Source organism: Ambystoma mexicanum, chromosome 3q, assembly GCF_040938575.1.
Source record: "Ambystoma mexicanum isolate Mex_15411 chromosome 3q, UKY_AmexF1_1, whole genome shotgun sequence".
Taxonomy (NCBI): domain Eukaryota; kingdom Metazoa; phylum Chordata; class Amphibia; order Caudata; family Ambystomatidae; genus Ambystoma; species Ambystoma mexicanum.
Genome location: NC_090926.1, coordinates 428539414 through 428611502, shown reverse-complemented (window position 1 = coordinate 428611502; position 72089 = coordinate 428539414).

Here is a 72089-nt window from a genome sequence, read left to right as displayed (position 1 = left end):
GTTATTCTACTATCCTATGTACTGCACTTCCCCTCTCCCCTCCCCCTTGCACTTTTCCCTCCCCCCCCCACGCACTTGCGCGATCTGAATGACACTTGGCCTAGTAAGATCATTGTCTGTCTTCCCTTGTTCCCCCTCCCTTGCCTCGTCGCGCTTTGAAACACTTGTTTATAGGCGCGTTATAAATGCCATATCATATCATATCATATCATATCATATCATTAGTCATATTGGTGGCAAGCATTCAGATCTAGTTGAAGCTTTGCGCACAGCTTAATCACCCAATGAATAAAGTGCTGTTGCAGTCAACGTTTTGACACTGCTAGGTATTTGTAATAATCATGGATCTTGACATAGAGACTATGAAAGGCATGAGCAAGGATGTCTTGCATGTCATAGGTCAAGAGTGGGGCTTCCCCACAACACTAATGTTAATAAACTTGCGGATCAGCCTCTAAGCTTGGGACGAAGCGAGGGTGGTTGGGGAGAAAATCCTAGGGGACAGACTAGGCTCCATGTACCGGAACGTAAAAGTCCTTCTGGAGGGGGTAGTGGAAGATGAGGAGGAAGACAGCATCAGCAGTTTTTCTCGTCAACCATCCCACTAGGGTGCAGGGGGCAAGCGTGGATTCTCAACACTCCAGAGTATCAGTGAGGTCAGGGGCTGGTGCGGCATGCCACAGATCCCAGGCCTCAGCACAGCCTCTAAGTGGACCAGTAATTGTTGCGGTTGTTAATGTGGTAGTGGCTAGAAAGCTTCTGCTGGAGGAGAGGAGACTAGCAGTAGTGGAACAGAAACAGCGATACAAGGTCCCCATAGAGCCGTACGTGGCCACCATAGAGATGCACATCGTGGCACTGAACTGAAGACAGAGGACAACACATCCACTACTAGCGAGCAGCAGTAGTGGCTGAAACCAGAGTGCCAGGGAATAGCCCTGGCAACACAACCCCAAAGACTTAGTGCAGGCTTACGAAGTGGGGAGGATATTTTTGACTGGTTTGAAGTGCTCTAGCTGGCTCTTCAGCTACAGGAGGTGGACAAAGGACTGTGGAAAGGCCCATTTATGAATGTATCAAGGCGGCCCTCCTCAGAAAGTTCTGTAAAACCCCAGAACAGTATATCAAGAGCTTCATAGAGCTTTGAAAGATAGGTGGGCACACAGTTGTCCTTGAAATATCTGAGTGGGTGGGTGGCTGGTAACACAGTTGACACACTTAAAGAGATGTACAATTTGATTGCATGTGAGCATGTATTGAAACATTGTGAGGCTGACCTACACCAGCATCTTGTGGACAAGATTATCACAACCCTAGGGAGCTTGCAAAGGCTGCAGGCAGGTTTGAGAGCACTCAAGAAAAAGGCTCAGGAAAGCACACCCAAACTATAAGAGAAATCTTCAGACAAGAAAGTAAAAAAGAATGGGAAGGACACAGGTCCAACCCAATCCTATTTGAAGTTATGTCCCCAAAAGAATGAAGGGAAATCCCAAAACTTTAGGTCAGCTCTATACACTGAAAAGAAGGGTGCAGGTACCCCTAACACTGGTACAACTGCGTTCTCACCACTCAAGGTTTGGTTCTTGTGTAAGGAGCTGGGCCATATGAAAGGGGATCCTGCTTGTAAGGGCTTATCTAATCAAGCCATAGTGAATATTGGACTCATGGAAGAGGCCATTATTAGTGGGGGTCACCTAGAGGAGGACTTCCCACTAGGCCAAGGAGTGGCTAGATATGGATTGGTTACTCTGAGTGGGAACGGTACCGGGTCTCCAGAAGAGTTCCCAGTTTCTAATAATACTCAACTCTATTTAGAACATGTGTATATAAATTGACACAAAACTCCTGCCATCTGAGACACCGTGGCCAGCGTCACCGCTGTCACCTGGCTATGGGTACTGCCAGGCCAATATATTGATGGGCCAGATTGCAGCGTCAGTGGGTTTGAAAGAAAGACTAAGTGCCCCTTGGTGATAGTAGAGTTCAGCTGAAGAGGTGAAACAAGCCAGTGCTGTGCAGCAGTGAAAGACTCCATCCCTGTCCCATGTCTGTTGGGTAATGATCTTCCTGATCCTGAGATAGTCGCAGTGGCTCTCCAATCGAGGGCCAAAGAGATCACCAGATTGGATAATCTCTGATCCTTAGGGCCTGGAGAACTTCCAGGGGGCTTGCTGGAAGGACCGACATGGCCTTTAGCCCCTAGTCCAGTTCCACAGACTGCTGAGTCACGCACTCCTTTGGGAGAGGGGCCAGTAGCCACTGAGGACCCTACTTTGTTAGCAGAGGACGCAGTGACTTCAGAGTTGCCTGGCGCCACACAGGAACCTAAGGTGGAGGACCAGGTGGATGTATATCTGAAGGGCCTGCCAAAGCTGGATGAGTTTGCATCAGCTGGGGGCTCAGATCTGACTGACTTCCTTACAGCCCAGAAAGAGTGTCCCACTCTGGCGGGTCTGCAGAAGCAGCAAAGATGTAATTTCACCAAAATGCCAGGGGTAGCAGAAGTGACATCACACAACCCTTGTCCTCTGATGACATCACAGGAAGTGATGTCATTTGACCCCACCCCAAAGTGACATCACGGGAAGCGATGGAACACGACCTTTCACCCCTCGACAAAACAGGAAGTGGCATCACATATCATTTTTCTAGGTACACTACGAACAATATGTTTACGATATCACTGTGCAGAGAAATACATTTCATACAAGAATGGATCACCATATGTATCGTTAATATCAGTGCGTATAGGCCCATATTACCAAATCACTGTTAATGGAAGCAGATGTCCAAAGCCAAACAATAATGATGTGTTATTACATAGAACTTACACTTAAGTGCTTCATATAGAACAAATATAAATACAATATCACCCAACCTGTGTTGGTACTCATTTATCAACCTCAGCAGGATGAAAAGCTTAGTTGACCTTGCTGGGAGTCGAACCTGCAACTTGCAGATCACACACACATTGCATCAGCCAGAGCCCAACCCACTGAGCTATCTTACTGGCTATAGCTATCAGAAAACCAACCACTCCAGATACAAAGAGCCACATGTTGCTGGCCACAGCCCATGAACCTCAATAGAAAAAAAAAACTTTTTTATTTTTAGGGGTAGCAAGGGAGACCTCAGTGGTAGCAAGTGGTAGCAAGATGACTCCTAAATGAAATCCATGAGAAACAGCCCGAGGAGCAGGATCCTGGACTGTTCGAAGTGTACTGGGAAGATGGACTCCTGTGCAGTGAGCCAAAAGACTGTGAGGGCGAGGACAGCAGAGGGTTGGTGATTCCTCAGTTCCAAAGAAAGTTTTCCTTTTGGATTTTGCTCACCAAATTACTTTCGTGGATCACTTTGGAATGACTAAGACATCAGACCGGTTGTCTGCACACTTTTACTGCTTGCAGTTTGGTGTAAATGGTAAGGAATGTGTCTGGTCCTGCCCAAATTGTCAAGCTCCGGCAAGTCAGATGGTGCCACAAAGACCCCCTTAATTACACTACCGTGCAACTGATAAAACCACAACTACAAAATCACAGATCAGCACAGGAAGACCACCACCTCTATGAAACGGATTAAAAAAAAAACACAGGATCCCACAAAGTGAGACAACCACAACTACAAAATCGACACTACCACAAAACCACAAATCACTACAGGAAGACCACTGTCTCCGTGAAGCAGACAAAACAGAAATCACATGAACCCAAAAAGGGAGACAGCCATATAGACCACACGGAGTAAGAGCTAACCACAGGGCACCACAGGCCACCACAGGGAGGCATTTGCCAACATCGTACCAAAGAGACCACAACGGGGGAAATAACCACACAGGAACCCACAAGGTAAAATCAAACCTAGGATCACCATAGAGAGGCGTTCACCAGTGTGAACCTGACACAACTACAACAAAAAAAGTACACATCCCCATAAGGGAAGATCAAACCAAAGGGTACCACAGAAAGGCCGTTGCAACTGTGAACCCGAGACAAATATTAATACAAATACAACACAACTACAATGTTGCCAAAACCAACATGGATAGACACCTCACAAGGGAAGTGATAATAACCATAATAATCATAGGTCACAACAGATCACCACAGGGAGTACCTCACTATGGGGAGCCTGACACCAGTGCTTTTCTACCCAAGGGATAGCCCATTGCTCAGAATATTCCAACCCATGACAAGCCTCCCCCTGCCTAGAATAAAAGCCTCCTCATAACATGACCCAGTACAATATGCCACACACCAGGAAAGACCAACGAACAAGGAACAACCAAAACACTGCAAGCAAAATTGAACAATCTGGGAACACCACACCTGAAAATGCGATCAAAGAGATCAAACAGCTCACCCCACAAAAAAAAGAGCCAATTCGCTGAAACAAGATGAAAATACGCTCTACCTAACACCCTACATGTCAACCCACCACCCACTTAGACAGCCAATGATGCCAAGGAACCTCAAGCACATTAACAGAATAAAAGAACACCAAAAAGAAAGATGTGAAACACACAGAAACCAACCTGAAGGAAACACACCAACAAACCATTAATAACCAAACTCTGGTGAGACCATAGGCACCAACAACATTGATAGAGAGATGAACACGAAGAAGAAATCAACCCAATACAGAACCTAACTGAACTAATCAATGAAGAATTAGCCCATACATATCCAAATATGCAATTAACCAGTAATAAAGAACAACACCAACATGGCCAACAAAAGACACACCAAAGACCAAACAGACTACAAAAATAACATAGACACACTGCAACCTAGTAAATGCCCGACCCATGTCCAAACACACAGCAGAAGTGTATGATCTACTATGCGACAGACGGATAGACAGTCTATTCATCACAGAAACCTGGCTAACCCAACACTACAAGGTCATAGTGCAAGACTGCATACCCACAACTTCAATCTCAAGCAAGTAAACAGAGAAGGAAAAAGAGGAGAAGGACTCGCCGTAGCATACAAATACTACCTAATAATAATAACATCTGTACCATTAAACATCCCAAAATGTGAATCGCTCATCGAACACGTAACCTCATACAGTCACTAAAATATATAATTTATACTCATCTATAGACCACTGACCTATCACCCTACATTTGTAGATACCTTTGAAGAAGCTGTCACGAACATGGCCATTAAGCACGACCACCAGATCATTCTTGACAATATCTGGTTTGAAGAAGAGAACATCAAATCAGCCAAAATGCTAACCAATGAACTAGCGACAATGCAGCCAAGAAAAATGGTGAAAGGAACTACCCACCCAGCAGGACACACTATATGCAATCTTTGACAACAAAAACCTGGTCACAACCACACCCCGAAAGCAAATCCACTGGAGCGACCACCTCTTTATACACTTCATAATCCAACCACCATCAAGGATACCTGACATTCTGCCCAATAATCCACCAACCCATGAAAGAAATCGGAGAACCATTGACAGTGTAGGCCTAAATGCAAGACTTGAAGCCAAAAAAAACATCAATTATCAACCTAAATGCAACCAGCATAGAGGAAAGGACAGTTGAAATCCTGAAATGGATCACAAAAAGAATAGATGACATTGCACCGGAAAAACCTTTCTACCCATCACGAAAGAAAACAATTTGAAGATGACGGACACCCCATCTCAAAGCACTGAAAACACAAACAGGAAACTGGAAAAAGAATGAAGAAAAACTATGACAAAGAAAAAGAAATTCATACCAAAAACAAATTATACTATGCAAAACCGAAATGTTCCATGCAAAAAAGACATTCTACAATGAATGAATCGCAACAGCTGGCCACACCCAGAAAGAAATGTTCAAGATGATAAAAGAGATGAGCTACCCATCTTTATGCAAAAACACACCAATTGCTGCACAAAATCTATGTGACACACCTTGCCGGCCATTTAAAGAACAGAATCACTAACATTCAGCTAATCATACAAAGTAAGCCAAAACATCCCACAGACCACCTCAAACAGCCAACACCGGAGCAAACAACCAGATAAAACCTCTTCCCATCCATCTCAACAAATAAATTCAGCAACCTGATGAGCAAAAGCAAAATAGTGTGTTCCCCAGCAGATACTTGTCCACCAGATGTATACAAAGCCATCAACACTAGGAGAGTACTACCTTAACCTCTCATTAGCAACATGCTAAGTGCCACAAGCCTTCAAATTGGCCAAATCATACCACTCCTTAAAGATACCTCAGGAAATGTGCAAAACCTTACCAACTAACAACCAATTTCATTTATACCATACTCGGAAAAGCTACTGGTAAGCTACATTTATGAGCAAATCTTGGAATATGTGAAAAACAGCCAGCTGCTGGATCAGGCACAAGTAGGCTTCAGAACTCTGAGAGGAACTGAAACTTTGCTACTATCTATCTGCGATGACCTAAAGACCAATGTAGACTCTAATACTAACTCTGCATTAATACTACTCAATCTCTCAGCAGCCTTCGAGACAGTCACCCATGGCACTCTCATCAAAAGACTAGAAAATATTAGGATCAACAATACTGATCTACTCTGGTTAAAATCCTCCCCGACAGAAAGAACAGAAACAATCTGCTAGATTCATTCAAATCAACAACTCTGAAAACAACAGGAGGAGTCCCACAGGGCTCATCCCTTTAACCGTTACGCTTTAACATCTACATGTCTCCACTGATCAACCTCATCAAAAATAATGGCCTCACCTACTACAACTATGCAGATGACACACAATTCATCTATAAAATCCACTCAATGGAGAGCAAAACCCAACACTAACCAACTTCCTCATTGGACTAATCCAATGGATAAGCACCAACATCCTTCAACTCAACCTGGACAAAACCAAAATCATGATTGCACCCAATGACCTAGCAAAGAACGAGCCCGTTTCTTGGCTTGCCGAACTAAGCAACTCACCAGAACTATCCAAGGTGGTAAAAAAACATGGGATCCCAAATGGATAACATGCTAACACTAGAACCATAGGTAAACACAGTAGTTAAGGAATGTTTCTTCCACCTACACACGATAAAGAAAATACTACCCTACTTCTCCTTCACATGCACAATGCTCGCCATCATCTCTCTCGTTATGTCAAGAATAGACTACGCCAACAGCATCTACATTGGAATGCCAGAATTCCTGCTGAGGAAGCAACAACTAATAAAGATTTCAGTTGCAATACTACTGCTTAAACTCAAAAGAAGAAAACACATTACACCAGCACTGAGAACGTTGCATAGGCTGCCAATCAAAAAACAAATCTTTTTGCAAAACGCTCTGCATAACTCAGAGAGCAATCCATGGCCAAGGAGTGGAATGCATTCAGGAGAAAATCACCATCTACAAACCAACAGAAACCCTAAAATCCAGCAATGACATCCGCCTCGAACACAAACAATACTCAAAGCAATAATTTGAGGCATCAGCATTTTAATGCATAGTGGTGAAACTCTGCTACTCACTCCCAAAGGAAATATGATCAACAGAGTATCACCACAAGTTCAGTAAATGATTAAAAACATGGCTCTTTAATACTCTGAACATAAGAAAACTTCGGAGCAACACATAATCCACCCACTAATGCAGGACAAGGCCACAAGATTGGACCTCTCAAATGCTAGCCACAAACACACCAAAAACAACACTAAGCGTAAGTGACAACCCATTGCAACAAACCCAAATGGACACAACCCCCCACTAATAATTCTCTGACCCTCTAAAACTCAGCATATCCACCTCATTACCTAACCAACTTGACACAAACCTAAAACACGAAACACCAAAACTACAAACACTCTTTCATCTCTCCACAACACACAACACGCACAGGAATATTCACATACAAGTTCCAATAACATAACGAATCCCAATAACATATGGAGAAGATATAGTGTCTGAAAATGTGTAGATAGGGCAATGCTTGTGTATGCAGGGAAGTGTGTAGTGGTTCAGATTTTGCATGTGGATATTCACAAGGGGGCGGACATTTAAAATGCAAGTGTGTATGCCGTGTTGTGGATTCCAGATATGCATGTGTGCAGAGGTGACAACGTTCATGAACGTATTGGTGTGTTTGTTGGTCCAGCTTGAATGCTCACTCATACATTATGTGGAAACCAGATGCAGAACATTCGGAAAGGGAGCACATTTCTTGTATGCATGGGTGTGTGCAGTCGTTCGGATTCCGGATGCATATATTGATCATATTTATGAACGCAGGAATTTTTGTCAGGGTGTGGTTTACACACGTGGATGTTAACTTAGGAGTTGATGTTTAGAAAGGGGTTACTGTAATGTGCAGATTTTGGATTGAGTTGTTTACAGAGGTCACACAGATCAGTGTTTTATGTTTAAATTGTGTATACAAATGTTTTCAAAAAGAAAATGTATATATGTGCACAGGGGTCTGTGTTAATGGATGGACTCCTTATGTTCACAACGGGTACACTTATGAGTGCCAGGGTGAAAGTCATGATGAGGATTCCAGAGGGCATGTGTGTGAATACTTGGTTCAAAAAGCATGTCTGGAAATTCTCTTAGGAGTTAAACTTTGTGAATGCAGGGGACTTAGTCAGGGATGCCATGTGGGGGTCACCAGGGGTCACAGCTGCAACACCTATGATTTCCTTTACCACCCCTGTGGTCTCCATTGCTACCCCAAAACAGTATATATATATATATATATTCAATGAAAAAACTTTGTTAAAGGGACGTTATGGTTAAGTTGCACTAATAAAAACCTATGAAATTCAGTAAAAAAACGTTAAAAGGACGCTGTGGTTACAAGTAAAATCGAAAAAATCCAAGAAATTTGCCAGTTATGGTAAGCTAAGCAACCATAACTCGCACTACCACTGTGCACTGCTAAGACTAACACCCAAATGATATTTGTGATGTCATCTTTGATGTCCTGGATGTTAGTCTTAGCAGTGCACGGTGGTGGCGCGAGTTATGGTTGCTTAGCTTACCATAATTCAGAGTGGGCCATATACTTTTTTTGCAAATTTTGGTGAGGATTCGTGCAGGGGGAGCGAAGTTATAAGCCGCCCAAAAAGTGCTCTTCCTATGGAAACTGCAACTTAACCATAACTACATGGCCACTAACGTGGCCATGTAATATCTTTTAGGTTTTTTGTTTAAAAACTGAAGCTCCTGGGTTCTGGCCAGCACCGTGTGGCTCTTTGTTGCTGAACTGGCTGACATTATTTTTCAGGCCTTTTAAAAGAAAACAGAGGGTTCGACAAGTGTAACACTTTGAGCAGTGACCCTAAATAGGAAAGAATAATAATATCATATCATTTGTCTTTCTGGAATTCAATACAATATTTGTTAGACTCATTAAAGGTTCATCTACGGCACACCTCAAGGGGTGAGTCACTGATTTAGTCTCTTCTTAAATACCTCAAATTCACAATGCAGACAAAAACATCCAAAAGCATTTAGAGTAGAATAAGCATGTATTTTGCTTTTAGCAAGTTGCAGTGATAGCATGTTTTTGTGTGCCATTGTCTCTGTTATGATCATCACAAGACATTCCATCTCAGTGTCCTTGGTCACTTGACAACATCCTTCTGCATAAAAAGCTTGTGTACAGTGTAGAAATGTTTGAACATAGCACATCAAGTGGCCCTTGATTAAATTTTGCCACAATTAATGCTTTGTTGTAATGTGTTAATCTTTCCTATCTCCCAGGCATGATGTTCAGGATGTTTGTTTGCATGAATGAGATAACAAGTGCCCAGAGTACAAGATGCCGCGTGAATGCGCTGCTTTCCCTGCCCTACTCTAAATTCTTTAATACAAAATTATGAAACCTCCCAAAGGTATGTATTTTGCCCACCTCTGAAGCCTGAAAAGTAAATCCACACATGCTTGACATGTGGCCAACTTTGCACCAGACCTGCTGATGAACTGGCCTGCTGTTAAATCTCTATTACCAGTTTAATGGTATCCACTACAGAGTGTAATTTGCTTTCTGACTTTGAGAACATTCAGATATGTAATTGCTCATTTTATTATAGCTGGTAAGATAGCTGTAGCTGTTAAGAATGGTTAATGGGTTGAGGGCTCCCTGCTGCGATGTGTGTGTGATCTGCAAGTTGCAAGTTCAAATCCCAGCAAGGCCAACTCAGCCTTTCATCCGTCTGAGGTTGATAAATGAGTATCAACACATGTTGGCTGATATTGCATGCATATTTGTTCTATATACAGCGCTTAAGCGTAAGCACTATATAATAAAACATCATTATCATTTGGCTTTGGACGTCTGCTTGCATTCACAGTAATTTGGTAATGTGGACCTATACACACTGATCTTAGCGTTACATATGGTGATCAATTCTTGTATGAAATGTATATCAAATGACAGTTATATCGTAACCATATTTTTCATAGTGTACTTAGGAACAATTATATGTGACGCCACTTCCTATTGTGTCTAGCTGTCAAATGCTGTGTGTTCTATCGCTTCCTATGATGTCAATTCATGGTAGGGTCAAATTACATCACTTCTTGTGATGTCATCAGAGGTCAAGGGTCGTGTGATGTCACTTCCGCTACACCTTGCATTTTGGTGAAATGACGTCCATGTATGCAGTGTTGTAGATTCAAGATGCATGAAGGCAGGGATGTGTCCCATGGTGCCATGGTCCCATGGTGCAGAGTTTTGATGGAGATACTTGTACATGGGTCAACATATAAATTCACATTTTCTTATTTTTTTATCATAGTGCAGTATGTATGTGCAGATGTTCACAGAGGACACACTGTTCGTTAACAAAGGAATGCATTTTGTTTTCTGTATTCCACATGGAATTGTACATGATGTCGATCTGGGTCCATCCAGCCTGTTGTCTGTATTTTCGAATGCTAAGTGTGTGCCTGCATGTGTCTTTGTTGAGAGTGTGTCTATGTGTCATGGATTGTCCGTTTGACATTGTACATGCTTTTGCATATCGACAAACATGGTTTCCCTGATCATGTCCAAACAATCTGATTGTTGATGCTTCATATCTGCATAGCTGCACCTTTGTGATCCAAATTCACACGTGCTTGTGTGAAATCAGTTCTACTTTTCCATGCCAAATTATAGATTTATTTTTGAAATCTTAATGTGCAAAACAAATTGGGGCTCATTCCAAGTCTGCCGGTATCGTGGTGGAACATCTGCCAAGATACCGGCAAACAGATGTACCATTTCCACCGCCTAATATCCCGGCAATACCGAAATATTACAGGCAGCAGAACTACCAGTAAATCCATTCCATAGACTCCATGGCGGGATTTGCTTGCATTCTCAGCACCAACAATACCAGTGCTGAGAATACCGGCTGTTTTATGCCACAGGGGGCCTGAGTTCCCTCCAGCTCTTGTCTAAAGGTGAATCAGGTTGCCGCCACCATCAAAATTTCACCTCTTTTTACAACTGCGTGTGTGTAGGCAAATTATGTTTTTGCATATTTTGGAGAACTTTCATTTATGAAGTCAAATGTTACAGAGGAAAATATTTTTTATATCTTACTGTGTAAAGTATATTATAACCTTACCATATATACAAACACACAACATCTGGGGGTTGGTTATCAGATCACAGGCATTGTTTGAAGACTGCAAAACGTCATCTGAGTTGCGATATTCATTCATTAGTGATCTATGCATTAGGTCCTGTGGTGCTAAACATCTACCGTTTCTGGAAGAGCAGGGAAACATCCTCTAGTATTGTCATGGATTTAGAAAAGTGACTCAATACTCATTTTTAAAATGCAATACCAATAGATGTATGTTACTACTAAATAGACCCTCATGCTTTGTTGTAATTTGTAGTTTAACTTCAAGTGCGTTTTCAAGCTCATTTTATTGTACTGATTGTTACATCTGCTTAATTAGTATCCAAATATAATAAAAAGTACATCAATTCCACCATGGATTTTTGCAATACATTGTCATTTGGAAGATGTTTTTTAAAGTGAGAACCTTTGCCACTTTATGTATTCCTGTCACTGCTACCCATGACCATTTCTCAATGATTTTCAAGCTGGTTATTATTTGCAACTTTTGCAACATATCCCTTGAATTCCCACAATGTAGCTGCTCAAATGGGCCAGATTATTTTATTTAATGTATTATTGTATTGTTTAAAGCACGGACCTAGCTCCAGAGCAGCAGAGCACTGTACGGACCGTGGATAGCTAGCAATTGAACAGGCATTTTATAACCGTACTGTCAGAGATATGTGTGTCGCTTTGTGCATCCACTGGAATTAGTCCTTGGCCAGTTGTCTAAAAAGTCACATTCTGAGAGATTTTAAAAATTGGGGAATTGTGGGGGGATTATTTTAGGGTCCTCTCTTTACAGACGAGTTGTGATTCAAGCTGGTTGGTCAATTTATTGTCTGAGGGGTGTGTGCCAACAGATATGTGGAGCTTAGCTTCCAGGTATGCTGCTGTGCTACTCATGACTGCTTTGTAGATGATGCATGCAGTCTTGAACATTATTCTGGCATGGAGAGTAAGCCAATGTAGTTTGCGTAGGACAGGTGTGATTTGATCAAATTTCAGAGCACCTCTAATAAGACGTGCTGCAGCGAGGTGGATTGCTTTTAAGGGAGCCAAGTGAGCAGCTGGGAGCCCTGTCAGGGGGGCCTTTCTCCCATCATTCTTCAAGATCACAAGGGCCTGCACAATGTCCCAGAAATCATTGGACGGGTTGAAGGGTTTGATTAGGCAAAAGGAAGGCATTCTTAGCCAGGCTGTTTGGGCCCTCTTGGCTTTGTTTCAGGAAGGACAAGCTCCTGTCATTGGTGCAGTCTAAGGACTTTGCTGTGTCTGAGATTTGTGGATAAATCCTTCCAGGCGCATATCATTGAGTGATTGTTGGACAATTTGTTTATTTGTTCTTCTTTGCCAAGATGCAGTTTAGTCTGTCCAGTGCACAATATAAATAGTAAAACAATCCAATTAGCATGTAGACTGATAAGGGAGAAATCATTCTTGGATGGGTCTAGTTTGATGTAGGCAGTTGACATCTAGGATTGGATAATGGCTAGGTAATCATGAAGACAAATTATATCCTGCACACTATTTATGCTCATGTACCACTGAGTATCGTCCTCAGATTGGTGAAAAGCTGTGTGTTGGGATGTTTGACGAGAGTACCCAAAAGCTTTATGCAAAAGTTACGTAAGTTATGTAAAACTATTGGTGAGAATATGGAGCCTAAGGGGGATTCCGGAGGGCACTGGAGTCGGTTGGAATGCAATAAATTAATATGTACAGTCTAGTGTCTGCCAGAGAGCTAGAATGTAAACCAATTTGACACAGTGCCAGAGAATCCCATCCAGTCAGCAAGTAGGGAGAGGAGGATGGAGTTGTCGATGTTGCTGAATGCAGCCAAGAGGTAGTTGCCTGTACCCATGATTTGGAGGAAATCATCCACCACCTGGATGGTGGCTGTCTCAATGCTACACTAGTAGCAGAACCCTGACTGAAGTTGTTTGATTCTGCTGAGTCGTTGTGTAACAACAGCTTTTTCCAAGATTGTCCCAATAAACAAGAGATTCGTAATGGGCTGGTAGTTGGCCAGGTCATCTGGATCTAGGGTTGATTTATTTCAAAATAAGTCATATGAGACCAGTCATGAGGGTGTACAGGATTGATCCTTCGGTGAGGGTGTAAGAGGATTCAATTCAACACTACAGCTAAGTCAACGCCTAGTCTATAATACTGAATGAAAACCCTTATTGATATATCTTTATGTCCAGTTCATGCGTTCTGGATGACTACCCCTATATAACACCCCTCTCTTGGAATCCCCCTGACCCCACTGAGCCAAGAAGTAGTTCTGTTTTGCAAGTTAAAAGGTTTATTTGATAATTTAAACAAGAGATGTATATATCACACCTTATAATAAATTAATAATTGAATATCACACTTAATCTGATATGATAAAGATTAACAACGGAGAATCTGGCACTAGCACACTTCTTTATAATCAATGATGAGTGGTTATGAATTGGATAAGGTAGCACACAGGTGAATAGGAACAAAAGAAGAAGGTGGTACAGAATGCTTTATGTAAGCTCAGGTGGATGCAATATTCAATGAATGCAGTACAGAAAATACTCAATATGATTTCAACAAAACAATGTAATCACTTTTCTCTGGCTATTCCCTCCCCCCCTTGATGCAATGCAAGGAAATGGAAGGAAGCACACAGTTCTCAGAAATGCAATCAAATGTGATTCAGTTCAATCCCAGCAAGCTTACACTACAGAAAACAGATAGGAGTTTTGAAAACACAGGCAAAATGCTTTGATATGTGCAGGCAATTCAGTGAAAAGTATGCTAAAATGCTTTTGATTCCCTCTCAGAGGTTCAGGGTGAGTGATATCTAGTTAATATTAGCTCAGGCTCACTCTTGCAATGATTCAGGGATAGTTTTTATGAGGCAAACGATTTTCTGGCAAATGGAAGGCAAAACTGCTGTCTTTTTACACGTGAAGAAATGTGCAAATCGCGGCAAAATTCGCGGATGCGCCGAGCGCTATTACAGAGGAACCACAAGGACTATCTCTATCGTTTTGGGGTCCTAGAAAAGCCTAGGATCTCAGCTTCCAAATGAAAGTTACTGCAAGTCTCTAGCACAAACAGTCGCGGAGATATGAGCGATTAAATAAAGGTCGTTTTTCAGATTTGAAATTTTAAAGTTCAAAAAGACACGTGCAGCTTGCAACTAGAAAATGACAAGTGACAGCTTTGCAAATGACAGGTGACAGTTAGGAGACAGTTCTACTTAGATTAAAATAGGTTGAATTATCTTATTTTAACTAGGAGATTGGATCTGCACAGTTTTCTAGGTACTCACACTATATTCTTGAGTGAAATGGGCCTCGCCATGGATCTGGTCAGGTTTTAAACTCGCCTCTGGTCTCTGCACTTCACAGTGATCTGGGTCAGCTCTCTCTGGTTCTCTGGTCTGGGTCTCTAGTTCTGGATAGATTGAAGTCTCTAGTTTGGCTCTCTGGAGGTTTGATGGAGGTAAAGTATGGATTTTTCCGGCAGAGCTTCCAGCTGCAAATGGATTGGAAAAGTCCCTATCTGTCCTGTCTGTCTGCTTTTATGTGTTTAGAATGTGGGTGTGTTCTAGCATCACTGACCCTACCTCTCTCTCAGCTTCTAATTGGTCAAACTTCCATTTCTCATTTGATTGGGGAATGAACTGTGAGTCAGAGGAATGTCATTTTATGGCTTGCAGATAGGACACTCCTCTGTCAGATTGCACACATTCTATATTTGATAATAAAAGACATATTTCACAGTTACACAGTTGCTTGAAATTACATATACATGGTGTGGCTGAATTTAGCCATGTCTCTGTCCAATTCTGCTGTTTCTAAGAGCTTGCATTCAGAAATGGCACATAATTGACTTTTTAACTGATTTTTCAATTTCTGACATTGACCCAACTTTACATACATGTGCGCAGGGAGTATGGACATTAACTGATGAAGTTTCAGATTTTTAACATGCATACATTTAGAGTAATATCCACTTTTCCGCTGACAACCCCCTGAACATCATACCGGTTCTAAAAACCTCTTAAACTGTGGGCAGAAAAATCACAAGAATTATGGTATCATTTATTAAATTTTCACATGTCCGCTCTATGAATGATCCATCTTTTTAAAGTTATGTTCTGGCTCCAAAGGGGTGTGGTTTCCTCTCAGCACAAGGTAGAAATACTGGTTTATCCAGTTCTGCCAAGCCAGCTTGCTCTCACAGGCAGTGCCCCTCCCAGCTTCTGCCAAGAGGAAGCTACATTTTACGACTGCTGTAATAAAACCTTTGCCTGAGTCAGAACAGGCTTTGTTCAGAGCTCCTGTAGAGCACAGGTAATTCAATTATCAGATAGATGGCATATCCTTAGTGTTGCCAGCAAAAGGCAGATAGCCTGGGAACACAGTTGTGACTCACGTTTCACTCCTGATGGGGGTAGCTGTCAAGCAAAATCAAGTTCCTTAAACCAGACTTTCAGCTAACTGTCATGTTTTTTTTTTGTTGCTTTTTAAATTAACTTGCAATTTTACACATGCAGCTAGAATGCTGATTCTAAGTGCAAAACTATGACATTTCAACAGTTACAAAGGCATGTGACACCAAACATAGGTCACTCATTTAATCTAAACATTTTCGATTTTAGTGTCTTTAAATCCAGTGCAACTTAAACTGCTGCAATCCACAGCTCAGCCAGTCTTGTTATAAACCTTCAAGTCACTTCAGAATATCACTTTACATTGTATCCACCTCTCAGTAAGTCTTTCTTTAGCCTGCTTTGGGTTCATTCAGTTTTACACAAAAAAGTAAAATCTGGTGTGGTTTTAAAATGCCGGCTTTTGGATAGTGGTGAGTACTGGTACTGCACCCATTTTTGAGATTTAAGAAATGAATTCCCCACCATTCTAGGTTGCATTTGGCAATCCGCATTGCCATTCCCAATGGTTTCAGACTACTGTGCGGGTAGTCCAATGGTGGTTTTAAAGCGCTTTGAAGCTAACCGGCGCTACTGTTTTTCCTTTGGCAACCCATTTCCCTCATGGCAACCCGGCCTTTCATTCTCGCACTGGTGGGTGGCAAGTGAGGCAACCATTTCGGTGTGCGCACAAACTGCGCAGCTTTCCTGGATTTCGGCGCACATGTGGGTTTTCAGCCATCTTGAATTTTCTAAGCCCACAGCACCAAATGTTGTGGCATGATAGCTTAAACGTGGGTCAGGACACCCAACAAGGGAGTCATTAATGAGGCTGAGGAGCACAATGAGTGCCAGGCCCATCAATTACTTAATGACGGAGGTTGGGATGATATTTTCAGAGTAAGAAGTAAGTTCAAGGGAGGTAATCGTTTTTAGGAGATCCAGGGAGAGAAGAGGGGAAGGAATATGGTGCAGAGAGCAGTGTGCAGGCTGGACTGCATGGGGTGCTAATACAATGGAAGGTTGATTAGATGGTCTCTCAATTTGGTCAATTGTTTGATAAATAATTTGTTGATTCTATTGCATTTATTCTGAGTTGCTAGGACCCCAGGTTTGGGTTTGGGTTTGGTACAATGCTTTACTACTTAAAAGAGGGCTTAGCTCCTGTTAGATGCTGCTTCAATGGTGGCAGAGTAGGAAGCAGCTTTGGCCTAGCTAATTAGAATCCTATGGTTGGTGCACAGAGATTTGAGCTGGGTGAGGATTCCAGGGTTACAGGTTGTGTGCCACTGTTTCTCTAGGGCTCTGATTGAGCATTTGTTGGAGGTGAGCTCCTAGGTGTACCGAGGGGCTGATAGTGTGGTCTTAGAATGGCTGTTTATTAGGGGGGCATGAGTGTCCACCAGTTTCAAAGCAGTTGTTGAATGCTGGAAGGCCCAAGGCATTCCCTGTGATTGAGAAGTCTGCAAAGTTTGCTTCTACCTCACTGATCTGGAAGGTTTTGAATGAGTGGCATTGAGCGTGGGAAAATGTATCCTGAACTTTGTGGGTGATAGTTGAGTGGAGGACCAATAGTGGGATGCCAACATCGTCAGACCTGTCAAGTAGGAGAGGATGATGTGAAGACAAAGTTCCATGAAACCGGTCAGTGTGATAAGTGTGCTTCCTGTGTGGTTGTCGCCTGAGACTCGGTTACATTACAATCTCAGAGAAAGACATTATTAGATTGTGCTAATTTGGCAGAGGAGTGTAAGTTGGAAATGTTGACAATGGAAGAGCCAGTCCTGTGAGGTGTCCTGTAGATGAGGTGCAAAGTGATGAATTACTTATGTGATAAATGGAACTGGTACACAAGTGATTCAAAATTGCTTGTTCTTTGAGAGGGGATGATGGAGCATGGCCAATCACTCCTGTGGATGATTGCTTCTTTGCCTCCTGCTCTTCCTGGCTACACAGCATGTTGGATGTAGTAGCCTTGGGGTACAAGTGGGGGAGGATGTGTAATCCATGTTTCAGTGATTAACAGGGCATCAAAGTTGTTGTACGAGATGAGGTCAGTGATCTCTGCAGTGTGAGCCACTACTGAGCAAGCATTGATCAACACGAGAGGGCGTCTGACTGTGGTCTGTTGGTGTTCGATAGGCGCATGGGCAATATTGTTGAGGTGGTTCAAATCCAACACTGCCAAGGGGTCGCACTTACCAGTTACGCAAGTAACTTGGTGATGTAAAATGTCTGTGGTGGATGACATTGGGAGCGCTGATGCCAATACGAATGGTGCAGGTAGCATAGATATACTGTTTTAAGATACAGGAGCTGGCACAGAGCAATAGGTCACATTGGTGAATGGAGAGTGTGTAACTTGTTTCATAATGGGATAGATGGCGCAGTGTGGGCATAGAGGTGGGGGTGCGTAGTGCCTTAGGGGATATTATAGTAGGGGGCTTTTGAGCAATATGTGAACATCATTCAAGGCACATTTTGCAGGCCCATATTTTGTGTAGACAGCTCATAATAAAGAGCTGCAGGCTTTTATGACAGCAATGTTCATTTTTGAAGACTCAGCATAAACAGTGCACAGTAATGTTGGACGAATGAGGGCTTCCAAGTGAATGCAGTTCTATTAGAGTCTCTCCATGTGATGTGTTTGAGGCTCAGAGCTAGACACCTGGGTGTCCAAAGAGAATTGGCAGGGAAAAAGGCATTAAATACAGTTAATATATTCATGGTGTTGGGTAGGGTTTTTAGAATCTCGCCTGGCAGCAAGGTGTGAGAAGGGAGCTAGTGGGCTGGAGCAATAGGATAAGGGTTGAGGGGTACGCAGCAATCAATGGGAAGAGCTCTCCATCCTGCTTTCCTTCAACAGGGGTGCTGCGGATGGACATAGTTACGTCACTTGTCCTGATTGCCATGGTCCAGGCCTGCTGCGACCATTCCGTCTTGATGATAAGTGTTATGACTTTCTCATTGTCCGTGTTCTTGTAATGATACTGTCCCAAGGGATATTGTTCGTAATGGTATATTGTTCTTTCTTCCCTGTAGCAATGAAGATGATGATCCAGGAGTGCGAGGTGACAAGGAAGCAGCTCCTGGAAGTTGCACTAGTAGGTAAGCAGGTGGTTTCTGTTTGTAAATAATGTTGCTTTAGCAAGTTACGTTCTGATGGTGGTTGGAGATGAAGTTTCACGTGGAGGCAGCACCCGAAGAAGGCCCTGAGTAGATAGAATGCAGAACAGGTAAGGTTGCTGGGCTGTACCTGTCAAGGACTCCGGGAAGATGTGTATGACTGCGATCGAGTTGGGAGCAGATGGTGATGCTTCCGGCGAAGAAGCGATCACAGGTAAGGCTTGCGCGGTGACTGCAGAGTGAAAGCAGTTGACTGTGCTTCCGACGATGATGTGATCTCAGGTAAGGCGTGTGCTGCGAATGTAGAGAGGGAAGCGAGTGACAATGCTTCCAACAATGATGCGTTCCAGGTAAGGTGATCGAGGTGGCTGAAGATGCGCGTGTTGAACCAGGTAGGTGGCGAAGGGTTCTGAAGGCTGGAAGCGCACGTGTTGGATTAGGTAAGAGTCGGCTGTAAGTGTTACGTTGCCGACAGAAAACTAAGGCAAAGTGCCAGTATTAGGGTGGGGCCGGCTTATATAGCCTGGCCCCAGCCACTCCCTGCAGGCTCTGCCTTGTGGCCCCACCAATCTCCTCCTTCTGCCTTCTGCACATGCATTCCCTGAGATATTCATGCCCGGCTGGCCTTGCTGCACATGCCCCTGGTATTCAGTGTGGTGAGCACACTTTGAAATGAGCTTGGTGCCATAGGTGCCAAGACTGGGTCCATTGGGACCCTGTATGTAGTGGAGGGCTGGGCATCTTCCTAGTGACCATGACAATACCCATCGTTCTGTCTGTTGTGGATCAAAGCGGCAGGTCTCCCTTGAAGTTGTTTCAGGACCAAACTTTATGGCTTTTGTAAACCACATACCCATAATTTATGAATGGGTCCCCCTGCAGGATGAATTACTCTAAACAAGCAGTCCCAGAGATGGCAGTTCACATTCAATCTATACTGTGGGCGGGAGCTGGCTTCAGGTTGACACTGTTGCATATGAAATGTTGTTGGGGTTTCCTGTCTCCTTTGTTAGCCTCTGCAGCCAGGCCCCATGTGAGCCTGTTGGAATTACCCTGTGAATGGTATGCTAATCGCTGCCACCAGCTGCAGGGCCCAACAATAGGACACAGTGGAACCATGGAGCCATTTTTAGTTAATCAGGCTGCCCATTGTAGGGGAATGGTTTGGTCCTCCACCTTCTGGAGATGCATTGCATATTCCTCCTGTCATACCCAAACTAAATATGAAATGGGTGGCATCTTTATACTGTTTCCACTGTTAGAGATCTGTGTGTCTATGTTTTGCTATCTTGTGGTATTTCTGTGGTATAGTGGTATTGTGGTATTTTGTTAGCTCTTGGTAATATATTGTCGTAAGCTTATTGAGGTATCTTTTTAGTGGTAAGACTAATTTCACAACACTACCTAATAATTATTTTACCAGGGTCAACGGTAAGCCAGTACTGGACTTACTATACTCTGAATAATGAACTCATCCCCTCCTGTGGTAGCTTGTCTACAGTACCATCATATGCCCTTGTGGCGTATATCCCAGAATGCATTTACCATGCAAATGAAACACACAACATTAATTCAGAACCTCTCAGAGTATGGCAATTTATAATAACTGACTTTACTTTGATATTATTTTTACTGCTCGTTCTGCCTCTCTCTGCATGCCACCCCAATAAATCTGAGTTCAGAATAAATACACTGAGGCTAAATCACCTTTTTGAGTTGTTATTCTTTATCATAAGTTAGAAATGTGCAAGTTACACAGCTGGCTATTTTCCCCAAATCAGCCTGGAAGTAACCCACAAAGTCCTTCCCCAACCTTCCTGCTTGCTGCGCCACCCAGGGTCAACCACAGATAAGGGTGCTCGACACTGCAATTCTTCTAACAAATACCAACCCAGGAGAGAGATAGACAGCCCACAAGACAATCAGCCTGCAGCACTGTCAGCAAAAGCACAAGAGAGTCAGTCTGACAAGGAACTAACTCCAGCCCTTAAGACATTCAATTTTATCATCTGCCTGTCCTTCCTCTTTCACGCATATCTAAATCTGTATACATGTTTGAGGCATCTGCCCGTCAAATCGCTTCCCCTTTTGCAATTAGCCCATTAAATAGCATGTGATTTCCTTTATGCCTTTAACCGAGTCTCAAGCTGCAGTGTTGTCATAACACATTTTTTGAAATGAAAAGTTGCTGAAATCACAGATTCTACAGGGGGCTCAGAGGAATCCAGGCCTCACTGACTGACAGCTGCATCAGAAAATGAGCTGTCAAACCCAGTTTAAAAGTGTTTCTGTTTCCTGAAATGCTGCCTATTTAAAGCATGTTGGTGAAGGGCTAATTCTTTTAAAATGTCCAAAACCCTTATCGACTGTGCTTATATTTTATATGTGAAATGAAAAGACTTCAATTTAAAAGAACCCCGTCTGGAGCTAATCAACTATTTAATTCTGATCTGACAGCCTGGCCTCTGAAAGTTGACATCTCAGCTTGACACTCCCTTGAAAATAGGAAGGTTAATGGCTGCTAACCGTTCCCGCATAATGACAACAAGGAGAACAAAGAGGCTGCATTAGAAATTCGTCTTGTGGCTGAGCTGAGAACAAAGGACAGGCTGATCATTGACCTCTGCTGGGAGGGACAGGCTGCTTCCCTCTACATCCAAGCTGATCAAAGGACTGGACAGTTGCTGCCTGGGAACGGGAGGTTACAAAGGAGAAATTTGATGTTGAATCCTTATTTTTGATTAAAGTTTAAAACTCTTTAACTGAGCAACCTAAAGAGGCATAAATCTGAAAATTGGTACACATTAACCTAATTTCAGGCTCTTGATTTGAAGACATTGATGAAACTTGTACAATTTAAGGGACCATAGTTATGAAAAAGGCTTATTATAGCAAAATGATTAATGTTGCAAACCCAAGATTGTAAGTACATGGACCACTGATAAGTGCCCAGAGATGTACCGAGTTAGAAATTATTAATTCAAACGCCAAACGGTGATGTTTAAATTTGGTAAAAATCCATAGAATGAGAAAGTCAGCTCGCACAAGGATGGGGATTGAATGCAAATATTGGCAATCAAATCTGAAATGTATGGTCCAATTGTATTAGGGTACATAATTGTAGAAATCTACATGTGTGCAAAAGTTATGCTTTGGTATAAATCAATGTTGGAGTTCCTAAATCCCCTCGTAAGGATGCCAGCTCTGTTCTGACTGCCAACCAAAACAACGCACGTGTCTGCAGCCACTCACAGCCATGGAGGTGTGCTTTTGAAATTCTGCCCACACCATATACTGGGGGATGGCATTTGACAGTATAAATATAGGAACTGCACCACACATAACACACTGCTTCCAGATCCCATCCAGATTTCAGTGCAGCACCTTGTTCCAGAACTTTTCATCTTGTAGCTGACTCCAGAATTCTTCAAAGATCCAGATTTCCTTTCAGAATCTAGACTTTACCATTGCAGAACTCTTGCTAGTTAGACCCAATTTCAAAACATCCAAAACTTGAAAGAATAATTCTAATTCAGCTTGGCTTGCTAGTATTAAGACGTGCCCGCTGAAACTTGCATCCTGCTATCTACCGTGTCCAGTAACCAGAAGTGCCCAACCAAAATCAAGTCTTAGGCGCAGTCCAAAATTGACCAGAACCGTACCGCTGATCCGATCCCTCCAGAGGTGCCTAGCTACCGGTGGACATGACCTGATTCATTGATCAGAGCTGACGATCCAATTTAATTACAAAGGACTGTAAGTATTAATAGGAAGAACAGTGACCCATAGTATATCTACATTGTATTACCCCAATCTCAACCCATCACATCTTTAAATTCAGAACCCTAGTATCGTTAGAATCCTTCTTGTGCTGATTTTCTCATCTGTGTTACAAAACCATAACTCCTTAGTGATTTGCATTAATTAAAGTAATGCCCAAACATAACAGATACTAGAGTATCACACATGAAGAGTTATGAGCGGCCTTTAATAACTGATTCCTGTGTGGCATTCTCTTTTTCATAGTCCTTAATACCGTATTAGAAAACCTATCTGTCATTTTTCAAATCTAATTTCTGTTTTCCATTTTCGTGCCTATTTTGAAAAACGCCTCTCACGAAAACCTCTTTAACTTCTTCAGTTTTAAAGATAGAAACGGAATTTCAACTCTCACTGATACAGAAGACCCTTAGTGACATCCACAACTATTTGACCCATTTTTCTCCAATATCGCATAGTAAAATGTTGCAGCGAATTTACAAAGTTCAAAAGTTTACACGTGCCTTTGTCCCATTTCCAAGTGCTTCTTCCGTCCGATTCTGATCTACAGTGTGTACTGTTGTTTGTATTATAGCTCATGCGTGTTAGGACCTGTTTAGTGTTGCTTTCCTTAGAATTTTTCTCCATTTAAGCATTTTTGCACAATTTTGCAGTATTTTACAAAGCCATTTTCATCTGTCAGTTTAAAAGTGTCATTTGCCAAGAACGGTTTTCTTACTTGTTTGGGGAGGGAAGATTTCCTATAAACTCTAGATCTTGTCTTCAGTCCTGAATACCTGCTGATTACTTACATCTACGTAGGATTGCTCATTTGTATTTAAAAAACTTTACAATGGGTATATTAACCTAAACGCTATCTGTTCACAAACCATTCTTTTTCCTGTGTTTCTATTCTGCATTAGTATAAGTGAATTCAGTTGCTTTGCTTATTTTCTGAATTGTACTGTCACCGTTAGGTAATTGCTGTACCATATATATATATATATATATATATATATATATATATATATATATATATATAAACGTATGTGTGATTTGAATTTGAATATTAAATAAATAAATAAATATTTACCTTTACAAACTAGCCTGATTCCTGGTTCAGTGTGACCTAGGGGGTATTTTGAGATGAGTGTGATATGAGTGGTATATCATTCAAAATATTGAATTTATAGACAAATATAAATTAGGGTTTCATTGCACACTAGATGCTAGGCGAGATTTGGGGGTGTACCTGATTGAAATCCCTTACAAGGCGCAGCTTGAGCCTTACACATGACTCTCACACCATCAGCCCTAGATAAAATTCAAACCTTTATTAAAATGTGGATGACGAAATGTGAAGCTACCCTTGTTGAACTTCAGAATAGGAAAAGGTATTTCCCTATTACATTTCCTACACATGTGTGCGTGTATGTTATGCAGTGAACATTGTAATATTTATGCAGAATAGCCCTACACATTTTCCGAAGGTTGATCTACCATGAATCAATTTAATTTAAAATGTCAAAAAGCCCAAGCGAACGCACACCCACTGTGCGGATGGTCACATTTCTCACAGTAAGAATTATGCAAAAGCAACCATGGGAGGATAATACCTGCAGTACTTATGCTGCCTCAATCAACCTCTCATCAGCATTCGACAGGGTTGACAGGGTTGACAGGGTTGGTAGGAGGTGACTGGTAAAAACAGGCCCGATGGGGGATGCCTGGTGTACTATTAAAATTGATAATGGGCCTCAGTAAGGGTTCCAGAATCAAAGTAAGACTTAATAATGAGGGAAGCCTGTCTAGAATAATCCACATTTTATTCGGTGTGAGACAGGGCTGAGTCCTGATGCCACGTCTTTTTAATCTTTATGTATCTGATGTTAGTGAGTTTTTAGATTTGTCTGCTTTTAGTTCCCCTAAACTGGTTATTTTTAAGATTCCATGGATAGCTGTTGCAGATCATTTTTAATTTTTGATAATACACACATCTGTCTTCAGCAGCTTGTATGTGCTTTTACTAACTATGCTAAAGACAACAGTCTTATAACCAACCCAGGGAAAAACAGAATTCTCGAGTCCTCCAAGGGGAAAAAAACACAGCATATTGAAATGGTACTTGGACAACACTGTATTGACTCAAGCTCCCAGTGTAACACACCTTAATTTCCACATAACAGGGCATACGGCATTCCAGAACATCGGCACAATTTTGAAGCAGAAGCCGTCTGCTCTGTCCAAACAATGAATGAAGATATATAGGTAATATGGACGTTTTTCAATGAAACCTGCCACCGACTTCTATGAGGGTAAGTTAGTACCGAAACTAATCTATGGAAAGGAATTATGGCTCATAGACAGTTATTGCGAGTTGGACAAAGTGGAGGCCAAGCTGTGGATTCAGGCTCTGAGTGTGCCTAACCAAGTCCCGGACGCAGCTATGCATTTCGTGCTTGAACTCTTATCAATGAAGGTGCGTGTTCAATGGAGACTAGTGTCACTTTCCTGCAAATGAACTGTTGCTCCAATAGCTTCTGTTTAATGTCGTAAAACCTTGTATGGAAACAAAACAAGGATAGGACAGCTATTTATGTTTTTCAGAAATGCAGAGAGAGCTGTGCATTTTAATTTTGACGGACGCAAACCGTGATCTCAGCGACCTGATAGCGAATCCCGATTATGTGAAAATTGCCTTGTATAATGGGATTGGTGCTGTACAATTGAACAGTTAAATAATTATGTGTCACTTGCCCATCTTGCACACAAACACGATTTAAATGGAACCTTCTGATGACACGAGAGGTATTGTTAAAAAGGAAACACATTTGCCGTGGTAAACCTATGTGCCGATTTTGCAATGATAAATAGGCAATAGAAACCGCAAGACATCTACTATTGGAATGCACAGCCCTCGATGTGCAGAGAATGGCGCATCTTAAAAAACTGTCATTGAGAATAAGTTGGGTAGAGACAGAATTTGTGGAAAAGGTGTCTAAGAGCCAACTTTCCTTCAGTAGCGATCGCTGTGTCAGAATTCGTAAATTTTCTGAAGTAGGGAGCTCCATTAGACATAAAGGAGAGTGCATAGTGATAGATCAATTTTGAAGTGCTCTTAATTTTGTTTTTAATGGACATGCATTTTCGAATCTGTTTATATTGTTATGGAAGTGCATTAACTGAAAGATGGATTTTAAAGTTATTAAAGATTATTCTTATGTAATTGTTCAGTTTTAAAAATGACGTGCATATATTCATTTTTTCTTTTTTGTGATGTTTAATTTTCCGAAATGTAAAGGTTTTTTTTTTGTTTTAAAACATAAACAGTAATGCACAAATAAAATAAAGCACACTGACCTATTCCCACCAATCAGTTCCTAAGGCCTGTCCTGAAGATGTTTCTAAAATGTTGTATGGTAGTTTCGTAATTTGTTTATAAAATTGATGGCCACTGTGGGTGGCGTTGAGAGCTCATTTCATTCAGTTCAGTTCCACAGGACTGTCTGAACTGTGTCTCCCAGCTGTTTGGGTCCAATACATCTGTGTTACTTCTTGCATGGTCTCCAGGGTTATGATTTTTGTGCCATTGTTTACTTGGGGCTCTGATTGACCATTTGTTGGAGGCAAGCTCAGTGGTGTACCAAGGGGCTAATAGGTTGATTTTAGCAAGGCTGTTTCTTTAGGGGGGCATGAGTGTACACCAGTTTTATAGCAGAGTTGTTGAACAGGCCAACACATATAACAAATTCATTGAGGAAAAAATCGGACACATTAAGATGGGTATCGTAGCTAAAGCCCAGACTGCAGCTCAGAATCCCCCAGGACAGATGACTGGTCAGCCCCCACTAGGAATATTTCAGCCTTAGGTAGTAGACCCAACATTCTGTTTTAATGTTTATCCTGTATTAGAGAACTACGTATATTCACTAGTTAAAGCCCTGAAACCTACAAATGACTCATTGTTTCTCCGGCCTGCTAATGCATCAAAGCGTATGGCCCATGAAATGGACTTAGTGCCTCAGAAGCTACAAAATACAATTCTAATAACATCACAAAAAAAAAACTAATTTGAATCCCGAGGTTCTTCAGAACTACCAACCAATTGCAGGACTCCCATGGCCGGGGAAAACCTTGGAGAAAGTAGTTACCTGCCAGTTGCAGGATTTTGTGGAAAAAGTGTCACTCCTTGCCCCTTTCAATCGGGTTTTCGAGCCAAGTTTGGAACAAATATGGCCCTGCTGGTGGTTGAGGATGACCTTTTAGAGGTCGCTGACTGGGGAAATATCTCACTGTTAGTGATACTAGACCAGTCTGTGGACTTCGATACTGTCAAGACTAACATCTTGCATGCTCGGCTCAAGGCGGTTAGCAGAGTTTCAGAGCCTGCCATTAAATGGTTCAAATCATTCCTGGCTAACCATCAATAACATCTTAAACTGGTCGGTTTCACCTCAGATTCCACTACTATGGGATGTGGTGTACCGCAAGGGTTCTCACTGTCACCATTACCCTTTAATGTATGCCTACAATCGTTGATGGAGATCTTGAGGTCTCACGGGATGATACCCAAATCTTTATCAAAATTGGAGATTTTGAAGAAACCTTCAATAGGGTTAAACATTGCCTGGAAGAAGTCAGTGAGTGGATGTCTATTAACCAGCTTCAGCTAAATGTGTCCAAAACAGAGTTTGTCCTGTTTGGACCTAGACATCTACTCACAACCTTCAAAGAATTGTAAGTTCGCTATGTTTTGGGCGTAGAGTTAGGTTTTGCCTCCTGGGTAAACATTCCTGGGCTGTATTTGGCAAGACAATCTGGGTAGCGAGGGACAATTAGGCACTAAGGTTCCGGCAATTTTTTACTGATTGAGATTGCATCAGTAGGTTTTGCCATATATTCCACACAAAGATCATGCAGCAGTTGAGGGGGCCTTAACAAATGCTCATCTTATTACTCTAATAGCCTGCTGATGGTCATTGCAGCTAAACAACTTCATAGACTCCAAAAGGCCCAGAATGAAGCCACTAGATTGGTCTTCAGGCTCGATAAATCAGCTCATGTATTTCTATCTTGTCAAGCACTTCACTGGCTGGCAGTTGAAGAGTGTACTATATTTAAGGTGGCATGTCTTATCTTTAAATGTTTTAATGGATCGGCACCAGCCTACTTGAGGGATAAGATTAGCCGCTATCAACCTTCAAGGTGCTTATGTTCCAAAGATATGCTGCTCTTGGGTATTCCTTCTTCTGTCTTTGTGTCAAGGGGTGATAGAATATTTACTGTTTTCGGCCCAAAACTGTGGAATAGTATTCCAAGAGAGATTAGGGTCCTGGATACACCTCATCAATTCTGTAGGGCACTAAATATGTTCCTGTTTGGATAATAGAGTATCGTCATGTGACGGTGACCACTCTTGCTTTTGAAACTGTTAGCTCATAGTCTGCGTTGGTCGATTTCTAACTTTCAGTTTTGCCACTACACGGCTAAGTTCATCACAAGCACATAATAAATATTCAAAATCAAAATCAAATCAACTAATTCTAGAAGGCTTGAAGCATTTCCTGTGGTGGAGATGTTTTCAAAGTTTGATTCTAGTTCATTGACCAAGAAGGTTTTGAATGAGTGGCATTGAGTGACGGGACATTTAGCCTGACCTTTGTGGGTAGTAGTAGACTGGGTGACCGATAGTGAGATGGCAGCATGGTCAGACCAGTCAAGTGGGATAGAGTCTGCATAGGTCATGAGTGGGGATAATGTGAAGACTACATCTGTCTTGTTGCCTTTGTTGTGCATATGGGAGAGCACAATTTGCTTCAGGTCCATGAAACTGGTCAGTGGGAAAAGTGTGTTTCCAGTGTGGTTGTTTGTCGGCCTGTGACTCAGTTATGGTGAAATCTCAAAGAAAGACACTATAAGAGGGTGCTAATTTGGTAGAGGAGAGTAAGGTGGAGATGTCAACAATGAAAGAGTCAGTCCTGTGAGGTAGCCTCTAGATGAGGTGGAAGGTTATGGATTCCTTATGTGATAAAGGGGACTGGTAGGCAAGTGGATCAAAAGTGCTTGCTCTTGGAGAGGGGATAATGGAGCATGGCCAATTGCTCCTGTGGATGATAGTCACTTTCTCTCCTGCCCTTCCTGGCTGGTGGGCATATTGGATGCAGAAGCGTTGGGTTAGGAGGACATTGGAAACATGGTGGAAGGATGTGGTAATCCAGTTTTAGCAGCACAGTTATGAGGTCAGGGATCACTGCAGTGTGAGCCACTACTGAGCGAGCATTGATCAACATGAGAGGGTGCTGAGTGTAGTCTGTAGGTGTTGGATCGGGGCAAGGGGAATATTGATGAGCTTTGCTAGCCTTCTGGGGGCAGCCCAGGGCACTTGGTCATTCGATTTATAGTGAGAGTGGAGATGGGCTGTTGAGGGAAGAGACACATGATGATGTCTTTTGGTGAGTAGCAGTAGTAGCGACTGCTTTGTAGGAGAAATGCAGAATTGCAGGTCTGTCCACTGGCCCTATCAGGCACAAACAGGCACAAACAGGTATGTTCCTTGTCCTAATCCGTCCTTTGCCGAGGATGCAGGTGTCGAGGACAACTAAGGAGGAATGGTGAAATAAGTGGCTGGCGGAGCAGCTGAGTGGCTGTTTATGGTCATATGACCAGCAGCCTACTCAATATTGTCTACCTGGAGCTGGCCTAACATACTTAAGTAAAGACCTGGAAAGCATGAAAACTGGTGGTAGGCGGCGCATCAGAATCGCAGGACCTGGTCATGTGATCAGCGGCCTACTCAATGTTGTCTGCCTGGAGGAGACCTAGAGTCCTTAAGTAGAGGCCTGAAAGCCACGAAAACTGGTGGAGCCATAGCAACTGAATGGAAGGACCTGGGCACTTGACCAGAAGCCAACTCAATGCTGTCTGCCTAGATTTGGCCTAGAATCCTTAAGGAAAGGCCTGGAAAGTGAAAACTGGTGGTGGGTGGAGCAACTGAGTGGCAGGGCCTGGTCGCGTGACCTGCAGCCTGCTCAATGCTGTCTGCCTGGAGCTGGCCTAGAGTCCTTAAGCAGAGGCCTTGAAGGTTTGAAAACTGGTGGTGGGTGGAGCAGCTGAGTGGCAGGGCCTGGTTATGTGACAAACATCCTACTCTATGCTGCCTGACTAGAGCAGGCAGCCTCATAATAGGTTTACTGGTATCCCAGTGGTAATTCGGGCAGGATACTAGGAAATCGACCTACCATTACTGGCACCTGATATCCTGGTATTACTGGGATATTACAGGTGCCGGCAATGGTGGTAATTCCCCATTCCATGGAGTCCTGCAGGAAAGTGGGGGGAAGTGCCAGTATTACCGACACTAATTATCCCGGTGCCGGTAATACCAGCTGTTTTTTGCTGGTGCAGGCCCATTTTACCTCCAGCTTGTTACAAGATATTATGCAGCACAAGCAATTCAGGGACCTTCTACCCCTGCAATGGTGGTGACGCACAATGAAACACATTTTATGATTCTACCGAATTCTTTTGAGTAGGCCTCCACACCATCTCGCACTCAATATACAACAGCACCCCTTTTCCCAATAGACCAGGGACCAGGCTGGTGTGTTCTCAATTAATAATGTATTAATGTATTATTTGAATATTTAATCAGGACAAAAATATGACAGCAGCCACTAAAGTTGTGGCAACACAATGCACAGGTTTCTAGAACATAAACAGGTTAAGAGAGACTTCAATATCACACCAAATTTGTGTTGTGAAAAACAATGCCAAATACTTTCCCTCAACTGATTGCAGGAAGGTTAAGCGCTCCCCCCTGTGACAATGGAAAACTGAGTTTTAAAGGATTCAATACTACTACCATAGGGCAGCACGCAAGGGACCTTCTGACTGCTTACACTGGAGAACAAATAGGGTTTCCAAACAGACTAGCTAGCACATATAAGAAATCTGATTTTTACACAGGCAGCACATGAGAAAGAAAATCATAAAATGAAAAGGGGATATAATTTGAATCCATGATCAGGGTGTGAGTTGGAAAAACGAAAATACAAATCCCACTAAATTTAGCTGGATTTGGAAATGACAGGCAAGCTCAAAACCATGAAAAACAAAAGAAAGTCAATACTAAATCCGAGCCCAGAACATGATAGAGGAAGGGCAATACTGTGGGAACATCACTGTTTAAAGGATGAAAAGAAATATTTGGAAAAACGAAATTGGGAATCGCTCTAAATTTGGCTGGGGCTGGAAATGACAAACACGCTTTCATCAATGAGAAAGGCACATAGGAACCACAGTTTTCAGTGAAAATGACAGGGGCAACTCACAGGTATGTTTTGGGCAAAGAGATTCTCACAGTGGGAACAACAGTTTGGGTTTAATATGACAGATGCAAAGGGGATTTGTTTTTAAACACACAATTTAACAAATGGTCAAATTCGGTTTTAGCTCATAATGGGAATAATTATTTTTTGGCAACACTTTAATGTCTATAACAATTAAATAGCAACACTGGGCACAAGATGGTTGATTTTAAATTGCAACAACCTTTTTCCGTGAATTTCAATGGGGGAATTAATTGATTTACTAAGCCAAATACTAGGGAAATTACTTACTTAAGTATGCAAACAAAGGACTTTTCAGGGGAAGAGAGCTTTAATCAACAAATACACAAGGGATGATTTTTTTCGATAGGAAAATGACTTAAATGCACAGAAGAACACAGTGTTGGTCAAGGGATGAGTTTCCAAATTGAACAGACAAATAGAATACGTTTCAATAGAAAAATGACTAAATTTCACAAACAGATAGCATAGAGGATTTTTCCGTATGGGGACACTCTAGGGTGGTGCTTAAATAGATAAGACTTGTTTAATCTATGGCTGTGAAGATCTATACTTAGAGAAGAAAAGAATTCAATAGTCATCAATGGTGTCAGGGCTCCACAGCCAGTGCCCTCAAAGAGGTCAATCAAGGCCTCACTCTGTCCTCCCAATCAGTTGCTCCAGGTCCCTGCTTCACTCCAGGACTAGGCCCAATTTCTGCAAGTATAGCTCTAAATTCTCAGTCAGCTGCACACCTCGGAATTTGTAGAGAGAATCGCCAGTTGAGGAGGAGCAACCTATTTATTAGCCAAATAACATCAGTGCTGTGTCATCCTTCCTGCGCAACTGATTGGGCAGTGGTTAAGGGTTCCCTCCCCATCTGTCAGCTGATAGGCGCAGAGAAAGTAGGCGTGATTTGAGCAGTCAGGGCGGGATACCCCATCAATCATATGACACAGGCAGCGGTGTAATCTGGTTTTTGTACCTGGAAACCCTACATGATAATAAATACATTTTCTCATCATATTATGTCACCTATGACAGCATTTCTAGATAATATATTTTTCAGGCAGTCACCTAAACTTTGTTTGATGAGCGTGGGACGTACTGGTGTGAAGCCACAGTTTTCCTTAGTTTCTACCCAAACCATATTACTGAAAATTCAGGCATTTGATGGGCAGAACACCTATCACCTGATACACATTTTCTCAAATTTGTATGATTGTCATATTTATGCAGAGGGCACCATTCATTTTTTTTTAATAACATTTGATAGGTTGGTATCACTAAAATCGTTTTCGGCCAGTAGATGATGTTTGCAGACAGCTTTTCAGAAATCTACACATAAATATTTTGGGAGAAACATTATTGATATTACACGATGAAACATACATCTCCTATTTTACACAATGGGAATTCGACTCCCTCCTTAAACTAGCCCCCGCCTTTGCCAAGTGTAGCTGTGACATCACAAAGGGTAATCTGCTGAGATTAGATCACATTCTGCTGAGCTTCAAAGCGCTAGTTGCTAGCTCAGGCCAATTACATTGGTACCTAAGTGGTTTGGACCCTAAAATGCTGGAGAGCACTCATGCTTGAAGGGAAACCCGACTCACATTACCAATGCAACAGGCTTTGAAGCCTCAGTTTCACATTTGGAAAGCCCACACCAGAAACGAAACCAGGACCAAGACTAGGGGTCTGTCTCTGCTTCAAGCATTTTACTTTTTAATCAACCTTAGTAAATGCACACTTTTATATAAACAGCCCTTGTACAGTAATTTCCTGCAAACAGTGATCACAGAAAGGCAACATAATGAACATATTTCCAGACTCCAGTTGTGAATGTGAATACTTAAAGTGTAAATGTTAAAACACCATTGCAATGTTACTGCAGAAAGCTCTAGCCGTGACACCTTTCATTCTGTTGCAGTTCAAAATCTCTACGTATCTTCATGCGAATTACACCGTCTTTTAATGATGTGCTCATGATGAACAAACTCACAGTTCCTGTTTGGAATTCCTGCACATATTTTGAAGAGCATGTCTTTAATACAACAGAAGGGAAAAACGGATTTTGAAATCAATCATTCTTGTTACAGTAAAACTCCAGTCTGTTGTGCAGGCTTGCACACATTTTGGCACTTTCATTTACATGCTGAAGGCTGCGGTTTTGCTAAGATGGTTTTAGCCACTTGGTACCGTTGACAAAAGTGTTCTTGTGTCCTTCACTTCTGGAAGCCATGAACATTTTTAGGCACCTTCAAGTTTGGATGCCCGAAATCACTCCTTCGTGTTTGGCAAGGGCCTCATTTTGCACGTACTTCAGCACAGGCCTTTTACTGAGGGTCATCTCCCCCCACTGACTCTGGCCTGTAGTTATGGCATTTTAGGGTTATTTCACCCCACATGCTCCTAGCTGGAGTTAAATCAGTCAACACCCCACAGATAAACTTGTCATTTGGCGGTGCAGGAAAAGTGGCAGCAACTGGATTACCACCTCTTTTCAGGCCACTTTTCCCACACTTCCAAACTGATAATGAGGCCACTAGAGGCCTCAAGAAGAAGCCTGGGATGATGGCAATCACTGTCATCTGATGTGCTTTGTCTTTATATGCACATCAGGGGCTGTATTACAGAAACGTTGTACTAATGCGAGGGCAATATTGCATGGTGTTAACACCTGTGGGGAAAAATGTACCTATTGGACAGTCTTTCATAGCTTGTTTGTATCAGGGCTAGTCTTGTATTAGGGAAATCACCGTTTTCCATATTAGCACCCGGGAAAACATTGTCCTGGCTGTTATTTAGGTGAGCCTCTATCCAAGGCTATAAACCTGCACCATCTTGGTGTAAAAAAGGCTCCATCATCGCCACAAGCGCCAAGTCCGTCTAAAGTACTATTAATTGCATTTTATGTGGCAACGCCCAAAACAAACGATGTACAGTAGTGTCCATCTGTGGTTACAACAACAAATATTCATGACATACAACATTTTCCATTAATTAAAACGCCCATCATTCTGTTGTAGATGTGCTTGCATTTAATGGTGGAATGCCTTGATGTATAATATTTTGCAGCAGAGGCTACAATAACCCTTCCTCGTGATGTTCTATTTGTGGCTGCATAACACTCCCACAAGTGACTTGCTATCAGGGGAGTTGCTAGGTCTGGAAAAGAACCGGGGCTACGCTGAAGTCGGAACTGTTGGGACTGGGGGCTAGCTAGCCTTTTGGCTGTAGCTCCTGAGATTCTATCCGGGGCTACAACCAAAAGATCAGGGGCTATAGCCCCCTTAGCCCCACTCTAGCAACGCCCCTGCTTGCTATTAATTTACCTGTTGTATTGAATCATTAACCGCTACATTGCACATTTTCATCGATAGATTGTAACAGAACTCTGGAAATAAAATATACCCATTTCACACTTTCATTTTATTTTACTCATTTGTTTCCCAGCCCACTGACAGAAAACTCGTCTATTGGGACCCACTTTGACGTAAAGGAACAAGTGATCTCATCGTGCAGCGAAGAGATAGCCCAAGTCAGTGAGCCAATCAGTCTGACTTTCCATAGGCCTTGGCAGCCTGGGCAGATGGGCTGGACCTGATTAAATGAAGTGCAAAATCGTTTATCTTTTAATGGACCCAGGAGGAGGTGTTAAAGGTTAAAGAAGAGATTAGGGTTTGAGAACTGGTTCCTATCTGGATTGTTTCATTTCATTGGAAATGCGGTCACTTTATTGAAAGAAAAAGCATGTACGAAACTTTTTTGGGGGGGAAACAGAGAATTATAGCACATGCACATTTACACCAATTTTAGTTAGCCACAGGAGACCAAAATCAATCGTAAAGTCTGATCGTAAGTAATGATATTCCGTGGAATATATCCAACTTAAAAAATACTAAGAGTTCAGTCATGGCATCACAGCTGTTCCGTTAGCACAATAGTGGTGTCAGGGTATTGCTAACAACATGCAACAATACTGCTTTCATACATTTCCTGTGCTCTTCTGATCACCTTGTTAGATGTAACGTACTTTGGGGTGAAGCATTTTACAATAGTTAAGCAATCGAGAGAAGAGAGATTGTAAGTCATGCAAAGAAACACATGTACATTTGTCTGTACGTTTTTCTGCATTAAGTCTACCTCAATTGATGGTTAATTGTGCATTTTCCCAGTAATTCCTCGTATCTGGGTTGAATGGCAATATGGGTCGTGTCCTTAGCGGCTCTATTCTTGCCCGGCATTCCATTGAACCAAAACTAAAAATAGACGAATGGGGGGGGGGGGAGATCACTTCTTCACTAACCAACATTTTGGTGACCTTCCGCAGAGACCCGCACGGAAATGTGCATGTATCGGTTTTCATTTTTACAAAGAAAAACAATGTCCAACCTCATTTTGAGAACAGAATTCGAGTGTGTAAAGTTGCAAATAATTGCGCTACTGTACATTTGTTTAGTTATGTTATGTTAGTTGGCTTTTATACTGCATACAGCACCTCCATAGTGGTCTTTAGGCAAACTTTGGCCCACCCAGAGTGTAAACCAGGCCATGATCGGTTGAGCAAAAAGGAAATGGGAAAAAGGTAAGCAGGAAAATGGAAAAGCGTGAGAAAGTTGGAGAACATACAAGGCAGAAATAGGTCACAACAAAAAGGGAACGGTTACATGAGGTTTAATTATATTGATTGCTGGCATGCAAGCTATAGTACTATGTGTTTCGACCAAAAGAGGTTGTTAAAAGAATTAAGAACCGTCAATATCGGACAATTAATTTGTCTTGTCAGCAATTAAAAGTCCCATGTGTTGTTGGTATTATGTTAAATTGAGTTATGGATGAGTGACGGCCTTGAGAAGTGTTCAAGAGTTTCCCTGAGTTTTGGGGGATTTAAAACCAGATGTTCATTAGGAGCAGTACTCAAGAAAGCAAGTAATATTCAGGGCTGACAGAGGGGTGTGAGTCAAGAGTTGTCAGTGTGCTGAATGACAGCTGAGTAAAAGAAAAGGACAATAGGACAAAGAAACTCCCCACCATGAGCTATATTAGGATAGCATCCAGTGTAGGGGAGATTGTTGCAGTAAAAGGGGGTCCTCCTATAGAGGACGTGTCTTCTCTGGAAATTCCACTATTGTCCCCCTGTGAATCTCACTGATATATATGGTATAACATGTCAGAGACATTGTGCCACCCACTTTTTGAGAATATGATGTGATCATGTGTACTGTTTACAGTAAGCAGGGGTGTGCAACCAGCAACTCTTCAGATGTTTTGGAATAGGACTCCCATGATCCCTCAGGATTGGCTATGCTGGCTAGTGTCGATAGGGGTTGTATTCCAAGACCTCTGGTTGCCTAAATAGTGCAGCAGACATTGGCTGTACAAGATCAATAATATGTTACTTAAATTGCAATGGAAGGGCAATACTCGATTAATGGTCAGAAGCAAACAAAATCTATGGAAGACATCAGACATATCCGAGCATTTGGCACTGATTTCACTAAAGTAAAAACAAAAAAGAGACTGTTTCTTAGTTGTTAGACATTTGGTTGACACATGCTTTGTGATTTGAAGTATATATGTCAGGATGTCAGGAATTAAAGCAATCTGGTGCTCAGTAGAAAGACTCACAACATGGGGTCAGATAAAGAGTCAAAGTGCCCAGATACCATTGTTGCCCTACTGTCTTCAAGCTACTATGTTACACATTCCCTGAAAGCCCAATCCGGGCCCACGCCTTTCCTCCACCACAGGACTATGCACACCATAGCACTAACCAATGCACCCCAGCCCTCTCCTCAGCATACCCCGAAACACAGATTCAACACCCATGTGCCCCATATCAAACACGATCTTCCGCCGCTCCAGTGTGCAACCACATTACCACGTCACATCAGACACAGGCCTGCATAGCCCACTCCCTTTCTAGGGTTGGTGATGAAATATAGCTCTATCAATGTACGGCATCCGTCCGGAGCCACGCCCCGAGGCCTACGCACAGAACAAGACCCAGCTCTTATGACGATCCAAAACAACCTCCCAGCAAATCACCCAGTAAAAAGCTTTACATAAGCACCTTCCTCAGCGACAGAAATAGGCCTGTCGGCTCAAAATCAGAGCAGACATAACGGTCTTCCAGACAAGTCCCCCAGAGACGAGAGATTGTCCCGCAAGAAGAGGCATATAGGATCAGAAATGACCCCTCCATCCCAACCCTGGTGCATAACGGCCAAGGTAAATGCACAGAGCCAAGTACTGAGGCATGAAAGCATAGAATGCGAAGTGAAAAAAAACAAGGCAAGTCAACCAAATCCACAAAGAAAGATACAGACACAACTAAGTGTGCAAAGCTAAGCATAGAAAAACGACTAACGCAGTATGTGTTAACAGCCTCCAACTACAAATATCAAAGCTACAAAGTGTTTAGCAGCACCCCTCTACTGTGTGCTCGCCCCCGCCATCATGCTTTCCTGTGAGATGGCTCTAAATATAGCTAGTCAGCACAGCAAAGGTAGATTCCCTCTCCAACTGGTCTTCAGAGGGGACCCGAGGCACGGCAATATACAGAATACCACACAACCAAACACACTGTCAGAAATCTCTAGGCAACACGGGGTATTCAGATTAGCTCCAAAATATTTTTCGAAAATAAGAATAGGCAGGACATGATTGATATTTCATTGAATATTATTAATCCATTTCTCGAACATTAGATGTGTATCCTGCATGTATGATAGGCTTGGAGAGTGGGTTAAGATGCATTCTCAAGTAACCTTAAATTGTCAAACACCCTTTTGTCAGAGGTTGTCAGAGTTTGTAAATGATCAATTCTTTCTTCAGATAAATACTTATTTCTTGGCAATTAATATGTTAGATGTCCAATTCTTACATAAGGAATCACGCGTCTCTATTGACATTTCTACATTGACCATTTCCCTAGCAGTTTCCTGAATACATCCGATCATGTCCTCAGTGCCGGAGTGTACCAGCATTGGTATTAGGGCTTGGGTGAAGTTGCTACAGTTCTTGCTGGAGCAGTTTTGTTGGTAATATCCATTATGGTTTTATTAAGAGGGATTTGCTTTCTCCTCAATATTGTCAGAAGGAGACATTATGGTAAATGTAGTTCACATAGGTTTATTTCTTTGTTTTCTTTATCAATGAGGCCCTAGCCAATATTGAGGATTGTATGTCCAAATGGTTGGCCCAATCCAAAATGAAAGCACGTACTTGGGCAAAAGTTAGGTTGTACACAATGCAGTCCAAAGTGTGACCTTGCATGTATTTGCGTCGTGTCTGGGTACAGGTGAATCAAGTCATGATTACTTGAATCCATGAAATCAGAAGCAAACGGGTTAGCTAGATTGTGAGCCCAGTGATTACAATCCCAGAGGGCAATAGACAACTTAAATATCACGTCTCTCATTTCCATTAAAAGGCCCGTTTGGTTTTATGTGTATGTTTACAAACACTCTTTGCTATGAGGATTTCCACTGTGTCCCTTCTTCACTTAAACTGACTCGGAAGCATGGAGTCCACTTTTTGGTCCATGATTTGTTGATGCCCATTTGGAAGGCACAGGTTGAGATGCTAGAGTTTTGTCGTGATACAGTGCATGGCTGTACCAAAGAGCATGTCTGCCATTCTCGGATCTGGTGTGTTTGATGAACTGTTGGAAGTGGCTTGGCTAACTATTGCCACAGGTTTTCCCATGAAAAGGTCAGAGGGGTGTTCTGTAATTATGGTTGCAGGAGACACATTTTCTAAACATTCTAACTTTGATTTTTTCAAAGGGCATGACGTCTGCCACAAATCAGACCTGTTCTTCTTTGTTTTTTTTTCCAGATATATCATCATTCTTGAAAGATCATTTCTGATAAAGTCTATCCGAATTTTTCAATTTTCTGTGGAGTGGTTTGTAAAGGTCTTGGGGTGCAACAGGCATTCCCCTCTGGTTATCATCCGTGGAAATATGGTCCGAGAGTACAATGAGATACTGTTACAGCATCTGTTTAGTTTTGTAAATGTCATTTACACAAAGGTCATGGTTTTGTTTCCCATGGCAACGTTTGCACACAGTATGTGCATGTTTCTCTTGAATTGCAAACTTCAGTAAATGTAACAAGGCCAACAAAACAGCAGAGGTCCCCTACACCAGCCCACTATATATGAAATAGCATAAGATATAATGGTATCCTGTGGATCTATGACCTTGTTCTGCATGTGGTCCTGGAAAACAGATGGTGCCTGTTATTGAGGAAGATGCTCCTAGTGTGGCGCTTGGAATATTCACAACATAATGAAATCTATAGAATGTGTGCTGATGCTCCTCGTAGGCCTGCATATGTATGCTTTTTAACTGCTTATATTTTGCAGTTTAGGTTGTTGTCACATTGTTAGACCCTTTCCTTCAAGAAACTCATAATGAGGATGTGGCATATCTTCTTGAGATCATGTATGCCAGGGAGAAGGCTGGCAGATGTTTCCTTGCTCACTGTGCTCAGAGAGGCACAACTCCACCTCACTGATGAGGCCCTACAAGGATGAAACACGTGTATGGAGTTGCTGTTGGTACTCTTGTTCAGAAGGGAATTGCCATAGCATTTCGGTGCTGGACTGCCCATGTGGGTGGGACAATGACAGATATGAAATGTATATTTCCCATCTGTGAAAGGTACAGTGAGCAAAAAGCGATGGCTGCAAACTCTCAAAGTGGGAAAATAAAAACAAATAACAGGTCATTATGGCATGTTCTTTCTGGAGAGGGGTGCCTCCTACCTTTTTTGAAAAAATATTTGCAAGGGTCCTGGGGTTGGGCACCCAGGCGTGGACTCCCTGCTCACTGTGCTAAGAGAGGCACAGCTCCACCTCACTGATGAGGCCGATGAAGTCTGAAACACGTGTATGGGGTTGCAGTTGGTACTCTTGTTCTTAAGGGAATTGCCATAGCATTTCGGTGCTGGACTTCCCATGTGGGAGGGACAAACACTGATATGAAAATGGCTATTTCCCATGTGTGAAAGGTACAATGAGTAAAAAAAGTGATGGCTGCAAACTCTCAAAGTGGGAAAAAAAAACACAGAACAGGTTATCATGCCATGTTCTTTATGGTGAGGGGTGCCTGCTACCTTTTTTGAAAAGTATTTGCAAGGAACTTGGGGTTGGTCACCCTGAGTTACCTGGTGGAACCCAGGCATGGACTTCCTGCTCACTGTGCTCAGAGGAGTGCAGCTTCACTCTCGGATGAGGCCCAACAAGGCTGAAAAACGTGTATGGGGTTGCTGTTGGTACTCTTGTTCAGAAGGGAATTGCCATAGCATTTCCGTACAGGACTGCCCATGTGGACAGAACAAAGACTGATATGCAAATGGATATTTCCCATCTGGGAAAGGTACAGTGAGCAACAAGTGATGGCTGTGAACTCTCAAATTGGGAATAAAAACACAGAACAGTTTATCATGCAATGTGCTTTCTGGAGAGGGGCACCTGCTATGTTTTTTGAAAGATATTTCCTTTAGATTTGGGTCAATTCATTTGGTAGGGAGCACATTGTGGTGTTCTATACAACTTTTCAGCACTTGTTATTTGGTTGTCATCTGACCATTAGACACCTTTGTTGTTGAACGTTCATAAACCAGTGGCTCACGGCCTGGAATCATTGAGACATCTGTGGATGGTGATGAGGAAGTTTCTGAGGTTTCTGATGGTGTGTTTGTTCAGGTAATGTCATTATTGTCAGTTCATATAATGGGTTATTAGTACAGTTAAATCACCCGTTTTGAGGTAAGCCTATGATCCATGGTCGTCAGTGAAGTATACTGTTTTGTATCAATCCGAATTCTGCTCAAGCTTGTCCAAATCATTGAGGCTCTAGGCCATTATTCGAAAAAAATCCATTAAACAATTAGCCCCACTGAGTAAGGCTGACTTTGTAAACAGTCCCATATAGAGAATGTTGGACAAAGTCTCCAAGGCAATGGCAGATATTCATTAATCTTTTATAATGCTCTTAATACAGGAGACCAGTCTCCAAGTGTGGACACTGGATTTTAACCTGTTTTGCTCTGTGTTTCCTTGCTTCCACCACAAACGTGTTGCCCATGAGCTATCCTCCCAGTTAACCCACATATGTGTCCATTTGACTCTGGATTTTCATAGTCACAAATGCAATAATGAACAAAGATGCAGCTGTTCGGATTCACAAAGTGGTGTCTGAATGCCGTGTTCATCTGATAATTTCTTTGACCAGTGCACAATTGTGCAAAGAAGCTCTTTCGTGGAGTGTGAAGGGGCTTACACTTCACAATTCTGAAAAGATCCCACTCTGACAGATATGAGCAACTCAAAAATGCAAGGAAATCGTCCTGTCAATACTCAGCTTTTGCTCATAACTTTTCAGAACCGAACAACAGCAATATGGCCTGCACAAAAGGGCCAATTCTGACCCTTCTTTACATTGTGCACATTTCTGCATATTGGACTGCAAGATATTTAACTGCTGCTATCCTATCTATATAATTCTCTGAAGGACATCTGTGCACTGAGGGTTGGATGTGGAAGCAGCGTTTTACACAAAGAGAGCTGTACCATTAGAGCGGGTCTCCCTTTAAAGCCCCTCCTCTTCCAAAATTCAGCGAGGGTCCTGGTTTAGATGTGAGTAAACATCCTCTCCGTTAACTAGATACCATATGACCCTCAGAGTCCAGTGAAGTGGGAAATGTCCCTGGCATGTTATCCTCGCTTGAGGCTGGCCCGAATGGGTGCATATGCATCATGGCTACAAACATGTAAATGTCAGGATGAGGTTGTACTTTTTGTGTAGTTGTTTTGTTATTAGATATAGAGAGTGCGTTTGCCAAAGTACTGTACAAAGTTAACCAACGGTGCAATAAAAGGATATGGTAGAAATTACAATAAGCCATCACAACTATTATGTAGGAGAAAGAACGTGTTGTCTTGCACTTTAGAAAAACCCAGAGAATCAGAACGCATAGCTAACAGAGGCAGCTGATAAGGGCTACACGCGACAATGAGCAGAAACGAGAGTGAGCACAAGGAGGCTTCAGCAATTCAAGAATAAAGTAAGATGGAGAGCAACGTCATGCGGGAGGTCTATAAAGACAAGAGATGAAAGATACTGCAAGGCCATGCGTGTGCGTAGAGTGTTCAGTAGAACGACATGGGCAATGCCCTGGAATAGGCGCTGGCATAGTAAATGGGGAAGACGAGCAGAGTGTTGCGGAGACAGACACAAAGAGGAAGCAACAGGCAAATGACATGTGTAAAAAGATGCCACAGTATGAAGTACATACCAGTGTATACATCCCACGAGCCAAGGAGAGGTGACGCCCTTTAGAGAGGCACCTAAGAAGATGTGAATACTTCGGGGACATTGAGAGGAGGCAGCAGAGAAGGGAAGGTGTTACTATGCTGACATGCCTATTGGATAGAAACTACAGGGCCAGACCAATCAGCAGTGACAAAAACAAACAGGAAGGATACTGCCATTAGAACTCATGACCCTCAAAGAGGAAGCCCAAAAGATAATAGCAGCAAGGACTCCAGGGCAGTGCTTACATTATGAGGGTGATTTTTCCAGAGCTCATTCCTGGCACTTATTCCTGAGCCACAGCACTTTATTGTCTTAGACACAGTTTGATGGCCAATTTATTATTGTACCTGCCAGTCACATATCAGACACCTATAGAAACAGAGCAACATGTAAATGATAATTGTGTTTAAAGACACACTCAAACATGTGTCTCATGTCAAGACAAGATGAGTATGTTGTTTGTGTAGTATTTTTTCTTGTTGTGTTTGTTTTTTTCTTAAGTCACACTTCTGCTGCAGTGAGTACATCCGTCAACCACAATAAGCTTTAACCCCATATATGTTGACAGCATGGAGTGCAACCATGGGTGGTGGCAACAGTGGGTAGGGATCTGCCCATACTGAGATGTCACGTGATGTTAGAATATATTTGAAGCCCAGCCGTTTTACAAATTAAGCACTGCTCCAGGGTATCACGTGACAGGATCAAGTCACTTCTGAAGTTTGGGAGGGTGGGAGTAGGGACACCAGAGGCTAAACATGTCAGCAGCATGCCAGATGAAAATTGACAAACCCCAGCCTATTCTCACACAGCTTACATGCAACAGTAAGGCCATGATTTAATGCACATGCTTAGATGGAATCCTACAGGTCACATGTTAGGATCACATGACCACTGCAGCCTAGGCTGCTGTGAGGGGTGGTTTGAGGTTCAAAGTGTGCAGATGTCATGAGAATAACTGGGTGGAAACCGCTGCTCATCGACTCAAACTCATACAGCAACAGGTAGCTGTAAGGCCACAACTTACACAAAAACCCATTAATTCCACGTCCAAAGTGCATCATGTGCTTAGTGATTCAAGTATGGAAACCATTTAGCAAAGACGTATTTGTAAAATATGAACATTCGGATGTGTGTATTTCTGTTTATGTTTACAGCACAAAAGTAGCTTGTAAGCAACAGAATGATGAACACGTAATTTGGGGTTAACAGAGGTTAGTGAAAGGGGAGGTTATAGGTTATAGTAGCTTTTACACCATACTACAGGGGGGTTTATGCCTAGGAGTAGCAGGACCTAACAGCAGGGTTTGGAGTTCTTCCTCAACTGCAGAGCCATGAGCGTGTTCCTGTCTGCAAGGGAGGAAGGATGGCTCACGGGATGGCCCTTGTCCTGGAAGCAAGCCAACGCAGCACGGGTTCAAATCCTGCTCCCACGCTTAGAAACCACTCGTAGGTAGTAAGCGTGTTATAAATGAACAATTATAATAATTATAACCTGGAGAGTGTTTCAGAGGCATGGGCATCGAAAGTAAACGTCTGATTCTTGATTTTCTGTTTGCATGCCAGTTTAGTCATGAACCTTACATTGCACTGGCTGCTCCAGGAGCGAGTCCCGTCTGAAGATGCACGCCATGTGGCTAGGCAGTGTCTTGTTCAGGCAGTAGTTGCCTCATATGTGATGCATGCAGTTTTGAAGAGTGTCCTGGTTCGTTATGAGAGGCCAGTGTAATTTGCCAAAATGCTCTGTGATTTGCATAACATTTGCACTCCCTGTCTGCTCATCCCAACATGTACAGGTCGCCTTGAATGCAGAAAAAAACGTTTCCAAATAAGGTTAACCATTACTTTATTTTAAAATTGGCATGTTTTTAGAATTGTCATTGCAAATAGACATATCATGTCCACTGTGAAAAAAGGAATTGGCCACAGAGAACACAAAGTGGCATTAGCATGAAAACCTCCACCACGAGAGCACTGAGAAAAAATAAACCAGCTCTGTTGTAAATGGATGGTCAAGCATTATTTTGTTTTTATTTTAAACACCTTACAAATGTCCCCTTACTCTATTAGTGATTGCACTGCAAAAGCCCTGAATACCATACACACATCCATTATGTTTTTATTCATAGGGAAATGTAAATCCACTGTGGGGCAGTGGGACCACTTGTTTTTGATTGCTTGCAATATTTATTATTGTTGATTCATATAATACCTTCCTTTATGAGCGGATTGTTTGGAGGTGCCCAAGGCAAAACGCATTATAAAAATATTGCCCTGCTTGTCTTATGTTGTCTTTTTTGTATTACATAGTGGACCGTTTACGGTTGGCTTATTCCACGCTATTGGTCATATGATCCATTAATTCATTCATTAATTTTGTCATTTGTATAACGCCTTTCACCATAATGATGGTCCCAATGCGCTGATGGTTGAACGCCCTCTGAGGGACCAAAGTCCAAAGTATGGGGAAATTGGGAGGTGCTATTATGCGTGTATGCCTTTTGGCCATTAAAGTTATGAGAGGGCGGCCATGACCCTGCTAGTCACCCATGTCTGAATGGCATGTGGATGGGTGGAAGGAGGTATACTAGGAGATAAGCAGGAAGGGGTGTGTAAGAGGATTGGTAGGTATGTGCGTAGCTACAGTTCACATTTTGCAGATGTGTGAGTGAGGTTGTGCCTTCTGCTAAGTTTCAAAGGTGCAGAGTGTGAAAGAAAAAATGAGTTAGCTATACATTCAACATTTTCAACCCCCTGGGTTCCATCTAGGTACAAAGGGCAGTGCTTTATCTCACATAATATCTAAGTGCAAAAAATGCCCACCCTCTGTGAGGATCTTAGAGTCATACATTGCCAATCCTCGGTCCTTCAAGTGCGATATAATTCCCACCTTAAATGTCTAGTTGCTGGGGCAATGCTCGCTCCCATATGTTTTAGTTACATACAGTCCGAAACTCCAATGATGATTCAAATACAACTACTTATCCTCCTCCAATTGATCCAATTGCTTGACCTGAAGGTGCGTTTAAGTGCGATATGTTGCCCACCCTCAGAACCTATTTGAGTGCATTACCAAGCCTTCTCTCAGAATTCTTATCAAGTGCAAGTTACATGATGTCCTCTTGACTCCTCTGGATGCTGAGCCATGTCTGTGTTGCTGGGGGGTGGGCAGGGCACAGGAGAAAGTGTATGGGGGCAGGGCTCAGGAGGTAAATGAGAGACAAGGAAAGGTAACTGAATGACAGACAGACAGGAAGGAGTGGACATGGGAAGGGGGTAAAACTGCTGGCTGCTGCTGGTGTGTGTGGGGGACTTGGTGGGGTTTAGTATGCATGAGGGTACAGCAGGTTTTGAGGTCTTTGCTGAAGGCCAGGTGATCATCTATGAGATGGAGAGTGGAGTGAGGGGAAGGAAGTTCCAGAAGGCGGTTGGAAGGACAGAGAAGCAGGCTCCTCCTAGACTGGAGAACTTTAAAGGGGAACTACCAGGTGATGTGCTGAGCCTGATATGAGGACTCGGTGGGGAGGTTGCATATGAGCTTGCTTTGGAGTAATTCAGGGACTTTCTTATGGATGGCACAATGGATAATGCACATGGCTTTGAAGAAGGCCAATCGGCTGATGGGCAACCAGTGGAGTACCCTGAGTGCAGGAGAGATGTGCTCTCTAGGGGAGAGTGTGAGGAGAAGCCTTGCAACAGAGTTTTGGATACATTAGAGTTTTCTGAGTTGAGATGCAGGCATGCATAGATAGAGGGAACTGGAGTAGTCTAGGTGAAAGAGGATGATGGGCATGATTGCAGAGACTATATGGGGGTAAGCTAGATACAGAATAATATGCTTGAGAATGCAGAGGTGGAAGTTGCATGATCTGGAGACGGCATTGATGTGGCAAGAGAGGGTCAGGTCCAAGATAAAGGTGCATCCCAGGTTTGTGACTGAGGGTGATGCAATGGGCTGGTTTCCTGAGGAATGCAGCCAAGTGGTAGGTTGGGGAACAAGAGCTGTTTTGCCACAGATAAGGATTCTGGCTTTTCCAATATTGAGGAGCAGGTGGTTGTCTGTCATCCAGCCGTCTAGGTCTGAGAGGCAAGATGCAAGATCTGGGTGGGGAGAGGAAGGATAGATGGGGATTGTGAAGATGATCTGTGTGTCATCGGTATAGTTGTAGCAGGTGAGATTGTGGGAGTGGATAAGGGAGAGGCTAAATGTAGAGGTTGAAGAGAAGAGGGGAGAGGGAGGTATCCTGAGGGACTCTGTGGTTTACTGGGCGGGGTGCAGAGGAGAACATATGGAGGAACATGATTTGCGAGCAGTGAGAGAGGAAAGAGGAGATCCACCCATCTAAGGGCAGGGTCTTTGATGCCTAGGGCAAAGAGTCTGTTCATGAGAATGGAGTTGTTGATCATGTCGAAAGCTGCCAAGAGGTCAAGGAGGATGAGTGCAGCACAACTTTCAGAGTCTGCTGTTCTTTTCAGGTCGTCCCAGATTGAGACAAGGGCGTTTCTCTATTCATGGGGTCTAAAGCCTGACTGGGAAGGATCAAGAAGGCCATGGAATTATATGAAGAGGCTGAGCTAGGAATAAGCTGTGCGATCTAATAGTTTGGCTATGAAGGGATTCTTAGAGATGGGATGGTAATTGGAGGGGAGGAGGGAGTCAAGAGAGGGCTATTGTAGTAAAGGTTTGATGTGAGAGGTTTTATTTGCTTCTGGGAAAATCCCAGATGTCATTGAGTGGTTTATTATAGATCTGGCAAGGCTGCTTGTGCATGTGGAGGATAGAATGATTTTTAGGAAGCCCAAGGGGCAAGGGTCCCCAGGGGATCCTGATGGGTGGCTATTACAGACAAGCCTTAATAACTCAGGGTGGGAGACTGCAGAGAAAGAGTTGAAGGAGATGGGCGGCAGGGGCAGGAAAAAGAGGGGGTGAGCAATGAAGGGAGGTGATGTTTGAGCATTGATGGTGAGGTTCCTTTCAATGCAGTGTTGTAGTAGTGGGTCATACAGGGCATTTATACAAAAACAAAAGAATGGGAAGTTGCTGATATAACATGTCACCACTCTTTCTGGTGTGCTACAGTTCCAGCAATGGTGTACACTCACACCATGAATATTTCTGGGATCACTGAGTTCACTTACCCCCAGTCTTGAATCAGGATACATACACTTTTCCTCATGTCCCACTACCGCTATCTTCCTAACTTTGATCTCATGCATCTGCACAAAGCACCTTGTCTGGGAGTCATGTAGGCATGCCGGCAATGGTTTGTGTCTAGGAAAATCCATCACTCAGTCCAAGAGGTGCTTCCTTTGTCCCTTTGTTTCTAAGGGGTGGGTTCAGATGTAACCCCCTCTCTCTGGGAGATAGTTTCAACTGACTTACCTGAGGAATATTATCAATAAAGCTGTGCAGTTAGTGCGTTTGGGTTCATGGGCTTTCTCCCATTACCTGCCCACTTTACTTGCTTTAATCATTCCAAGGTGTGTCGTAAAGCCATATGAGAAGACCTGATGATGTCACATGCATTATAACACTGGGTGTAATACAAGGCCAGCATGGGTTCGTCACTTCCAGTATAGATCCTCCACAATTGGTCCTGCATGTATTCTATTGAGTTAATTAAATAGTATGCCATTGTATGTCCAGCGTACTGCCAGGCCCATCACACCGGGACTGTAACAACTGAGACTAAGGGGTGGACTCGCTATCACAACTCCACAGCCGGGTGCCATGCTCCTGCAGATGCCACTAGTGCCTCATGTCACCTGGCAGGGCGCACTGCTGGTATCCACACAACACCACGCTCATCTGCCTCTTTCGTTGGACTTCCCATCACGGTTCAGTGCAGAGCTGATCCGGCAAATCAACCAAGCCTGGGTATTTTAAAAAATATGTCTTCTGGAAGGTAAGTTGCTCCGAGTCTCCTCGGAAGTTAAACGTTGATCTATAGAAAAAAATGGTAGATCCCTTGCTCTGTCTTAATCCCGACTCCCCTTGGATATATTATAATCACTTTGTATCAAATCATTTTTAAGACCCATTGTGAAAAGGTAAGGAATAAAAGCGAGATCTTAGCTATGTACAGTCTGCTTTTAACCTCATGGGCATTTTACAACTATTTGGAGGTGGGTTAGAGGCACACAATGGAGTTTACATTTCTGTTGTCTATTATTCTTCCGATTTCAAAAGGCATGTGCTTCTAACCTTGCATGTGATTTGCAATCAGGTGTGCATGGACTGGATTCCCATGAAATCAGCCTGTTTCAGCACCATGCAGAAAGCCGGTGGACTCCATAGGAATCTATTGACAATGCTGTGTGACATGCACTAACAGCGGGTGGCATTTAAACTGTTATACGAACATCAAGGTGTTAAGAAGATTTTGCTTCCTTCCACTTTTAAATTCTGTTTTGTAAATGAGGAACATTAGAGGGAGAACAGCATGTACATGCTAATGTCGGTGGCCTCCTCCGTGCAATTACCTCTTGTTATACACTAACCAATATAGATTTACATATAACCAGCCCATTAGCATACCAAAACACTTATCAATGGTGGACTTTTTTTTATAGTATGCACAGTAACAATCATCATAATGTACACTAGCTCGCTGTTTCATTGTATTTAAAACAAACACTATTTGGCAACATGTAGAGCATTAGGAAAACACATGTGTAAAAAAAAAAGGAATATGGTATAACATAATTGAATCCCAATTACTTCAGTTGACTTTCCAAGACATGAAAATTACAGTTGTTTTGAACCCACAAGCATGTGTTTTGAGACCAAATACTGAATGCTTTGGGCCTCATTTACAGTTTGAAAGTGTGCTTAAAACAGGTAGGATTACTGCCACTTTTACTGCACCACCAAATTCAGAGTTTCACAATTAAACTTTCTAATAACAGCCTGTTTTTGTGTGGAGGAAATGTCCTCCACGCAAATCCATAGCCACATATGTTAATAACTGCATGTGATAATTAGTGATTTCATGGAGTCCTATGAGATTTCAAAATGGTGAATAACCAAAGGGTCCCCTTGAGTCTAACCACGTGACCTTTTTCGTTGCCACAATCATACTTTATGAACTAATGGTACTTTCGTTTGTCAGTATTACAAATTGTAATATCCCCACTGTGAACGAGGCATCATTAAATTGCGACTTTACTCAAAGATACACTGTACATCTTTTATGCATGAGATGATGGCCTGCTGAACATCAATTCTTTACATTGACAGCGTGTGATTTTATTAACATTATCAGCCCAGACAGGCAGCAAATAGTATTCTGCCCTTGCTTTACTTTGCTTCACTTTCGCACTGCACATGTCTGATCCTCACAATCTCCCCATTTCATTTTGATTGAACAAGTACAATTATTGCCTGTTTTATAAATGCATTTTCACAAATATACACATCCAGAGTGCAAGAGCAATGGAACACTTCCCAAATATATAGCTTTGGTTACTCTTTTCAAGGAGCCTCTTGTTCATAATGGGCAATGGTGTGCCAACCCACCAGTACCCTCAACCATTATGGAGGAAACATGGGTTAAACCGTCAATGTTTCCCTCAGACAGTTTTTGTTCACCAGGACGCATATTGAGTGGACCATGCATGGTTGTGGGCGTTTTTGGTTCACTGCTTTACATGACCAACTGGAGATGTGGGCTAGGGAACTGCATGTTTGAAACTGTGAGGGGGTACTCCTTTGAATACCTGCACATCCAGACTCGATGTGGCGCTGTGCCTCCTGCGCTCAAGAACAGGAACCAGGAAGCACACTGTGCTTCTTGGTTCCCATTAAAATGCCCAGGAGGGCCCTTGTCATGGAAAGTGTGACACAGCAGGCACAGCATCTGGGGCTGAAGGTAGGTGTATAATTTTGTATGTATATGCTGTGCATGCTTTTATGCATGCATGTATGCGTGAATGATCGAGTGTATAGTGTATGGCCATGCACGTGAATGAGCAAGTGAATGCTGTGTAATGCTGTTTGAATTCGTGAGTGAATGCTGCTTGATTGTGTGTTTGAATGAGCGAGTGAATGCGCAAATGAATGTATGTATGTATGCTTGTGGTAGGATTGTGCTGGCCCAGGATGCTGATTTGGGTGGGACGAGAGGGGGGAGTAAGAGGGGAGAAAAAGATGATATTTTGAACTGGCCACCCATGATAAAACAAGCATGATAAGTGTTATTACATGGCCAGACTGGTATTTGGGTTTATCCAATGTAGCTATTTATATACTTTGGTATGACATATTTACTAGTAAAAATGTCTTACCACAGTAAAAAATTGCTAAACTGGCTACACCAAAATGCCAGTCTAGCCACATAATAACATGTATCATGCTTGTTTTATCATAGAGGCCCAGTAAAAACATGTCATGCCATGGTATGAAATGGCTAGAGTGGCTAAACTAAAATGCCTATCCAACCATGTTTTAACACTTATCATGCTTGGGGCAAATATGATAGTCATATTACACCAAAATGCCAATCTAGCCACATAATAACATGTATCATGCTTGTTTTATCATAGAGGCCCAGTAAAAACATGTCATGCCATGGTATGAAATGGCTAGAGTGGCTAAACTAAAATGCCTATCCAACCATGTTTTAACACTTATCATGCTTGGGGCAAATATGATAGTCATTATTACGTGAACTAAATTGGCTTCCACTCTAAGCCAGGATACTGTTCAAGACTGCATGTACCATCTACAAAGCAGTCACAAGTAGTACACCAGCCTACCTAGCAGCTAAGCTCGACATATTTGGTGGCACATGCTCCTCGCAGAGCAAATTGACCAACCAGATTGAATCATAACTTGTCCACAAAGAGAGGACCCACAAACAATCCTTCTCTTGTCATGCACCCAACTTCTATAACTAGATCCTGGTGTCAGCTTGGAATTCCCCCCACAATTGTCCAATTTCAAAAATCTCTCAAAATATGGCTCTTTTAACAATACCTGACCAAGGACTAATTCCAATGGATGCACATACCGACTTGCAGACTTCACAGTACTGTGCTACTGTTAAAAGATGGCAGCCTGAATGCTGGTTACCCACACTCTGTACAACGCTCCACTGCTCTCAAGCTAGGTCTGCACTTTAAACAATAAAAATAAAAAATAAATGGCTAGACTAGCATTTTGGTGTAGCCAGTGTAGCCATTTCTTAGAGTGATATGGCATTTATAATGGCAAAGCCAGAAGGAGAATACTCGTATGTGCCTGTGCTGGCATATATTAGCAGATCCTGCTTGGACATGCTTTCTTATAGTATCTTTACTGGCATTATACACAAAGCAAACATAAGTATGTTTCTATATTGGGATACTGGCATATAAATGTGTAGCCATCGAGAACATATTTTTTTTATACAGGCATATGTTGTTGTATGTTGAAAATACATTGAGAAATGTTCCTGTGCACTCTTCGTGACTTGCATCTATTGGATATTTTCATGAGTTACCCTAAGACACAGTTGGCAAACTGTCTGGCTTTTAAGCCAATTTTCCACAGAAAGTGTTCCGTATAATGCACCATTTTAACCCATTATTCAAAAGTGTTCTCTGGTGGAGAAACCACCTGAATTCCCGCTGGTTGGTATGTACCTTCCATAAGCTTGGTCACTCTTGCATATTTGTGGCAAATATTCATGTCACTCCAATTAGTACATTCACCACCAGCCAATGCTCTTTTCTCTCGTAACTTGCCTAGCTGTTTGTGACATCAATAAAGATTACTTTTTATTTTGTTTTTCCGCTGCTGTCGAAAGACATGCATTTTGTTCTATAGAATATATACACGCTTTTAGGAACAAATGTGTTACTTTGTTTTTCAATGTCTTCCACCTTGCACTTCAACAATATAATCTGATGATGCAGGCACATCATCTGTTATGAGCCCAGATGCCTGAACAATTGATACTGGCAGAAAGTGAGGGCATATAAGAAGGTATTCATTTGATGATGTCAGCCAAGAAAATGATGCTGGGCCAGCAGGGATCAACAGTCGCAGTTCAGTCTTCATGAAGTATGTAGGAACGTTGGTGAATGAGGACAATAGATGAAGGAGGGTGAAGGGGAGTCCAGTGATGGTGCTAAGTGGATAGATCAGTAAGTAAGTGAACAGGAGCTGGGTGTAGCGGGATGGCTGCAAATGCCCTTGCAGCCAGCTGGATTTAAAGAATGTTTAGCTTTATGATCTAAAATCACGCATACATATTGTGGCAATAAGCCCCGAGATGGTGGGCCCACCGTCGAGGGGCTTATTGCCATTAGTACCCCAGACAGTTAGACCGGGGTACTAATAGCATTTTATTCTGTTCCGAAACGCTGCTGTGTTTCAGGACAGAAAAAAAAAGTAAAAAGAAATGGCCGCCGGGAAAGGGAAAACGTAGTCCGTTTTCCCTTTCCATGGTGGCCATCGGGAGCAGACACGCTGGGAACAGAAGTGTTCCCAGCGTGTTCGCTACCGTGAAAAGAACAAAAAAGAAGGTAAGTGGGGTTGGGAAAGCAGGGAATGGGTGTGGAGGAAAAAAAAATTACCTGAGTTCCTGGCGGGGGACAAAGGCTGCCTCCAGCCATGGGGACGCTCGCAGCGGGGATTGCCCCATTTCGATCCTCCTCATTGGCTAAGGGGCTGCCATGCCCCCCGCCGCAAACGAACGCAGGCAGTGCACTTACTTGCGTCCACAGGATTACACTGAGGTATGCTTGGAAATGAGCCAATCACCTTTCAGTGTAATCCCGTGGACGTGAGTGCCAGGTACTAATGTCCTATATCAAATAGCATTCATAATGGGCAGCGATCTCCGATTTGACAATAGATGAATTGCACCCAGTTTCAGTAGTGAATCAATCCTGTTCCCTGCAATAGTGATCACGCCTAGCTGAGAGGTATTTCTGTGTCACATGACTCAATCATTTCACATGGCACAATAAATAATTAAAGAGATTTGGTTAAAATAAAATGGGTTGCATTTACTTGTAGAGGTAATATTAAGTTAAGAGTGGCATACCAAGAGAAGCACCAAGGAGAATCATTGTTAAGGTAGTTCAGATAGTAAGGAAGCCAGGAATCGCATGCACACAAGGACAAATCTTTATTTGTGTAGTTATATGCGCAGGACTTCTACAGGCCCCAACAGGAAAGTGCTAGTACAGGTGGGTAAGGGACATCCACCAACATACCCTCTCACTCAGCCAGCCTCTCTCTAACTGCTTTACATACAAGGCTCAATTGCCTCGTGCAACTTTGGTTTCTGTAGAATCATTGATTGGAACTTAATGGCACTATGGAATTTATCAGAATACATATAGATTGAACAGCTAAGTTGAATGGGAATTCATAGCTTCATAAATACACTGGTGGAACAAGAATATTATGAGTTAACTGTAGTAACTTTGGATAGTCCATAACACATGCAAGGCGCTCAGGAACCAATCCAGAGCCAGGGTTGGTAAGACTCCTTTATTAGTTACAGTATAAGTAGGAAAGGGGAGGCACGAGAACAGGTGATATGCTGCTGTTACCCTTGGCTCTCTCCCTGCAAGTCGCTAACCATCAATCCTGGAACCCTCACACACACTTCATTCCAAGCCTCACACGAACACTCCAAGCTCCACTGCCCAGTCACACAGACACACAGCTCTCACATCAGATGGAATACCAAACAGTGGAATAAAGCTAAGCGGTAGGCTACAGCTAGACACTAGGTTACAACAACATCCCCCTCCTTATAAAAACAAAAGGAAAACTATCCATGTGTACAAAGAAATCACCTTCGAGAAACTAAAACACCCTATGTCCTGGTCTGCCCCCAGGGACCTTGGGGCTGCCAGCGCCAAGCACACTCTGCTCGCTCTGAGCAAAAACTTCACTAACAAACCAAAACCCATCAATACAAAAAACCATACACCTTCTGTAAGGGCCTGCCACACCCAAACCCTGGATCTCTGTATCCCTACAGCCCCACTTCCCAGCACTTGTCTGCACTTACCTTGCACTTGCCACCAGCTGGCCCTTATTATTTATCTTGTTATTCTACTAACCCTGTACTGCACTTCCCCTCTCCCTTCCCCCTTGCACTTTTCCCTTCCCCTCTATTCTTGCACTTGCGCGATCTGAATGACACCTGCCCTAGTAGGATCGTTGTCTGTCTCCCCTTGTTCCCCCCCACCTCATCGCGCCTTGAAACACTTGTGTACAGGCGCATTATAAATGCAATATCATATCATATACCTGCCATGGTCCGGCACAACCTCACACACAGGACACTGCCATCTCTGTAAAGCGAGCAACCTCCCTACATCCAATATCAAAGAAACACATGGAAAAATAAACTAAAAGGTCTGAATGTCACTAACCTTACTAATAACCCTAAAGCACCAACCATCTTGCCACTAAACACATCACCACTTCTCTCCACACAAAACAGAAAGGAAAAGTGATAGGACGGCCACTTACAACACAAAGATCACAAAAAACACAACACCACCACAAAATATGTGGAGTATTTAAAAGTGCGCAGACACTACCGTGCAAAGCAAACAAATCTTTTGCACATATGCTCAAAAAGATGAAAAAATGTAGCACTTGCTGAAGATTCCCAATAAATAACTCAGCACAAAACACACACACAAGATGAACAAAGGTAGTGTAATGCAAAACCTCAAAAATGTATAAAACGGTTCAGAACACACACAAAAGATGAAAAAATATGGTGTGCACTTATAACTCTCCAAAATTGTAGAATAAATCATCAAATCAGTTGCCAGTGTGGTCCAAAACTAGTCTCAGAAAAACCACATGATTTACCTAAAACACCACCATCTAAAACACTAGCTTAAAATCTGTGTGCCACCCTAAAAATCAACTGGCTAGCTTATTCAAAAAAAACTTCCTCCCTACAATGCATCGCCTTGTACCACAGAAAACCTACCAGGAGTCTGAACTTTACTCCAAAAATTTCAAATCAACCTCAACTCCGAGGGACAATGTGCGATAACCTACAACGCACCACTACTACACATGGGCCCAAAACCCTATAACTCACACGCAACAACTTGCGTTGAACTATCTCCAAATACATCATGAGCCCCAAACCCTGAAGTCTACCCAACCACACTACTCTAAGGGATAAACTCATCGGCACACTCCTTCCCTAGGAGTCCAAACAACTACTAAATCAACAATATGGGGTTCCTCCGAAGGTTTTCAAAAAAGAAAATTCTAACGGCAAATACAACTGGCTACAGTGTGGAAGCCACCCCACTAAACATGCATGCAACTCCAACACGTACACAACAACAAACATGCCATATCTCAACACGTACACAACTGCCAAACCACATGCAACCTCATGTGCACACCCTTGCATCACATACACTCACAACTACACACTGCACTCACTAACGCAACTCCAATGTACATGTACATAACACACATTTCTCACACACAAATGCGCATATAAGATCTATATTACCCAAAAATAAGGATGTGTTGCACCGCCAGCCATAGTGGTGATCAGTCACCATCCCGGGGCGCACACAATCTTCAAAAACCAAAACATTCCAAAAAACCTTTATATGAGCTAATTAATAATACACTGTTATCTCTGTTGAGACTTTGTGGACATTTGACATTTTAAACTCCTTAGCATAATTGTACTCCTCCAAAAACATTTAATCATTTCTCAAAATAAATCATGTGCAGTCCTTATTTTAAACCGTGCCAATTTTCCAAAAATGCATTTATCACTTGTTTTAGCCTACAATACATGCTGCACACTAAGGGCCTCATTACGACCCAGGCGGTAAGTTACACCATGTGGATGGCGGATTTACCACCCCATACCAAGGTGAGTGGGGCGGTAAATCCCCATTTCCCATTTTACCCTTCCCCATTCCCATTTTTGCCCCATAGGGCATAATGGGAGTGGGGAAGGCACTAATTACGCCACCGTAAATTACGGTGGCGTAATTAGCACCATGGTCCCTTAGCGCCATGGATTTTAACGCCTGCAAAAAGCAGGCGTTAAAATCACCATGGCGCTAAGGGACCTTGTAATCAGGCGTTATGGGTCGGCGCCGTTTACGGCGCCGTTAACCCCTTAACGCCTGACTCGTAATGAGGCCCTAACACTCATGCATACCAAAATTGCATTACATCCCCATTACTTCATTTCACCTCCATAAACCTGTAATATGGCATTAAAATGCATTATTATTCCCATAGCGTTTGTTTCACTGCAGTATTCTATATAAATGTCATTATATGATTCTCTTCCTGAAAAATAAACATGTCTGCAAAACCAAAAACGATTCTAGACCCACGTTCATAAATTATCACATTGATTGCCACTTCACAAGCTGTCACCGCTTGTATAGTCACTGTTTCAAAATACAGACAACCTTCTCTACTTGATGCCAGCCTATACTTCTGCTAGCGCGTTGTAAGTCATTTCAATCGGGCACACAGCCAAGTCAAAGCCCAGCATGTAGTGCACAACTGAAATCCTTATTTATTTTGGTCTAAAAGTTGAACATTCGGAACAATATAACACTCATATCACACCCTTCCCCTCGACCCCCCCCCCCCCCACCCCCAGGTCACACTGAACCAGGAATCAGGCTGGTTTGAAAACGTAAATATTTATTTATGTATTTAAAATTCAATCACAATATGTTTTAATAGGTACACAACAATCACCAATGGGGTGACAGAACACTGAATATTATCTTTAATACACGAGGTGTAAGTAATGAGCAAAACAAATGCAGCACAGAAAATAATATTTTTGTTTTGGTTCAGATCAGATAGCACGGTGGTTAGTTGTTCCCCCTGCGACACCCTTAAACCCCCCAATAGGCAATGTAAAGAGATAGGAGGAGAGAGCAGGTATTCAGGAATAGCACAAATCAAACAAAATATCAGTCCCACTTTTCCCCAGCAAACACAAGAGAAAAACGGAATTGACTTTCAGCTGTCGGACTGGCTTTCAAGATTGTCTTTAGATGGACTGGGAAAAAACACCAAATATGGTCAAAAATACTGAAATTGTTATAAACTCCTATGGGAACACCTTTGGATGGTTGCACACAAGCACAAGCAATGATTTGGCCAGCAGAAAACAATTGAAATCTTAAGGCCAAGTCAGGAGCAATTTAGAGCTATTTTACACATGTAAACCTTTCAGATTTTTGAAATCGCCGCAAACTTTCCACTGCGCGATAATTGCGATAACGGGAGAATCACACTGATTTGGATTCAATGGATAGCTATGGATGTTGGCTATGAGTAGGAGTTGAAATTTTGTTTCTGTCACAAAAACTGAGGGAGTTATGGAGGTTTTAGTAAAGGTTGTTTTTGTAAAATAGGCACAAGAATGGAAAACAGGAGTGCACTTTAAAAATGACAAATGGGTTTGCTTACACTAGGGGATGACTATGAAGAAGCGAATACCACACAGGAATATTACAGTCACTGGATCAGGGTGACCCACCTGATAGGGAAACTCGACTCATTCAGCTGAGAAAAGGGTCATGGCAAAGATAGTTCTAACAAAACAGGTTCTGAAGGAAAGATAGGATGGGTTTGAGCTAGGGATAAGACAAGGCAAAGATACTCCTAACAATACTGGTTCTGAATGAAAGATAGGATGCGTTGGAAATAGGGATAAGACTATGCAACGTACATATGCTATGGGACACAGTTCTTTCAATTTATACTCACAGGATAGGTTTTAAAATGTGACCAACAAAGAGATGTCTCTGTCATTCGCAGGGGGTTCAACTAATTGGCGTCAGTATAACAGCTTTTCGGGACATGCAAATTTGACGCTTTGGTTTCTCCATGATTTGCGCTGAGGCACCACTTTCTGGGTCATCACCTAATGGTGTTGAATCATTTGGCGTGTTCGTTTTTAGGGTGTGAGGCGCATATGGCATATGCACAGTAGCAAAAGTAGACTACAATATCACCAAACACCTACACAATGCACAATATTCAAGCCCTTTATGAACGCACTATGAGTCACACTAAGTGTCACTGGATGTACACAGCCTGTTTGTTCAACTAGGCACCAAGATAGAAATTTTAATTACTCAATGTGTTGTCTAATGCCACACAACACTAGTTGGGTACATCTAACAAACTTGCCCAAAATTCTTGGGACTTGCTTGGGCGCGCGTTCCAGATAATATATGCACTCCCCCAGATGATGTAGGTGAAAAGCCAAAACAGTGAAGAAAAGATACAAAAAAAAATTGTATAATGATACTGAAGTATAAAGTCCTTTGCCACAGTTCATAATCACCTTATGGGAAGTGTAGTATTTTTAAAAGGTCAAACGCAGGAAGTCTTCAAACAAAATCAGCTGGTAATACGGCAACAGAGTCTCGGGCCAAGCGGGACTTCTTGGGACTTGATTGGGTTTTGTTTCTATCACAAAAACTGAGGGAGTCATGGAAGTTTTAGTAAAAGTTGTTTTTGTAAAATAGGCACGATAATGGAAAACAGAAGTGCACTTTAAAAATGACAAATGGGTTTGCTTACACTAGGGAATGACTACGAAGAAGCGAATACCACACAGGAATATTACAGTCACTGGATCAGGGTGACCCACCTGATAAGGAAACTCGACTCATTCAGATGAGAAAAGGGTCATGGCAAACATAGTTCCAACAAAACAGGTTCTGAAGGAAAGATAGGATGGGTTGGAAATAAGGATAAGACTATGAAACATACATATGCTATGGGACACAGTTCTTCCAATTTATACTCACAAGATAGGTTTTAAAATGGGACCGTCAGCTCTGGTCAGGATTGGGTCTTGGCTAAGAAAGACAGCACATCGGGCACGGGACTGGATCCTCTAGGCCGGTCACCGGATTGGAACAGGATCTGCTCTCCTAGTCTGTGGGTATTTGGATCAGCTGGATGGCAAGTTCCCCAGGCAAGCCTAGTGGTGGCAAGCCAGAGAATTTCTGGATACTATTTCAAAAGGACTTCTGACACCACACAGCACTTTACTGAGTGGGAAGAATACATTTAAGGATTGGAGCCTTGCTGGAAATCAATAGTCTCTATTGCCGGCAAGAGATTTGGCAGCTGGATCTGGAACAATTTTTGATGCTGGATGTAGGAAGCTGGATCAGAGTGCTTTGCTGGAATCAGGAATGTGGCTGGATCAGTGAGTCCCTATGTGTTGTCAGCTGTCTCTATTTATGCCTAGAAATTACATCACAAAGGGGGTGTGTGTGCCGGCTTAGCTAAGCTTGCCCTGTGAGCTGGGATAGGACCACACTTCATCTCCGCTTTGCAATTTGAGTGATTGGATCAAGGCTGGGTGATCTCACATTTCATGATTTGCTTTACAATCCTCTGAGACCTCCCTTTATCCACTGGTCTCAAAATCGGATGTTATATTAAATGTACATTTCTAAATTGGTCACCTTTATACAAATCACAAACAAAAATGCCATATTTTGCATAGCAGCTATTCCTCAAAACCCTGCATCGATAGGATCTTGACTCTATTTTCTACAGAATTTTGCCCTTTTTGCTATGAACACAGTTTCCCATTTTTCTGCAAATTTCCACAAGTGTGCATGTTTAACCTAGGGATATGCGTGTAAATTTTCACAATTCTAACAGTAATACATTTTGCGTAAAATCACATATCTTGCCATTCCTGTTCAGAACATGTCACACACTTCTGCCACCTCTTCACACGTGCAGCCAGAAATTAAATTAATAACTCTGTCATTTTTATATTTTTCACCATTTTGAATAGCAACTTATAAGTCTTTTAAAATGGGTTCTGTGTTCATGTTTAGCAACAGATGGTCGCTTGGCTCTGCCTCTTTTTGTCTACCTGCAGTCCAGGGCATCCCCCTCCTTGCTTGTTCCTTCCAGAAGCCATTTACGACACCTTTCAAACTTCCAATTTCCTGGGCTGCAGCATTGTCATTGTTCCTTTGCTCTCTTTAGACAAGATTCTGTCCCAACCTGCCATTAACACCTCCCCGTGAGTTTCTGCTGAGAGGAAGGCCCTCCTTCTGGGAGAAAAAAACAGCTTTTCCAGTTCTGGCAGCTCAAGCCAAGCTAATTCACTTTTAAACCTAGCAAAAACCACATCTGTTGCATCACATACAAATACATTTCTTTCTTGGTCTTAAAATCTGTGGAATCAAAACACAACAAAAATCTGTTTTCCTTTTTTGCAACAATCCTGTTTATGTTTGCTAATTCAGCAGACCTTTGAGTTTTAGGTCATTTTAAAGCTTTCTCAGTCCTCCTCTGACAGCTGTCATTCAGGCAGCCCTGGGTACTGCACCCAGATTTTGGCACAGAGGCTGTCAGTTTTCAGACTTTGTATGTTTCACAATGTTTCATTTGATGCATGGATTTTAGCACCAGACAAGATAGTGGATGTTGAAAGTGTTGTTTCATCAGCATTTTGGAGTTTTTGGCAACAAAGCAATTGCCATTTGTAGTCACATGTTTGGGTTTCATTCGCAAAGGGCCGCTTTTCTCTCTGCACTCTGTTTGCTGGTCATGGGACCCACTGGCACATTTCTGCAGGATGTGCTCTATTTCCACCGCACATGCACCATGTGTGGCAGGTTATGCATCCCTCTTTTTGTGTGCTAAAACACACAGTTTTTGTAGGTTTTTGGCACTCACAAGGGTTTTGCCGCCATTGTTGCTGTTTCTTTCCTTATAACTGTCAGGGTGATGCCGCATAGCATATCGGAATGGGTGAATACATCCCACAGAGCCCCCGACTTGATTTTGACCACTGTCAAGGGGAAGTTGGGAGATTGGGATGTTCTTTTCTTTTGTCCATGTGGATAAATACAGCTGCTTTTCCCGTCAGTGTTGCAGGGACACGCTAGAATGCTAGAACATCGAATAGAGCATGGTTATGGATATTTTCCCACTACTGTGTCCATACGTCATTTGGGGATGTCAGCAGTGGGAAAGACACTTGCATTGGTTATAATTGGCACTATTCCCCATCTGGGTTTCCGGCTGGTTCCTCTATTTGCCGTAAAGTATGCCTGGGATGGCAACTCTTCAGCTGGTTTATGTGGATCAACTTGTCTTCCCCTTGTGCCAAACTGCCCTTGGGGATGCAGATTCTGTAGATGACTGGTGAGATTCTATCCGCAATTTCAAAAGACCCCGCCAACTTGGGAGGAAATGCGCACTTTGGCTCGCTTCCTTTGGAAATTGTACAAGTAGACCCGGTCTCCTACTTGATATTCTTTTTCAGTTGTCTTAAGATCATAGTGGTTCTTCATAGTGTCTGCAGAATTTTCTAGATTCCTCTGAGCATAGGCAAAAGCATGTTGAAGGTGTTTTCTCAGATTCTCAACATACTCATGAGTTGTGGGGGCATTTGTCAAGGTCTGCTCTTGGGTTCTGTAGAGCAGATGCTGGGGTAGCACCATTCTTCGTCCAGTCATCAGCTCAAATGGAGCCATTTTTGTTGCAGAAGAGGGGTAGATCTTATGGCCATCAGGACAAGGGGTAATCGAATGTCCCAACTTGGCCCAGAATCTGCCACAAACTTTTTTAATATGCTCACAATAGTTTTATTGTACCTCTCAAATCCACCACTAGAGGACCGCCGGTAGGCAATGTGTAGTTTCCTTTTGACCCCAACTATCTCCCACATCTTTGTCATTACTTCACTAGTGAAGTGACTACCTCGGTCTGACTCAATCCTTTGGGGTAGTCCAAAATGCGAGAAGATGTGATTTATCATCAGGGCAGCTGCTGTTTCTGCCTTGCAATTTGGGGCCGGGAGACATTCCACCCATTTAGTGAACAAGCATGTTACGGTCAACATGTACTTGTTCCCCCTAGAGGAGCGAATCATGGGCCCGATAAAATCAACTTGTAAATCTGACCACGGCAGTGTCATTGCCCCTCTTTTGGAGGGGGGCACAGTGTGTGAATGATGTTGGCTGAAATTGTGCACACACGAGACACCCCTTCAAGTACTGGTCAAGGATCTGCCCATGCTTGGCCAGTGTGCAACCTCTCGCTAAATTTGTAATGTGGTGTGAAACCCCCGATGACCGGCTTTGGCCGCATCATGGGTGTGACTTAGCATCAGGCTTCGGAATGAGATAGGAGCCACCCACTGGTCATGGTCAGCGATGGATCTCCTCACCAGCAAACCATCTTGGATTCAGAACATTTTGGGACATTTTATCAACACTCTGAGGTCCTCTTTCCCAATGTAATCGGTATATGTCAGGGGAAAGTTCTCAGGGTCCTCAATGTGTTGATAAAACTTACCAATTATTGGATCCCCTTTTTGAGCTGTAATCAAATCAGCATCTGGGGTCTCCTTACTCCATTGTGCAGTTGAGAGTTCATTATGAGCACTTGTCTGGGACCTAGTGATAGCAGTGATCTGGATTTCCCCCAACAGGGACTCGATCTCAAGTAGATCCCCTTGGATGGCTCCTGTTTTGGCCAGCTGATCAGCTAGGTCATTTCCAGTTTTGTCTGGTCCCTCTACTTTAGAATTACCCTTGATCTTTATCCAGTAGATGGTCATCCCATTCGAGGTGACCAGATCATCAATATTTTGTATTCATTTTCCGTGTTTTAAAGGTTTATTATTAGCACATAGCATGCCTCTGGTTTTACAGTTAACCAGGTGCTTCACGAACCCATTCCGTACATAATCTGAATCAGTGATTATGACCAGCTCGTGGAGTTGGTGTTGGACAACAGTGAGGATGGCTTGATGCACAGCCATCAACTCTGCCACTTGACTACTTCAGGGACCAATCTTGTACCCAACGGAGGGTTCTGGGGCATCCTTCACCCATGCATTCCCTACACCGGCCTCAAGTTCCTTTTCCCCGTTGTTGTCAACATGGTAGGAGCACCCATCCACATAGAGAGTGGGCATTCCATCACACTTGTCTTCTTCATAGACTTTGTGTGGGGAATTAAGGTATGCCTCCATGTTGTCCTTAATTTTAAGACTTTCGTCCCCGAGACATTTTTCTCATGCACAATCATGCAAGTCAGCCAGATCTTGTGCGAGGGGACTCTTCTTGTTTTGGCCATAGCGGACCTCCACAGGAAAGTCTTGCATTGACAGAATCCAGGAAGTAATTCGGGAATTACTCACATTTCCGGCCCGGATTCTGTGACTTTGAAGATATTGCAGAGGCTTGTGTAGAGTTTCCACTATGATGTGTTCCCATTGGATAAACAGGCAGTAATTCTTCAATGTCCAGACCGTTGCCAGGATTGCCTTCTCACAATCGTTGAATTTTTCCTCCACAGAGGATAAAATCTTACTTGCATAGGAGATTACTTTATTGACCTTGTCATGCTTTTGATATAAAACTGCAGTCAAGCATGTATTTGAGAACCCTGCCTCCAAGAAGAACTCCTTGTTTTTGACATGGTAAGCTAGGCAAGGCGCTTGTGAGAGGCTTCTTTTGAGTTGTCTTACTGCCTCGGCTTGTTCTGGACTCCACTCCCACTTGACCCCCTTCAACAGATGGATCAGGGGTCTCGTGATCTCTGCATAGTCCTCAATGAACTTTATCCTATAATTAGTTAGTCCAAGGAGGCTTCTTAGTTCCCGCAGAGTTGCGGGGTCTTTTATTTTCTGGTGTGCTTCTACTTTCTTTTCCTGGGGACAGAGACCTTCAGGAGTTATCTCATGTCCCAAGAAGTTGACACGGGTCCTGAACCACTGTGCCTTTTGGAAAGAGAGTTTTGCTCTGGCAGCCCTCAACTGTGTCAGAAGATAACGGATCTCTGCTATGTGTTCCTCCACAGTTGAGCTTTTGATTAAAACATCATCTGCATAGGCCAGGTTGCCCTTTTCACCCAAGTCGGGCATGGCCTTATGTAGAAAGATGTTAAATTCATTGCTGGAGTTCATTTTATGTTATGTTATGTTATTTTGCATTTATATAGCGCCTTATGTACCATTGGTATGGTCTCAAGGTGCTGGTAGGTTTTACGCCCTCGAGAACCGAAGTTCAAGTCAGTGGAGGGAATAGAGAGAGTCAAACGGTGTGTGTGAGCACCGGATATGTGTGCAGCTGGTGTGGCATTCGTGTGATAGCTGCTTTCTAACGGTAGATGTGGTGGTTGAGAGATCAAGAGTATGTGTTTGTTCTGGCAGGTTTTTATCCAGGACGATTCTGGCTGCGTTAGGCCTGAGGAGAACACCTAGGCTGGAGGGTGTATAACCAGCAGTGTTTAATTAGGGTGATGGGGAGTATGAGGCAGGTGTTGGTATGAGAACAGCTATACCGAATGGTGTCATAGTATCGCTGTGTTCTAGTTGAGTGGTGGTGTAAAGAAGAAAGTAAGCGTGGCAATGTGATATGGCCCACTCTGATAGTACCATGCACTCCATCCGTTCCACGTACTCAGGCTGTTCCATGCATTACGACTGTTTGAAGTACTCAAAAAAATGGTCTCTGCCATGCTCTTTCAAACGTTCCATGCACTCAAATCATTCTATCCCGCACATATATCACCCGTTTGCTCGACACTCGATATCCGCTCTGCGCTCTACATCCGCTCCGCACTCTACACCCGCTCTGCACTCTACACCTGCTCTGCACTCTATACCTGCTCCGCACTCTATACCCACTCCGCACTCTACACCCGCTCCGCACCTGGACCATAATCTACATCTGTTCAGCACCTTACAATGGCTGAAAATCACTGCACCCTACATCTGCTCAACAACCTACATCAGGTCAGCCCCATCATGCCATATATCGGTTCAACACCCTAAATCAGCACAACACTCTACATCCGCTCCATTCTATTATCCACTCACACAACCTACATCCACACCACAACCTGCATCCGCACCACACTCTTATCTGTTCTATGCTCTTATCTGCTCCAAGCCTCATTCATTTTGTGCTCTCGTCCGCTCTACGCACTCATCGGCTCCACGCGCTCATCAGCTCCACGCGCTCATCCGCTCCAGGCGCTCATCTGCTCCAGGCGCTCATCCGCTCCATGCACTCATCTGCTCCACGCACTCATCTGCTCCACGCGCACATGCGCTCCACGCACCGATCCGCTCCACGCTCTCATCCACTCCACGTACACATCCGCTCCATGTACTCATCCACTCTACCCCCTCGCCCGCTCTAGGCACTCATCCGCTCTAGGCACTCATCCACTCCAGGCACTCATCTGCTCTACGCACTCACCCATTCTACGCACTCATTCGCTCTACGCACTCATCCGCTCTACGAACTTATCCGCTCTACACACTCATCCGCTCTACGCACTCATCCACTCAATGCACTCATCCACTCAATGCACCCATCCGCTCTACACACTCATCACCTCTACGCATATATTACCTATATGCACTCATCACCTCTACGCACTCATCACGTCTACGCACTCATCACCTCTACGCACTCATCACCTGTACACACTCATCCACTCAATGCACTCGTCCGCTCTAAGCACTCATCTGCTCTATGCACTCATCCTCTCTATGCACTCATCACCTCCACGCACTCATCACCTCTATGCACTCATCACCTCTACACACTCATCACCTCTACGCACTCATCCGATAAATGCACTCATCTGCTCAACGGACTCATCCGCTCTGCGCACTCATCCGCTCTGTGCACTTATCTGCTCTGTGTACCCATCTGCTCTACGCACCCATCCGCTCTACGCACCCATCAGTTTTGCACACTCATCCGCTCTACGGACCCATCCGCTCTATGCACTCATCTGCTCTATGCATGCGTCCGCTTCTACACACTCGTCCGGTCGACATACTCATTCGCTCTACATACTTGTCCACTCTACACAATCGTCCACTCTACACACTTATCTGACCAACGCACTCATCTCCTCAACACACTCATCCGTTCCACACACTCATCCGCTCTACGCGCTTTATCCACTCAAACGACTTTGTCCGCTCCACTCTCTTCATTCAGTCATCCTGCATTATCGGTTCAACTCATCTCATTTGTCGTGCGCACTCGATCCGTTACGTGTTCTCCATTTGTCTCATGCACTACACCCGTCTCATGTACTTGCATCGTCTATTCTGTACTTTCCATTTATACTATGCACTCATACATTCCATGTCATCTGTCTGTGTATTCATCCGTCTCCTGTATTCATTTTCCCTCCTCTTCACTTTATTCATTTCTTCTACTTTGCTTCTTTCGTTCATTGCAGTCATTACATCCATTTCATTAATTTCAACCGCTTCACTGCTTTTGCACAATTTATTCTTTTTCAATTCACTCCTTCGATCTACTTTACTCATTTTATTCTTATTGTCCTTTTAGTTTACACTAGAAGTTATTAGTTGTCAAATTCTCGCTAGGATCTTGATGTTGTTTTGTTTTTTATTTTATTGTTATTTAAGATCTAGTATTTTTGTTTAGTCGAATTGTTGTTATCCATTTTATCCTTACGTCCATATTGATCCTCTTGTCTATTACATTTATTTTGACAATTTCCTTAATTTCAGCCACTTTGCTGTTCGCGTACAACATATTAATTGTATCTACTTCGCAGGTTTGATTCTTTTTACTCATTCTATTTTGTTTGTTTATTTTAGCTAACCAATAGATTTTAATTAGTTTTCGATTTCTCGTTTGGATCAAGATGCTGCGTTGCTATTTATGATCTAGTATTTGGTAAAGTCATTGAGATGCTGTTATCCAGATTAAGTTAGTTTCAGTTCGGGGTTGGTTTTAGGGGAAGAGCCAGGTTTTCAGTAGTTTGCGGAAAGACATGAGGTCTTACGTGAGTCGGATGTGGAGCGGGAGTGCGTTGCATGGCGTGGGGGCCATGGTTGAGAAAGATGATCCGTCCAACCTGACTGAGTTTGTTTTAGGTATGACTAGGAGGCCGGCTGAGCTTGATCTTATAGTACGTGGAGGGTGATAGGGTTTTAATTTGTCTTGCAGATATTGAGGTCTGTATTTATGCAGTGCTCGGTGGGAAATGCATAATGTTTTGAAGGTCACCCTTCGGGCAATGGGAAGCCAATGCAGGGTTTTGAGGGCTGGGGTGATGTGGTCTCTTGGGCCGAGCGCTAGTTTTGTGCTCTTTGTAGATTAGTCAGTTGGTAAGCGTGGACTCCGAGGTAGAGGGGGTTAGCGTAGCCCAGTCTTGATATAACAATTGATTGGATGATGGAGAGTCTATTGGGAAAGGAGAGGTATAGAAAAATGCGCCTAAGTGTTTAAAGGTGGTAGTGGCAGGACTTTGAGACGTTGTTGACTTGGCGCTAGAGTGTTAGGTCAGAGTCTAGGGTGTATCCAAGGTTTTTTATAGAATTAGAGGGGGTTGGTGAGTTGCCCATGGCAGATGGCCAGGGTAGTGTGTGTGGCAGAAGTTTTGAGTTGCCACATACCACAACTTCGGGTTTGGAGGAGTTTAGCAAGAGGTGGTTTGTGGTCATCCAAAGCTCTATGTCGAGGAGGCAGGAGGCAAGGTCAGGTCGCAGTTGGGTTTTGAGTTCAGGAGTTTTAGAATTAGTTGAGTGTCATCAGCCTAGTTGTAACACACAATGTTGTGTGAACAAATTATTCGTGGGAGGGTGGCCATGTAGAGATTGAATAGGAGGGCTGATAGGCATGCTCCTTTTGGGACTCCCGTGTCGACTGGTCGGGCTTGGGAGGAATAGGTGGAGAGTAGGGTTATTTGTTCCTATTTTTGAGGAAGGATGCTATCCATTATGAGAGCGGTTCCACGAATTCCTAGGGAGTGGAGGCGGTCAAGGAGGATCCCGTGATTGATTGTGTCGAAGGCGGCAGATAGGTCAAGCAGGATTAATGCGGCGCATCCCGCGGAGTCTGCTGTGTTTTTAAGGTCTTCCCAGATTGAGGTTAGGGTGGTTTCAGTTCCATGTTGGGCTCTGAAACCTGATTACACGGCATCTAGGAGATTGTTGGCCTCGACAAAGGCATTCAGCTTGGAGTATGAGTTTGGCAAGGAACCTGGTGTTTGAGATGGGGCAGTAGTTTTTGGGCTGGAGGGGGTTGAGGGAGGTTTTTTTTATTAGAGGTTTGACATGAACCGTATTGAATGCATCAGGAAAAATTCCAGAGGAACGGAAGAAAGGGAGTCATTCTTGATGGATCTTGCGTGTTCTCCTGCGCAGGTAGAAGCGAAAATTTCTTTGAGGGTTGTGGCCGGGCAAGGGTCTAGCGGAGAGCCGGATAGTTTGCGGGCAGAGAGAAGTTTGAGAAATTGATTGGGTGATATTTGACTAAAGGAGTCGAACGTTTCGTTGGGTAGTGGTCGCAGGAGGTGGGTTGGTCGGTATGGGGGGTGGGATGCCCAGTGGGTGTAAGAGAGCTAGTTTGTTGGTTAGAGTGTGTGTTCTTTGGAGAGCTGTGGTGTAAAAGTGGAGAGAGAGTGAGTCACACAGCAATTGAGAGGGGGTCGGTACGGTGGCGGTGCTTGATGGTTTGGTGAATTCGGTGATGATGTGTGAAGTTCTTTGCTGGGGTTTTTACAGTTAAGGATGCAGGAGTTGTAATGGGCTGTTTTTGCTTTCTGGATTTTGGCCTTGTACTGATAAAGGTGCCTGGCCAAGGTTGATCGGCTCAGGGGAGTTTTGTCTTTCTACCATTTGCGCTCTAGGTATTTATATAGTTGTTTACTGGTCTTCAATTCAGGTGTGAACCATCTAGGGAAATGGCCATGGCGGGGTGATGGCTTGCAAGAGGGTGTGAGCCGCATTAGTGAGGTGTTGAGCCATAAGTCAAAGGCGTCGGGGGTTAGTTGATTATTGAGTTGGCAGGTAGGCGGGGAGACTGGAGGAGTGTGTCAGCTAGGCCAGGAATGATTATTAGTTTCTTCCAGCATAAGCGTAGATTTGGACGTTCAGGTTCGGGTACGCGAAGCGGGCCAGGTGAGCGAATGGTGAAGGAAACAATGAAGTGATTAGACTAAATGATAGGGTGGGTGGGTTTAGATGTATCCAGTTGTGGGAGCTGAAAATGGCATCAAGAGTGTGTCCTTTATAGTGGGTTGTTCTGTTTGTGTGGGGTTGGAGGTTAATCGCGTCTAGGCCGTCGACCGGAGAGTGTGTCATACGGTTGGTGGTAATGTCAAGCCAAATGTTGAAATCTCCTAGAAGGGTGAGATTGGGGTAGTTTAGTTGAAGAGTGGCAATAGAGTCGCAGAGGTTGTTTGAGAATTGTCTATCGTAGCCAGGGGGTCTGTAGATTATTAGGAAGCTGTGTGAGAATGAAGGGGAATGGGATGGTTTAACGAAGAGTGATTCGCAGTAAAGAATGGAAGGTTGGTTGTCGATGATTGAGGCGTGGAAGTGAGACTTGAAGGTGAATGCTATTCCTCCTCCTCTAGAGGGATGGTTCAGTGGGATGAGGGAGTAGTCAGGTGGAAGGCTTCATTGGATACCAGGTCTGGTTTGTCAGAGGCGAGGAGGTCAAAGATGCTGTGTCTGTTTTTTGCTACAGATCAGGCATTAAATAGGATGCAATGCACTTCGGTAGATGAGGTTGGTGTGGGAGTTGCAGAGATGGGGGGTGGGAGGGTGGAGGATGGAGACTGGAGAGGGGTGGGGTGGTTGATGGTCGATGGGAAAAGTGGACGAGCAGAGAAGTTGGTGGGTTCCGGGTGGGAGTGGATGGGCGCGTGTGTAAGGGTGATTGGGTTTGGCACGGGGGATGTGAAGGTGAGGTGTGCGGGGTTAGGAGTTTCAGTTGTGGTCGGTGATATAAGTGAGCAAGCGACGAGTCAGTCGCGAAACGCGTTAACGCTTCAAAATAGGAGGAGTGTTGCACTTGGGAGGACCCATACTGGGGTCATTTTTCTATTTGTGGAAACGAATTTCCATTGTTTTTTAAATGCGATGTATGCATTTCTTTTCCCTGTGTAAACTAATAAAGCAAGAAAACAAGAAAACGAGAAAGCGTTGGTGTGGATTTCAAATCCCCCCACCCTTTTTTTGTGGAAACTGGGCGAATATGGCATTGTGGAGAGTGCAGCTCGATTTTGCTACCCGAAGGTAGAATTTGTCAATATATATATATATATATATATATACATATATATATATATATATATAGATATATCCGAAGGGAGTTCGGGTCCAAGTGTACTGCTGCCCTCCGATGGTAAAGGCCAGCTTGTATTCGTCCTCCCTATTGACAGGAACAGTCCAGTACCCATTGGTCAGGTCAATGGCAGTGAATACCTGTGCCCCCTGGATCTGGCCAGCCCTTGGTCAATGTAGGGAAGAAGCCATCGGGAAGTATAGACCCGTTTGTTGAGCTCTCTTAGGTCAGCAGAGAGTCTCCACTGGCCGTTTGGTTTCAAAATCCCCAGCACCGGATTATTGAAAGTGCTGTGGACTGGAAAAATTATCCCACGGGACTAAAGGTTCTTAATTATTTCAGTAAGGGACTCCATTGATGTGAGAGGCAAGCAATATTGCTTCACAAACACTGGAGTCATGCCAGGTTCCGTGGGAATTGTTGTTGTGTGGATGTCGGTGCGACCACAGTCATATGAGTCCACTGCAAAGAGATCTTGAAAATCTAAGAAAACTTGTTTCAATTTTTGCTTTTGCTCCAGTGTCTCACGGGCATCAGCTAGGTTGACTCTCTCTTCAACTACCTGCCTGAAGCCCAGAAAAACTTCTGGTTTGGCTACCTCAGCAGCCTCCTCCAGCTGGGTGGAGAAGTCCCTGGTCAACGTATTGATTTGGACCGATGGCTTCAGATGGGGAAGGCAGTCCTTGAGGACTTTAAAGATCACCTCATCCCTCCTGAAGTCACAGGTTACATCTTCCTTACCTTGCTATCACTGTCAAAACAGTCCTTGGGGATTGGTCCTAACAATTTGTTACCTAAATCTATGGAAAAATGTTGGTCATCAACCGACATTCCAATAATGGTGCCTCTGCCCAGTGTGATACTCTTTAGGTTACTGTTATCCACCTCTATTGGAATGGTGTTGTGTTCTATATTGACTAATGGTGCTGGGTTTACCCCCAACTCTTGCTGTTGGAAATGAGCATTGAGATGAACATAGGCTTCAGGATTTTCCAGTTTCTGTCCTCTTTAAATTTTTACTCCCAGTGAGAATTATCGGGTCCATTCAGGGATGGTGACTTCCTCTCTAATCGGAATTACAACTGCATATGGCAGCAGTTGAGCTGACCAAAATGCTTTCTCTGGGTCATCAAAGTGTATGGGATTACCCGCTAATCAGGACCCGGCTTTGAATTTTTTTAGGTCCAAACTAATGGCAAAGCGATTGAGAATGTTACTGCCTAAATAAAACGCATCAGGGACATCTCAAATGACCCAAAAATTATGGACTATGCTCTTGTTGCCTATGGAAATTTTGAGCATACACCTGCTAGGCAGGAGATGTTTGGAACTGTGTGTTTCCAAGTCCATTTCCCATTAGTCTAACAGTTCAAATGTGGGAATGGCTGGATATTTTGGGAGTTTGCAGAACATGGCCTCACTGATGAA